Consider the following 57405-nt stretch of genomic DNA (forward strand, 5'->3'; position numbering starts at 1 on the left):
CCAAACATCAATGAATTAGTTAATAAATTAACCCTTGGATAACTGGCAGGTCTGAGGAAAGACCTATCTCTTGGGCGAAACAATTTTGTTTTTCTTTTAGTTCACTCATTGTAATGCTGGGAGTAAGATTAATAATATGGTAAATACTAAAGGAATGGTATTAAAGCTGTTGAGACATCTGGGCTCAATTTTTTTTTACTGCACTTTTAACTTTAAACTACTAAAAATAACATTTTAAATAGAAGTAAAAAGGCACAGTTTATTTCTGCTTGTTCCATCATTCCGATTTTACCTGTACTCCCCCTGCTTCAATCTACTTTTTAACTTTAATTTAACTTTATTTCTATTTTGACCTAAAAATCCATTTTTTTCTAACCTATTGCAAGCAACATTCACGCCAGACAAGTGCCAGGCAATGACCATCTCCAACAAGAGAGAATCTAACCACCTCCCCTTGACATTCAACTGCATTACCATCGCCGAATCCCCTACCATCAGCATCCTGGGGGTCACCATTGACCAGAAACTTAACTGGACCAGCCATATAAATACTGTGGCTACAAGAGCAGGTCAGAGGCTGGGTATTCTGCGGCGAGTGACTCACCTCCTGACTCCCCAAAGCCTTTCCACCATCTACAAGGCACAAATCAGGAGTGTGATGGAATACTCTCCACTTGCCTGGATGAGTGCAGCTCCAACAACACTCAAGAAGCTCGACACCATCCAGGGCAAAGCAGCCCGCTTGATTGGCACCCCATCCGCCACCCTAAACATTCACTCCCTTCACCACCAGCATGCAGTGGCTGCAGTGTGTACCATCCACAGGATGCACTGCAGCAACTCGCCAAGGCTTCTTTGACAGCACCTCCCAAACCCGCGATCTCTTCCACCTAGAAGGACAACGACAGCAGACACATGGGAACAACACCACCTGCACGTTCCCCTCCAAGTCACACACCATCCCGACTTGGAAATATAACGTCGTTCCTTCATTGTCGCTGGGTCAAAATCCTGGGAGTCCCTACTTAACAGCACTGTGAGAGAACCTTTACCACATGGACTGCAGTGGTTCAAGAAGGCGGCTCACCACCAACTTCTCAAGGGCAATTAGGGATGGGCAATAAATGCTGGCCTTGCCAGCGACGCCCACATCCCATGAACGAATAAAAAAAAAACTTACCTATTCTTCTGGCTCCCACTGTCTATTATGAGGGAGGGAGCAATTTTAGAAAAACAATCTATTCTTTAGCTAAATGCTGGCATTAAAAGAATCAGAGGGGATGGGCATGCTTAGTTGGGCCTCTCATGTTCCAATGTGAGTTGACTTTCTGTTGCTTCTCTCCCACAGACATTAAGGTCATTAATGAGGGACTTAGCAGACAATTCTACAGTGAAATTCCCCTCATATTTCTCGACATTCCTGAAAAGCTAAGAGCTGTCAACAGTTATTCTCTTTGGTGCTCAGTAGCCATGATGACAGATTTACAGCTTGGCCCGGTTCCAGTTTGCAAACAATTTCATGACAGAATCCACTTGTACTGTACTAAGGGGAATTCAAGCAGCACCAGCCAACAGCCAATCACAACCATATCTTCTGACTCATGGTCAGCAACCACACAGATAGTCCCACGTAGTCCTGTTGTCAAAATCATTTCAACTCATTTCAGTTTCACCGGCAGGAGAGGGCACGGACAGAAGGACATTGTGAAGATCATACTCTCTAATCTGAATCTGCTTTCACCGAAGTACCAGGTATGTGAAAAGTCAGGGGGACAGACACTTAACCAGCACTTTCCAAATGAGTGACTGTATGCAATGGCTTTTTTGCTCTAGTAAAACAGACCATGGGTAGAGTTGTTAGTGGGAATAAAAGGAAAATTGCTATTCTATGCAATGTATACATTCAGCAGCAAACCACAAGAATGAGTGAATTCAGTCTTTGAACACAGCATGTGTGTTTGTGTGTGTATATATACTTATTATGCATATGTACACATTAAGTGCAGTCTATAGATACAGATGGTGCTGCGTATTTAATTGTCTTTCATTTTGAAGTACTGGTTAGAATTCAGCCCAACCAGGCGGGAGTAAGAGTTCTAAGAGAAATGAGTTTACCAGGTGTATAATTCCACCATACAAAATTATTACTTATTTGATATTAATTGGCAGTAAAAGGGTAATTCCACAATTTCATGCTCGCAGCAGGGAAATTGCACAAAAGAGCATGGGTTGGAGTCAGGGCTACGACATTATAGTGTCGGTTCTCCAACTGTGCCCCCTGCAGGCGTAGCTCACCACTGGATTGCAGAATTAGTCCTAAAGTTGACAAACTCACTTAGAGAAGGCAGCTGGTGTGAGAAATGGAAATGCAATAATTGGCTTTCTTCTTTATTCTGTAACTAACTTGTGTTATGCCTGACCTGGGAGTGCTTAACGGTGCAACATAGTGAGAGCTTTACTCAGCATTTAACCTGCACTGTACCTGACCTAGAAGTATTTGATGGCCACACTGAGGAGGGAATTTTAACCTCACCACGCGGTGGGAAACTGACGGGATCAGATTAGCTGCTTGTTCTACACTCTATCCAATGGAAAGTAAAACTGTGCGTGGTGTAAGTCGGGCAGCCAATCCAATCCCGTCAGTTTCCCACCGACAGGATAGGTTAAAATTACCCCTCCATGCCCAGCACTGCATCACGCATATTGATGAGCACAAAAAATAATTACTTAAAACAAAGGTTCACTGCCTTGCTTTCATCTCCAAATTATTCCTGCTAATTTGGTAAATTATATCTGTAGATATAATTTACCAAATTAGCGGGAATATGTAGAAATAGAAATATAAATATAAATATCCAGCTGCTTCCTTTCAAGGAGTCACTCCTTCTAGCTGTTAACAGGGTTATGTCTTGATGGTGATTGGTGGAGCTCTCCAGGACTGTGCTGTATTCCCTTCTGTTCAGTTATTTATAAACAATATATACGCAAGAAGAGGCCATGGGCTCTAAAATGGGCCGCATAGCACCCGTTGTGCAGGCGTTAGGCGGACTCCTAAGGATCCAAAATGGCGTCCGGGATGCGCGAGCACACTTCTAGCGTGATGTGCGCCGGACGCCATCTTGGTAAAGGCATTCACGCATGCGCAGATAACGAACGCCAGCAGCGTGTAAAGTAGAGAGAATATCCGGTAAATCAGTGTGCAACACTAATTTAAAGGGATAGATGCAGTTTTGGAACTCCACCCTCCAGCCAATGCACTGTCTTATCCTCGCACAGTTGGACAGGTCTTAAACTGCATGGAGGACACCCCCATCAGCGTTATTTAAAGTGATCATGCAGGAGTTACAGATTAGTTGCTGGATTATTGCTTCTTGCTGCTGATGCATTTGTACCTGTTTTTGGAGATCTCCTATACCTGAATACTATGACGAGGGAACATAGCCTAAAAATTAGAGCCAAGACTTGCAGGAGTGAAGTTAGGAAATGCTTCCACATGCAAAGGGCAGTAGAAGTTTGGAACGCTCTTCCACAAACGGCAGTTGATGCGAGCTCAATTGTTAATTTTAAATCTCAGTTTGATGGATTTTTGTTAACCAAAGATATTAAGAGATATGGGGCTAAGGTGGGTATATGGAGTTAGTTCACAGATCAGCCATGATCTCATTGAATGGCGGAACAGGCTCGAGGGGCTAAATGGCCTACTCCTGTTCCTATCTTTCTATGTTCCGATAATAAAGTTTCAACACTCTACAGGGAGTGGGCTGACTAGCTGACAGGCAACAGCAAGGGCACGGGCAGAGTGGCAGGGGTGGGACAGGAAAGCTGTCATGCTGAGAGAGGACAGCAGGTTCATGTTCCATGGAGCCAGTGCCACTTGCTGCCTCCTGGTCCTGCAAGAAAGCGTGACGTGTGTCAGTGCCCTGCAAGATGTTTGGGTGATGTGGCTGTCATGGTTTTTTTAAAAATCGTTCATGGGATGTGGGCGTCGCTGGCGAGGCCGGCATTTATTGCCCATCCCTAATTGCCCTTGAGAAGGTGGTGGTGAGCCGCCTTCTTGAACTGCTGCAGTCCGTGTGGTGACGGTTCTCCCACAGTGCTGTTAGGAAGGGAGTTCCAGGATTTTGACCCAGTGACGATGAAGGAACGGCGATATATTTCCAAGTCGGGATGGTGTGTGACTTGGAGGGGAACGTGCAGGTGGTGTTGTTCCCATGTACTTGCTGCTCTTGTCCTTCTAGGTGGTAGAGGTCGCGGGTTTGGGAGGTGCTGTCGAAGAAGCCTTGGCGAGTTGCTGCAGTGCATCCTGTGGATGGTACACTTTGCGCCGGTGGTGAAGTGAGCGAATGTTTAGGGTGGTAGATGGGGTGCCAATCAAGTGGGCTGTTTTATCTTGGATGGTGTCAAGCTTCTTGAGTGTTGTTGGAGCTGCACTCATCCAAGCAAGTGGAGAGTATTCCATCACACTCCTGACTTGTGCCTTGTAGATGGTGGAAAGGCTTTGGGGAGTCAGGAGGTGAGTCACTCGCCGCAGAATACCCAGCCTCCGACCTGCTCTCGTAGCCACTGTATTTATATGGCTGGTCCAGTTAAGTTTCTGGTCAATGGTGAGCCCCAGGATGTTGATGGTGGGGGATTCGGCGATGGTAATGCCGTTGAATGTCAAGGGGAGGTGGTTAGACTCTCTCTTGTTGGAGGTGGTCATTGTCTAGCACTTATCTGGCGCGAATGTTACTTGCCACTTATGAGCACAAGCCTGGATGTTGTCCAGGTCTTGCTGCATGCGGGCTCGGACTGCTTCATTATTTGAGGGGTTGCGAATGGAACTGAACAATGTGCAATCATCAGCGAACATCCCCATTTCTGACCTTATGATGGAGGGAAGGTCATTGATGAAGCAGCTGAAGATGGTTGGGCCTAGGACACTGCCCTGAGGAACTCCTGCAGCAATGTCCTGGGGCTGAGATGATTGGCCTCCAACAACCACTACCATCTTCCTTTGTGCTAGGTATGACTCCAGCCACTGGAGAGTTTTCCCCCTGATTCCCATTGACTTCAATTTTACTAGGGCTCCTTGGTACCACACTCGGTCAAATGCTGCCTTGATGTCAAGGGCAGTCACTCTCACCTCACCTCTGGAATTCAGCTCTTTTGCCCATGTTTGGACCAAGGCTGTAATGAGGTCTGGAGCAGAGTGGTCCTGGCGGAACCCAAACTGAGCATCGGTGAGCAGATTATTGGTGAGTAAGTGCCACTTGATAGCACTGTCGACAACACCTTCCATCACTTTGCTGATGATTGAGAGAAGACTGATGGGGCAGTAATTGGCCGGATTGGATTTGTCCTGCTTTTTGTGGACAGGACATACCTGGGCAATTTTCCACGTTGTCGGGTAGATGCCAGTGTTGTAGCTGTACTGGAACAGCTTGGCTAGAGGGGCAGCTAGTTCTGGAGCGCAAGTCTTCAGCACCACAGCTGGGATGTTGTCGGGGCCCATAGCCTTTGCTGTATCCAGTGCACTCAGCAGTTTCTTAATATCACGTGGAGTGAATCGAATTGGCTGAAGACTGGCTTCAGTGATGGTGGGGATATCGGGAGGAGGCTGAGATGGATCATCCACTCGGCACTTCTGGCTGAAGATGGTTGCAAACGCTTCAGCCTTATCTTTTGCACTCACGTGCTGGACTCCGCCATCATTGAGGATGGGGATGTTTGCAGAGCCTCCTCCTCCCGTTAGTTGTTTAATTATCCACCACCATTCACGACTGGATGTGGCAAGACTGCAGAGCTTTGATCTGATCCGTTGGTTGTGGAATCACTTAGCTCTGTCTATAGCATCTTGCTTTCGCTGTTTAGCATGCATGTAGTCCTGAGTTGTAGCTTCACCAGGTTGGCACCTCATTTTTAGGTACGCCTGGTGCTGCTCCTGGCATGCTCTTCTGCACTCCTCATTGAACCAGGGTTGATCCCCTGGCTTGTTGGCAATGGTACAGTGAGGAATATGCCGGGCCATGAAGTTACAGATTGTGCTGTATGGGTTGAATAGCTGCCAGTGTGTGTGACCTGTGAGTTGTGGGTATGCGGCTTGCAACAGTGGTAATGTGATAGGGTGAGAGGAAGCATCTGATTGGAAGAGTTGAGTACTGATTGAAAGGGTTTGTTGGTATGTGGGGGATGGGGGGTGTATTGCATGGTGCAGTTGGTAGGAGATGCCACTTGACAGTTGACCTCACTCACCTTGACCACTCGTGTCAAAGCATTCAATTTGACAGCTTTTACTGTCAAAATTCTTCCTGCATTGCATCCATATTCGTGGTGCTATGTGTCTGGCGTTGATTTCATCTCCTACTGCCTCCCACTGCCTCGGGAGCATATGTCTGGAGGACCTCTTGCCCCCCCCCCCCCACCCCAACCGCAGATATGGAATGCCCGTCCTTCTGTCCACCTTTTATACCAAAACCTCTGGTGCATCATCAGAGAACCTTGGTGCATGCTTTCCCGCAGGCCAGGTACAAACTCAGATCAGCAGATTGATCGGATCTGGCGTGCAGATTGGAGGATGTGGGATTTAGTAATAAGAGGGTAAGGCTGCCTTTAAGTGGTGCTAGCACTCACGATATCAGGGCCCCCTGCTAGTGAGCAGCCACTCAACAGTGCAGGTAGCACTGGCTGGACGCAGCAATCAGGTAATCACCGGGCAGCACGAATATTACGTGCTGTCTGCATTTCAATGACCGGCCGCGACCCCCAGACCCAGCTTCGGGGGTTATCCAATGTAACCCCCATAGTATTTGGCCTGATAATCAGTTTTGGTGAGGTTGCTTGCATTTAAAGGAATTAAAGACATTGGCTAAGGGGTGGCAGATGGAATGTTTTTACTGGAATAAATGCAGGATAATGTACATTTGTTGAGGAAACATGTACATAATGAATGATGTCTATTAGCAAAAGTGGAAAAGGATTTGGGTGCGATTATCAACCACTGAAAATACTAACAAGGATAATAAAAAGGGAAATATATTAATTGAACTGCCTCTTTATCCTAAATATTATAAAGGTCACCCGGTGACATTTTTTCTGTGAATTAACTATAGTATAATCATAAATGCATTCTTGATAAACACGTTTATGTGTTTGCTGTAACGGCACACAGTGGAAACCATCCCCAAAACTGTGCCATTTTATGATAGCTAGACATAGCTTAGAAACAAACGTTTGGCATTAAACTTTTCATCATCTCATCGTGTCATGCCTCCCAACATCATGAATGGCCACAGCAGAATGTATGTGAAAGGCCAATAATTTTCCCTGCAGAGTAGTAAATATGTGGAATAGAGTCCCATCGAAACTAGTTAATGCTCTGTTGATTATTTCCTTTGAAAAGTAGTTGGATGAATATCTAGCTAAAATAAGGTTGTGGTTTCCCCCAATCACTCAGTAGGTAAAAGCATCATACGGTTGGTACTGAGCCATACAGGCCAGAGGTTCCCTGGTTTGATGCTGAGTTAGCTGATCTCAGATCTGTTGGCAGTACAGCATTACCATTCATACTTGTGCCCTGAGTTAGGGAGAGGAAATTCATCCAAAGTTTCCATTTCTGATCACTATTAGGGACCCTTACTGGAAATTACATGTTCGTGGATGAAGGATGAGGATAGATTGGAGCTTAGTTGAGATACATTCTTCACACATGAAGAATGACCACTTGTGTGAGGTACAAGAGAGCTACTGGTCCCCATGGAACTGTAACCCAGCACCTAATCTGTCTGTGCCTGGCCTGGAAGTGCTCAATTCCAACGCTAAGTGAGAAAGTATGCCATCAACTTCAGGTTAGGAGGGAAGAAAATTGAAATGCTTTACTACGTTAAAGAAGCCATATAAATGTGAGTTGTTGTTATTGTTGTTGTTGTTGTTGAAATATATGGCATTGAAGATTATGAATGATAAAGAGAAAGATGATCACACACCCCAAGAAGTAGTCTCTCTCTCTCTCCCTTTCTCTCTCTCTCCCATTATACTGTCTTAGTCACTCTCACTATTTGACTTTAGGTCTTTTCCAATGTCGACTCCACACTCTGTACCTATTATCTCACAAGGAGATTTAGAGAATCTTGCCCTTATTCAGAGACGAGCTGGACTGATGATAAAGGCACGGCACAGACAGAAAAACGTTGATGTGTCCGTCAAAATTCTGACCAACCAGTGTCTACAAGACAGGTAACTATTACTGCAAAGTTTTATGGGGGAATATTTTACAAATCACTGGTTATCAAACAATTGGCCCCATTCCTACAGTGGAGTTACTCCTATGGGTTTACCAGACAGCAAGGCTGAGGTTTTATGGTTCTATACTTGCCAACCTGCAATTTTCTGCTCAGTCACTTCAATGGGTGAAAAATCGCAGACTGGTGAGTGTTGAAGTGGAAAACCTCAGCCCTTGCTTCTACTGAAAGGACTGGCCATTAGTAGACTGATGAACATCTTCAGAGGGTACAAGATGCTAGTCTCAGTACAGTTCCAGGAGACCGCTAGAATATGCCGATAACCAGTTGTACAGCTCAAAACACATGAAGTAGCATCGCACCAGGTATCATACTGAGGTTACACATCAGAGCAAAAATCCACATTCACACCACCCCTACACATCCGCACAAATGTATGATTTCAACCAACCCCATAAATCAGAGTCACAGACATACCTTTCTGCATACAACACAAATGCCAGACAGACAGACAATGAAAATTAGAATAACATCAACCTGACCCAATCTCATGCGCTTCTAGCACCTGGTTACAGAATAACATTGATAAAATTCCAGTAGAGGGTTATCTGATTGACCTAGACTTAATACACGGTGCAAAAAGATCCATAAATGGGCAAAAAGAGAGAAAATGTACTATAACTTATCAATGTATATTCACTCTGCCCAGAGCTAGAGTCAGCAATGCCAGCTGGAAAAACTACGATGATAGAGAGTCAAATAGAAATGTCCTGAAACTGCAGTTGTGGAAGTTGGAATTTATACCCATTGGCCTAGATTTTTGGCATTGGCAGATTTGGAGTGCATCTCCAGCATGGCAGGGTTTTCAGCTGCCACGAAAATACACTCCTGATCCAGCCAATCTCTGGCCTCGAGGTTACTTAAACAATGTTGGCAGGCTCCCCAAGCACCAGCAAGGAGTCTGCCAGTGGTGAAGGTGGAGATCTACTGACAGGCCTTTGAGACAGCAAAACACAGCCCACTGTCTCTAAGTTGCTAATAAAGCTGGTGAATTTTTTTTTGAATATAGCCTCTGCATTCAATTACACAGGCTTTCCTGATTTTAACCTTTAAATTCCCTTCTCTGCTATCATAGTAATGCTAAATGAACATCTGCTTTGCTCAATGGCTACACAATAACACGACATGCCGAATGCATCCAACATTACTATGCCACAAATGACATAAAATACACGGGGTGACATATTTCCCTCAGTTGCATCTGATTATTATATGCCCGCCCATATATGTATGCCAGTTGACCCTTCCCTCAAGAAACTGGAAAGATGTAAAATGGACATGGACATGTAAGAGCACATCCCCAACTCATTTCCTGCTATTACCCATCCCCAGTTCCGCTAAAAATTTGGAGTTTGCCTAAGTACGTACTGTCTAGCATTGACACAACGTGACCTCACCAGGACATCCATCGTAGGTGTGAGTCAGTGACTTTGGAATAGCAGCTTTTGGACGAAGTTGAATTATTTGTAACAAGTTGTAGTGGATTGGGAATGTTTCTGTTCTGACCTTTTATTTACTTTACATAGAAATTCCACAGAGCTTCTGAGGGATGTTGCAAGTACATTGTGTATCCGATCTAAACGAGTCCTCCCACTAATGGGAGTATATTCCTGTCCTCAATTCCTTGGCGTCGTTACTGAGTGGATGTATAATGGATCATTGTGGTCTCTGATACATGAGGTTGGTACAAGATGTTTTGCTGGAACCCCATCAAGAATATATTGCTTCACAGCATTTTGTAGCTATTTTTAAATACTATCTTTTGGGGTAAATGTTCCTTAGGGACATTAGTGCTGCGAATGGAACATTTTCCACATTCAGGCCAAGACATTCCTCTGCCTCGGGAATTTCTCAGTGGGATCAGCAGCCATGGATGTTCTCCTAACAGGCATCCATCCAATGTACTCTAGTCCTTCAAATAATGTTGACACTAAAGACTGCTGCAAAATGAAGGCATCATGGCTGCTTTCTGGATAATGGCTACTGACAGGCATAACGATGTTTCAATAGTCAGCTGCCATTTGAATAGTGATTGTTCATATAGACCATGGCGTTAATATGAAAAGCACTGATGCTCGCATGGGTTTCATCTAAATCATCCTGCACTCAAGGGTACTCAACCACATAGTGAAAGCTCTGTGCCATAACAACATAAGAAATAGGAACAGGAGTAGGCCATATGGCCCCTCAAGCCTACTCCGCCATTCATTAAGATCATGGCTGATCTTCTACCTCAGTTCCGTTTTCCCGCCCTATCCCCATATCCCCTGATTCCCTTAGTGTCCAAAAATCCATCAATCTCAGTCTTGAATATACTCAACAACCAAGCATCCACAGTTCTCTGGGGTAGAGAATTCCAAAGATTCACAAACTTCAGAGTGAAGGCATTTTTCCACATCTCGGTCCTAAATGGCCGACCCCTTATCTTGAGACTATGACCCCTAGTTCTAGACTCTCCAGCCAGAGGAAACAGCCTCTCAGCATCCAACCTGACAAGCCTTCTAAGAATTTTATACATTTCAATGAGATCACGTCACATTCTTCTAAACTCCAGAGAATATTCTGCACAATCTCTCCTAATAGGACAACCCTCTCATTCCAGGAATCAATCTAGTGAACCTTCGTTGCACCCCCTCTAAGGCAAGTATATGATTCTATAGCGGGGGAATGGGACTAACTGGATTGTTCTTACAAAGGCCCAGCACGGGGCTCGATGGGCCCAATGGCCTTCTTCTGTGTTGTAACCATTCTATGATTCTATGATCCTTCCTTAGGTAAGGAGACCAAAACTGTACCCAGTACTCCAGGTGTGGTCTCACCAGAGCCCTATATAATTGCAGCAAGACCTCCTTACTCTTATAATCCAACCCCCTTGCAATAAAGGCTAACATACCATTTGCCTTCCTAATTGCTTGCTGTACCTGCATGTTAACTTTTTGTGATTCATGTACAAGGACACCCTAATCCCCCTGACTACCAACATTTCTTAGTCTCTCACCTTTTAAAAAATATTCTGTTTTTCTTCCTACCAAAGTGGATAATTTCACATTTCCCCACATTATACTCCATCTGCCACCTTCTTGCCCATTCACTTAACCTGTCTATATCCCTTTGCAGACTCTTTGTGTCCTCCTCACAGTTAACTTTCCCACCTAGCTTTGTATTGTCAGCAAACTTGGATACATTACACTCGGTCCCCTCATCTATGTCATTGATATAGATTGTAAGCAGCTGAGGCCCAAGCACTGATCCTTGCGGCACCCCACTAGTTACAACCTGCCATCCTGAAAATAACCCATTAATTCCTACTTTCTGACTATTAACCAATCCTCAATCCATGCTAATATTTTACCCCCAATCCCATGAGCCCTGATCTTGTGTAACAACCTCTTGTGTGGCACCTTATCGAATGCCTTTTGAAAATCCAAATATACTACATCCACTGGTTCCCCCTTATCTACCCTGCTAGTTACACCCTCAAAAAATTCTAATAGATTTGTCAAACATGATTTCCCTTTCATGAAACCGTGTTGACTCTGTCTAATTATATTATGATTTTCTAAGTATCATATTACTACATCCTTAATAATAGATTCTAGCATTTTCCCTACTACTGATGTGAGGCTAACTGGCCTATGGTTCCCTGTTTTCTCTCTACCTCCTTTCTCGAATAGCGGGGTTACATTTGCTGCCTTCCAATCCACGGGGACAATTCTAGAACCTAGGGAATTCTGGAAGATCAAAACCAATGCGTCCACTATCTCTGCAGCCAACACTTTTAAAACCCTAGGATATAGGCCATCAGGTTGAGCGAATTTGTTGGCTTTTAGTCCCATTAATTTCTCCAGTACTTTTTCGTTACTAATCTTAATTACTTTAAGTTCTTCCTCTCATTAGACCCTTGGTTCCCCACTATTTCCAATATGTTTTTTGTGTCTTCTACTGTGAAGACATAAAAAATATCTGTTTAACGTCTCTGCCCTATCCACTTGATACATTTTTTCCATAGGAAAAGTGATGAAGGTGTTGGCCCTTGCAGACATAGTATTTGTGACTTGCTTGATACAGGTGTACGGCGAAGACTGCCTGTTGTGGCACGTCCTCCGTGGTAGATTGGAAGAATGCAATAGCCTTCCCTTCTATGGGAAGAGCCGTCTCTGAAACAAATGTTGGTTGCAAGTTATACTGCACCAAATAGTGCAACTTTGTGGCAGACACTCTTGTGAAGCAATGCCAGGTCTCCTCTAACATGTCTAGATTGGTCTGGAGAACTGCATAAATGTGGATCCTGGGTAGGTTTAGGTGCAGACCAAACTCCTCAGGTGTATACCTATATTTGTAGGCCCCTCATGAATTGCTCTTCCTCATATAAATCATGCAGCATGTTTGGAACTCCCAAAGCAATACCCATCCTCACTACTTAGTATGCTATGACTTAAATGCCAGTGGCAACCAAGAACCTTGAAGGAAAGCACTGGCAGGAAAAAACACCAAAAACGGTAGACTATCCAACAAAATCAATTAATGTATGTAGCAAAATATAGCTGAAAATGTAAAAAAAACAATAAGGATTCTTATTAGGAATTTAAATCATCATCTCCCTCTATGAAACCTACTAGAGCAAGCAAAGTCTGATGTCTCCTATGTGGCCTGGTTATATGGATGAAGTGCATGCTGTGGATGGAGCTTTGTCCAAATCTGGAAAATTCAGCATTGAGCCTGATTTTGATGATTAAAACATTTAAATGAGGCCTATACATGCCAATAGCACACCCTCATCTATAAGCCCCAAATTTCATGTTGCAAAAATTGGGTATGTTGCAATCTTCAAACTCACACCTGCCATCAGCAAGGTTCTGTGCCATTGGTGGAGCTCGGAAAATTGGGGTTTATATCTCAAACCTACATTAACAGTGTATTTCTAGAACAAATTATTTTTTATCATTTTACCTACACAATAAAGTAAACGTTACTTGTAAAAACTTGCAGGATGACCTCTACCCCAATGTACCAGTCCCTCTCAGAGTTAGAATTCTATTGGATGTTGCTGAGGGGATGAGCTGCCTCCATGGGATGGAACCTCCTGTTCTTCACCAGACATTGAAGTCTAGCAATGTACTACTGGACAAAGATTACAGAGCCATGGTAAGTAATTGCACCAATATTGGCAGGAGAAACTCTAGTATAGATGTCAAGCAGTAACAAGTATTGTTTATGAGGTTAAGCAAGATTAAAGTAAAATAGAGATTCATTATTGATATAACTTGTAGATATAGTACCTCAGGACTGAAATGTTACACTTACTGATGGTCACTTGAATAACTTTTTTTTGTCACAGGTGTCAGATTACAGTCTGTGTAATTGGAGGAAATTGGCTAAAGCATCAGCCCCACTGTCTTGTGTTGTACCCTGTACTGAAGATGTTGTATATATGTCACCAGAACGGCTTCAAGGAAAGCCACCATCCACAAAGGGGGATATATACAGGTAAGCATCTTTGAGCGTAGCAGATTGATATCCGCGCTTGCAGGTAGCATGAACTCTAAGCAGAGTGCTCTTACACAGTCACACCACACAACACCCTATAACACGTGAAATTTACTGAGATCACGTCAATATGTAGATCAGGAGTAACCAACCTATCTAATGGAGTGTCTGATGGTATTGCATAGGAAGATTTTTGACTCAGTGTCACACAGCAGGGAGTCTGATCAGGTATCACAGCTTTCTGTACTCTTTTTATATTGACTTACTCATCTTGTTCTGCAGTCACATGGTTGTATCTGCTGACAGGAATAGAGAAACACATCGTAACTTTAATGGGTAATAAAGTTCACTGACTATCACTTTTTGTAGTTTCAGAGCAGCAATTAAACTTGATTATTGATAATTCAATGACTCTTCCTCAGAAATTAGAAGATAATTAAACAGTAGTTAGACCAGGAACTGCTTTCCTCACCCTGACAACAAGGACTACAGAGGCTTGTTTTCCCTTATCCTGAAAGCATGGCCTACTGCAGGGGCCCAATTTGTGTCACTCTTTCTGAAACATGGTACACAGTATTATTATCCAGTATCTAGTCTTACAGGAGTCTACTTTGATAACTCTGGTTGGACGTATTCCTGGAAGTTTAATCAAGTGGCTTTTCTTCACATGACATTTGATCACGTGACAGTTATAGCAGCTGGCCCCTGATAGTGCAACAGGGTCATGAGCAGAGATCCCGCATTCATCGTGATTCCCACTCTACCGTATTTACGATGATGTAGCGGGTCTATGATATTTCAGTCCCAATAAGTCTTAGGTATAATGTATAAGATTGCTGGGCAGAATTCCTCTGACTGCTTGTTTTGAGCCCAGGTGACCCCTGAGTACCAACATGCAGCATATACTGACTCACTGGATTTCTTCTGTGTCTGGTGCACCATACAGAATATTTTAATTATCCTGATTTCTCCATTTGAATTTGATAATGTTATCTTCTGTTAGTTTTCTGCTTCAAAATCCCTTTGGGTGGGCCACCCCTCCCTGAAATTCAAGTGGTAGCTCTCATCTTTAAGAGGAAGCACTTCTGGTGGAGCCCATTAGAAATTAGGATTCTTTCAAGTCCACTGGCCAACTTCAAAATGGAATCCCTGTACTATATGAATTCTCTGGAGTTTCAGTGAATATGTGTTGGGTTTGTGTGCCCTTGACTTTGAAAAAGCGAGAGGTCAGCAGCAGTTCAATCCAGGTGTGTCCACAATTACTTTTCCTAAAAATAACCCCATTCATTTCATATTTCTTGTTCCAATATGCATTGCCTTACTATTTCTAAACACTGGGCCAGAAATTACTCACCAGAGGACGCCGCTCCATAATGGCATCCTCTCCAACCGCCGGTGAATCGATTGTGCAAGTTTGTGAATGCGCACATGCGCAGTGAGACCCCGGAATCGCAAACTTGCTCCCGTTGGTTCGCCGGCGGATTGACAGGTACGAATTAAAGGGCCACCTACGCTACAGTCAATAAAATCAGGAAACATTCATAAACTTACCCATCTGCCCAGCTGGAATGAAGATACTTTCGCCACCAAAAGGTATGCTGGGAAATACTATCCCTACACTACTTTATAAAGCACAGTGACAGTGAAACAACAAAAAATTTAATTTTAAAAATGTAGAATGACAAATTACTCTTATTTTAATATTTTTTGATCATTAAAAAAAATGTTAAATTAAAAATTTAATTTTTTTTTTAACTTTTAACTTCTGTAAGTTTCATTACATTAAATCATTTGCTTGGCTTTTTATAAGGCATGTTAAATTTTTATTTACACTAACGTAGAGAAGTTCAGTTTACATGAATGAGTTTTACTTGCCTGCTTGTGGGCGTGACTTCTCTTCTTGACAGATTCTGTGGGTATGACTCCCATTCCCACAGAGTCTATCGGTACGGAGGAAGGTGCTGAACTGAGAAAAAATTTTAAATGGAGCAAGTTGATGTCGGAGACCACGAGGTAAGTATTTTCTTTGTCCGCAGGATGTGCGGACAGCCTTGCCACGCCGGTTGGAGCAAGTTCCAGCCCAACAAAATCCATCTGTAGGACTCAGTAGTGAAATAAAAAGTTAAAGTTCCCCACATGTTTAGTTCCATGTTTTACTTAAAAACGCTTTTCTCAAACAGAATAAATGAAGGGCTTGCAACAACCCCAAAGCTCTTGGGAGGGCTACAGCAGCCCCTCAATCCCAAGCCAATTTGGCTACACCATTGGCACTTAGCTATATCTTCACCATCATAAAATGTTTCTCAGGTTGAAAGGTCTCAAAATAGGCATTATGTTTTTAAGCCATTAATGAAGGTTTGTGGCTCAGCCTCCCTCTCTGATATGTTAACCTGTTTACTACACGTGTAAAGGGTAAACTTATTATGTTTTTGTCTCTTTTTAATTCTCAGTTATGGCATGCTGGCATTTGAGGTGCTGACCAGAAGGAAGGCCTATGAAGGTGGGTTATGAAACAGACCTCATGTCTACTACAGTACCCTCCCTACTCCCCTTCACCTCCCCATTGTACAGCTTGCACTCCTTGTTTCTCATTTTCAAAAGATCACAATAATCACGGATGAGGAAGGCCAATTGGCCCATTTGATTCTTCCATCTAGAAAGATCTATGACCACCCATTGTAGCATCCAATCATTTCTCAAACAACTCCAGAGTTTTTGTCTCCATTACTTTGTATGGAAGTTTATTACAAATGTTGAACACTCCGTGTGAAGAAGAATTCCCTAATATCTGTCCTAAAAGTACCCTTCTCTAGTTGAACCTGTGTCCCCTAGTTCTACTCCTGAGGTTTAATTTAAAGTAATATTCTGGGTTAACTTTTCCTATACCTTTAACAATCTTATTTAGCTATAAGTTCACCTCTCAGAGACCTTCGTTCCAGACTGAAAAGCCCAAGTTTCTCCAGTCTTTTCTCAGAACTCATACTCCTGACACACGGGATTACCCTCGTGCCTTTCTCTGAATTTGAATGTCTTTGTTATTGTTTGGCAACCAGAACTGGACGCAGTATTCAAGGTGCAGTTTGACTAGAGCACTATAAAATTTGATTGTATTCTACTGTTTTGGCTAAGTAGTTCAACATCCTATTCGCTTTGTTAATTGCTGCTCTGCATTGGGTTCTTCTTGTAGAGAGAGCTTAATCAATGTCTTGCTGCTAACTTTTTTGTGACTCTTACCTGCATTTATATTTAACTGGCAGCAGCTTAGGCATTTGAAAGTTCACATGAGTTTCAGTAAAAACATAACCCTTTTCTTGTCAGTATTGTGTAATAATGTCAACATATTCCCCACGTTTCCCCAGATAAATGTAACCTGCAGGATTTAGTGTCAGCGATCAGAGATGGAGCCAGACCTAACATCACAGCTGAGGTTCTCCCAGCTAGCCTTCCTCATCGAGATACTCTAATACAGCTCATCACCAGCTGCTGGGCTCAGGAGCCACAGGATAGACCACAGTTCAAAGGTACGCCTTTAATTCTGTTCTGAAAAAATAGCACACAAATGTACGCAAGTTGTGCAGGGGTCACATATAACCCTTAGACCAGGCTGCACTGCAACAAGTAATTTATTCCAAATGCCTGCTTTTACATTCCTTTGAAGGAGTGATTGCATTTGGGGAGAGATATATCAGTATAAGAAGAACATAGGAAAGTATATGTATTATCAAAATTTTCTTTGCTTGTCTCACTTACTGTGTCTTCTGGCCAAAAGATCACGGTGCATATTTTTCAACATTTGCTAATTTTAGTAAAAGGTAGATGCAAACATAAAGTGTGGAAATTTGCTTTATATTAATGTCAACGTTTTCACAAAAATTAGTTAATGGTGGAAAATATGCTCCCAGGTTGGTGAGTTTTCTTGGTTAATTAGTAACCTGGTTCCTTTGAAAGGAACAAAATGTTTTGCTCCTCGTGGTATTAGGGGGCGCTATTCACCTCACAACTCTTGGCTAGATTAAGGATATTGGCAGATCTCATTAAGTATAATGCCCAAAGGCTTTGCACATTTAATAAAACAACAGGGATGTCTGAATTTGTCATCTTGTGATGTAAAGTTCACCAGGCATGCTCCAGCAGTGGGTGGATTCTGTCCTGATGAGAACTGAAGATCATGCAGTGGCATAAACAGATGACATTGTCATTCTTAATCAGACATGGGACACCCACTCCATCCACATTGCAGACGTAGTGACCAGGTTAGAAAGGGCAGAGCAGAGTTAACAGTTAAAGGCAAAAGATATCACATTGGTATGACAGAGGTGCAGTAACTGGGTCACCATGTTCAAGAAGAGGAAACGGAAACTGGATCGGATAAATATGAACGTCACCTCAGAACGTTCCCACCCTGAAACAAAGCAGTAGGTATGGCTTTTTCTTAGAATACCAGGTTATCAATGGGAACTTAATTCCCAATCATAGCCAATCAACCACACTGTTGTTGATTGACTTCACCCAAAACAACTACGAAACCAAGTGGCCCTGGTTGCAAACCATTTAGAGTGCTTTGAAATGGTTGAAGGGGACTCTGTGCACAGATCATGCCAGCCACACAGATCTTTCCATTATGATTTTGGAGCCATGCTGAGTTAGGTAAATGATCAAAATGAAAAACAACTGTCATTTACCTGAGCTGCAAGCTATTGCAAAAATAAATGGTACACTCAACAAGTGAGAAAGGATGCAGCACTGTTGTGTAGCAATTACAAAGACCCTAACAGTATGGTACAGGTTTCAAAGTATGTTCAGAACTTTGGCATGGCTAAATAGAACTTATGACAAAATATCTGGCTGCAATGTTGGAGTATTGAATATAACATTCTCATGCTGCAGGGAATAGTGAATTGTAAAGGTTTTATTAAAACCAAAAACTGTAACAGCATGGAACTTTTTTTTTGGTGAGCTGGAGGTCTGACCATAATGAAAACCCGTTACCAGACTCAAGAGTCTCCAAACAAGTTACTGAGAAATCCACAAAAGTAGAGCTTCTCTTTGCCTGGAGTGCATACTATTCCCCATTGGGACACACCCCACTTATCTAAGTCCAGAGTTCAGGCACAGGTTAATAACAGCCACGAGTTAGGGCTTCTAGTATGTAGAGGGGTACTGCTGGAATTTAACCAGATAAAACTGTGCAGCTTGCCAACACAGAGCACTGGTTAACTTCCCACTGCTTGTCCAACCAGCATCACCCTACCCTTTACCACATTGGCTAACAGAGCTATCTGAAGCCAAGTGGGAAGAATCCCAAGCCCTAGTGACATGGCTAATCCCTCCAGGTCCCATCAATGAGCCAAGCTGGCTGTTCATTCACCTCTGAGTGCTGTAAGCTGGCCTGGCTCGGTTATCAGATTACCAAGTCTGCTGCAGAGGGTTGACTTGGTTTCAATCTTCCATCAGCAGGTTTGTCATCTTGGACCCATCTTGATCAAAAAGGGACCCCACTTACTTTCCCCTGCCTCCAAACAGAGACAGTCACTGACAATTGCAGGTTTAAGCCCTTGCTGGGCAGGCAGTAGGTATCAGGAATTCCTCAAGAGCGGCATGGTGAGCAGCACAACTCTCCATTAAATGTGCAAATGTATTGCCACCTGACCACAGCACGGAACTACCACATCCAATCGATCAGTTGTTCCACCAGTTGGAGGTGCAGAGTTTTAGCAGCAACTGCTTGTTCTTTGCAACGCTGGATGTATAAGCACATGTTCTCGTACCTGGCCTCCAGGTAACATCTTTCAGCAACTGTCAGCAAGAAACAAGAAAAGGCCATTTAGCCCATTCTTTCCACAAAGCGTCAAGAACTCCCTCCCATCCATATGACATAATGAAAATAATTTTTATTTTATCTTGTAGGAGATATTTCAAATTATAGTGTCATGTTCCACCTGTGCTCCAATCCGCTTCAAAGCTCCCCTTCCACTAAGCTATATGTTTCTAAATCGACAGGAGGAATCTCATGAATTAGTATCTGGGGGTAGTGTGCATGCCAGCAAGGAGATCTCTGGGTTGCATAGGAACACAAGAACATAAGAAATAGGAGCAGTTGTAGGCCATCCGGCCCCTCAAGCCTGCTCCGCATTCAACAAGATCGTGGCTGATCTTCTACCTCAACGACATTTTCCTGCACTATCCCCATATCCCTTGATGCCTTTAATATCTAGAAGTCTATTGATCTCTGTTTTGAATGTACTCAATGACTGAACCTCCACAGCCCTCTGGGGTAGAGAATTCCGAAAATTGACCACCCTCTGAGTGAAGAAATTTCTCCTCATCTCAGTCCTAAATGACCTACCCCTTATTCTGAGACTGTGACCCCCTGGTTCTAGACTCCCCAGCCAGGGGAAACATCCTCCCTGCATCTACCCTGTCAAGCCCTGTAAGAATTTTGTATGTTTCAATGAGATCACCCCTCGTTCTTCTAAACCGACAGGAGGAATCCCATGAATTGGCATCTGGGGGTAGTGTGCATGCCAGCAAGGAGGTCTCTGGGTTGCAAGATAAAATAAAAATTATTTTCATTATGTCATATGGATGGGAGGGAGTTCTTGACGCTTTGTGGAAAGAATGGGCTAAATGGCCTTTTCTTGTTTCTTGCTGACTGTTGCCGAAAGACTCTAGTCTACTCAATCTCTCCTCGTATGACAATTCCGCCATCCCAAGAATCAGTCTGGTGAACCTTCATTGCACTCCCTTATTGGCAATTATACCTTTTCTTAGGTAAGGAGACCAAAATTTTACACAACACTCCAGGTGCGGTCTCACCGAGGCCCTACATAATTGCAGTAAGACATCTTTACTCTTGTACTCAAATCCTCTTGAAATAAAGGCCAACGTACCATTTACCTTCCTAATTGCTTGCTGCACCTGCACGTTAACTTTCAGTGATTCATGTACAAGGACACCCAGGTCCCTTTGAACATCCCTTTCCCAGTCTCTCACCATTTAAAAAATACTCTGTATTTCTGTTTTTCCTACCAAAGTGGATAACTTCACATTTTTCCACATTATATTCCATCTGCCATGTTCTAGCCCGCTCACTTAGCCTGTCTATATCCCCTTGAAGCATCTTTGCATCTTCCTCACAACTCACATTCCCACCTAGTTTTGTGTTATCAGCAAACTTGGAAATATTACATTTGGTCCCCTCATCCAAATCATTGTTATAGATTGTGAATAGCTGGGGCCCAAGCACCGATCCCTGCAGTACCCCACTAGTCACAGTCTGCCAACCTGAAAAAGATCTGTTTATTCCTACTCTCTGTTTTCTGTCTGTTAACCAATTCTCAATCCATGTCAATATATTACCCCTAATTCCATGCGCTCTAACTTTGTTCACCAACCTCCTGTGTGGGACCTTATTGAAAGCCTTCTGAAAATCCAAATACACCACATCCACTGGTTCCCCCTTATCCATTCTATTAGTTACATCCTCAAAGAACTCCAATAGGTTTGTCAATCATGATTTCCCTTTTATAAATCCATGCTGACTCTGCCAAATCCTATTATTATTTTCTAAGTGTCCTGTTATCACATCCTTTATAATAGATTCTAGCATTTTCCCTACTACTGATGTCAGGCTAACAGGTCTGTAGTTCCCTGTTTTCTCTCTCCCTCCTTTCTTAAATAGTGGGGTTACATTTGCTACCCTCCAATTTGCAGGAACCGTTCCAGAATCTATAAAATTTTGGAAGATGACAACCAATGCATCCACTATCTCTATAGCCACCTCTTTCAAAACCCTGGGATGTAGATCATCAGGTCCATGGGATTTATCGACTTTTAGTCCCATTAATTTCTCTAGTACTATTTTTTTACTAATACTAATTTCTTTCAGTTCCTCATTCTCGCCAGACCCTTGGTTCTCTAGTATTTCTGGAAGGCTTTTTGTGCCTTCTTCCGTGAAGTCAGACACAAAGTATTTGTTTAATTTCTCTGCCATTTCCTTATTCCTCATTATAAATTCTCCCATCTCTGTCTGTAAGGGACCCACATTTGCCTTTGACAGTCTTTTCCTTTTTACATACCTATAGAAGCTTTTACAGCAGCATGGGTTCTGCTGTGGGGAGTTTCATCGTTAGAAACTGATGAATAAATCACAAATCAGAAAAATGTTCAATTAAATCAAAGTTACCTCGAAAGCTATCTCCTAGTTTCACTATGGTATTAATTTTTTTTTTCAGATTGCGTAACTATTCTGAGAAACGTATTCGAGACTTTCGACTCCAAAGTAGTGTTGAAATCAGTTAACGGTGTGGCAGTAACAAAGGTAAAATGACATGATATTGGTGGGAGTGTACTAAGATAGATTGAAAACTGGCTGGGTGATAGGACAGAGTCTGTATGAAAGCAAAATATTCTGGATGGAGAGGTGAATGGGGTACTACAGGATTTGGTGCTGGTACCAGTACCATTCAACATTTTTATAAATGATGATATGGAGGAGGATATGAGTAGCTAGAGGAGGACTTGGCTTATTTAGGGAAATGGACAGACAATTGGCAGATGCAATTTAATGTGGTTAAATGTAAAAGAATCCAATTAGACAAGGGATTACAGGATTAATGGAAAATACTGACCAAAATGGATTTGGAAAAGGATCTTGAGGCCATTATAGATTCTTCAAGACATCAAGTCAAAGTCTAGCAGCTGTCAAAAAGTACATGTAATGCTGGGTTGCATAAAAAAGGAATAGTGAGTAGATCAAAGGAAGTAATCCTATTATTATATAAAGCATTGGTCAGCTCCACCTAGAGGACTATGCAGTTTTGGACTGTTCCATTTCTGAGTTTTTACATTACATATTTTCGTTAGGTTCAGACCACTACCACAAATAAGCCCTTGTTCCTATGACCCGGAATGTGCCTTTACTTATCCAGTATCTAAATGTAATGAGCCCAGGGGTCAAATAGAGGTCCCTTGTCACTGTATATCAGCTTATTGATACATCACATATCTTCATGTTGTTTCCTCGTCTTCAGAAAGGCAAACAATAAACACTCTAGCAACCCATGGCTTAGGTTATAAACTAGTGGACAAATTTATTGATCAGAAAAAGATCAGTTTTTAGCCTCAAGCATTTCAAAAAAATTGAGAAGCCAAACAGCATCTCAATTAGCAGAGTCTCTGACCCTGAAATTCTAAGGAGTCACCACCAGTACCCCACAACTTCAGCAGGAGATGGCAGAACCTCCAAAAAAATGGCATAAACCACTGAAAACAACTATTTAAACCGTTTCTCTAGGGTTTCTGTCGGTTTCCTCCCAAAGGCAGAAAACCAGGAGAACCCTGGAATTTCCGGGCCTTTATCTGTTTAACAACAAATATAGAGACAAGAATTTAGGTCTGCATTCAAAGAGCTGAGGGATGTTACAATTCTCGATTTTATATTCTTCCAACTCAATTTGATGATCTCATGGCTGAAATTTCAGTGTCAAGGGAGACAAACAGGATAGACCTGGTGAAGAGATACTCTATAAAAGAGAAATCAATAGCCCAGCCTATTCCTCTCTACAGCTAAGGTGGACAGCCTGTAAACCAATGCAGAAACATCAAGCAAGAGAGAGAAAAAAAGGATATAAGTTTTGCCAAATTAGCATTTGACTTCCTGATAGAATGTCAAATGTCACATTACATATATTTTTATTAAATTGTAATAGGAGAGTTTGCAAAGATCTAGGCTCAGCTTCCTGATAGGTGGGTTTGGATTGGTGCACTCAGGCCCAAACTGTAGCCAATTCCACTCTCCCTGTAATTGAATATTATTACATTGTTAAATACAGTGCTCTGCTGTGGCCATGGTGCCCCTTCATGCACCTGAAATTCCTCTCCCCACTATTTTAGCAGAGTTAACCCATTTAAAATAAAACAGCAGAGGGAGCAATTTCAAGCAAACACTTTAAGCGTCCATGTGCTAGTATCCTACAGCCTAGTTACAGGCCTCAGAATTTACATTAACTCAGCTTTTGACCTCACTTGACAGTCAATACTGGAGATGGTTTGTAGGATTAATAGGCAACTGTAGGTCCACAAGAACTTAAAATATTTTAGAAAACAAATGTTATAAAAGTATTATTGCAGCAGTACAAATCCTCACCAAGTTTTGTATTGTAAATATATCCTTACACTAAGTTTAAAACCACCATTTAATATCTTTCAAATTACTTTATTTTAGCAGAGAATATTGGAGAGAAATAAGGATGCCTGTCCCACACAACTATTTTGTATTGATGTTAAGAATCTTGAGGTAAAAACATGCAAAAGAGACATTTATATTTACAAACTTTATACTCATATGGTCAACAAGTGTGTAAAAGGGATAAATGCATATACTTTCCACCGGGTAAGCAAAGGGACAGGTTTATACACTCACAAAGAAAATAAAATGGAAATCAATGATTAGACATAGTTAGCTGAACTAGTATGTCTATACCATTAAATTGTTTTAACTTGTTAAGCAAAATGTGCAGTACTGTATATAGTTATTTAATAATGTTTATTGAATAAAGTTATCATTGTATAGTCCTGGTGCAGCTTAACATTTAATGCAGTGCACAGAGTTAGCATTCATGTAGAGTACTATGAACAGAGTTAATAATTGCCTAATATGAATAAAATCTTCAAGAGGTTTCATTGTCTTAGACTGATATCACTCTGGACTGTCCTCAGGTGCTCTGCGATCACAAACTACCTCTTAATAAGAAGATTTATCTTGGGACAAAGAATCTCGATTGTGCTGGGAATCCAATCCCTGGGAACTTGGACAGCAAATGTTCCCCAATACCTTTAAATATCTCAGACCACCAAAGGTTCCCATCACACGCATCTCAACAGAAAGGTATGAAAATGCATTAGAAAGAAACTACAAGGGACTGGTGTATCACTGAGTTTATGTACCAGGTAACACAGATTGTGACAGAAGATACAGTATAGCAGAGTTCACACTGCTCCCATATTACAGGACTTGACATAGTACTGAGCTATAATTTTGATTGGTTAACTTCCTAAGCAGTATTACATCAAAGGCTTTGCTGAAGTGCAGATAAACAATGTCCGTGGACTTCCCTTTATCCACATGCTCCATTACCAGGTTTCTCAAACATGAACTCTCCTCCCTCTCCCAAAAGTCATGAAGAGTAGGGGCTCCCCCTCTTCCAATTGGCAGGGAACGTCCCCAAGGGTCCCCGGCTGCGGCCTGCTGGTTTTCCCTCCGGCTGCCAGCTAAGCTGTCAATTTGGCTGGCTGCCTGGTGGGAATCGCATCCAAAAAATTATAATGAAGTCCCGTCGTTAAGTTCGGCAGGACCTCCGGGTCCTCAGCCTTGCTGGGATCTTTGGCCGTTTTCGGCCTCCCCCATACCCTCTCCGCCTCTCCGTAAATATCGGGACCTAAATGTTTTATGACACCCTCCAAGGATAGTTTCTAAAATTTTATTCATGACAGATGCCAGGCTTTTAACTTCCACGACAGCACTTTTTTTTAAAGATAGCTGTTATAGGAACATAGGAACAGGAGTAGGCCATTCAGCCCCTCGTGCCTGCTCCGCCATTTGATAAGATCATGGCTGATCTGTGATCTAACTCCATATACCTGCCTTTGGCCCATATCTCTTAATACCTTTGGTTGCCAAAAAGCTATCTATCTCAGATTTAAATTTAGCAATTGAGCTAGTATCAATTGCCGTTATGCTCCCTTCTCTCCAGTCCTTTGGTGCAACTCCCATTTCTAATGATTCCATGAAAATCCATGCAATTTGGACCATTTGTTCTATCCCATTTCCTTAAATATCCTATTAGTCCTGGAAATATATCCTCTTTCAGTGCCTTCAAAGTTTTCAGGACATCTTTATCTGTCATTACTATTATCTTTAAAATTTACTCCTCATTTCCCAAAAAGTCAACCCTCACTTCTAGAAGTTAGCAGTTTCTTCCGCGTACACTAATAAATTGTCCGGGTTATCTGCCTTTTCCCAGTTGCTGATACCACATCCCCATCTGTGCCTTTCAAAGGCCCTACTACCTCCTTGACTATATTTACTCTGGGCTTACTAACAGAAGCCTTTTACATTGTTCTTTATGTTGTCTGTAATCCGAGTCTCATTGTCTGTTTTTGTCTGTCTAGCAAGTTTTTTCACCCTATCTTATACTCCCGTCTACCACTGAACATGAAGATATATATTTTTTATATATACTTTTTTGCCCGTATTCCTTACATTATCACCTTTGTTGCCCACTTAGGTTTCCTTTTATTCCTACAGTGTTTCTTACCCAGTGATATAAATTGACTTTGTAAAGCAGAAAGAAATGATTTGTGTTTATATAGTATCTTTCACATCCACAGAATGAAGTGCTTCAAACTCAATGTTGCTTTTTTTATTCATTCTCAGGATGTGGCCATCAATGGCAAGGCTGGCATTTATTGCCTATCCCTAGTTGCCCTTATACAACTAAGTGGCATGCTCGGCCACTTCAGAGAGTAGTTAAAAGCCAACCACATCGGTGTGGAACTGGAATCACAGAATCATAGCCCAGGCCAGGTAGAAAGGACATTACTGTTCCAGTACAGCTACAACACTGGAATCTACCCGACAATGTGGAAAATTGCCCAGGTATGTCCTGTCCACAAAAAGTAGGACAAATCCAATCTGGCCAATTACCACCCCATCAGTCTACTCTCAATCATCATCAAAGTGATGGAAGGTGTCGTCGACAGTGCTATCAAGCGGCACTTACTCACCAATAACCTGCTCACCAATGCTCAGTTTGGGTTCTGCCAGGACCACTCGGCTCCAGACCTCATTACAGCCTTGGTCCAAACATGAACAAAAGAGCTGAATTCCAGAGGTGAGGTGAGAGTGACTGCCCTTGACATCAAGGCAGCATTTGACTGAGTGTGGCACCAAGGAGCCCTAGTAAAATTGAAGTCAATGGGAATCAGGGGGAAAACTCTCTAGTGGCGGGAGTCATACCTAGCACAAAGGAAGATGGTAGTGGTTATTGTAGGCCAATCATCTCAGCCCCAGGACATTGCTGCAGGAGTTTGTCAGGGCAGTGTCCTAGGCCCAACCATCTTCAGCTGCTTCATCAATGACCTTCCCTCCATCATAAGGTCAGAAATGGGGATGTTTGCTGATGATTGCACAGTGTTCGGTTCCATGTGCAACCCCTCAAATAATGAAGCAGTCCGAGCCCACATGCAGCAAGACCTGGACAACATCCAGGCTTGGGCTGATAAGTGGCAAGTAACATTCGTGCCAGATAAGTGCCAGGCAATGACCATCTCCAACAAGAGAGAGTCTAACCACCTCCCCTTGACATTCAACGGCATTACCATCGCCGAATCCCCCACCATCAACATCCTGGGGGTCACCATTGACCAGAAACTTAACTGGACCAGCCATATAAATACTGTGGCTACAAGAGCAGGTTAGAGGCTGGGTATTCTGCGACAAGTGACTCACCTCCTGACTCCCCAAAGCCTTTCCACCATCTACAAGGCACAAGTCAGGAGTGTGATGGAATACTCTCCACTTGCCTGGATGAGTGCAGCTCCAACAACACTCAAGAAGATCGACACCATTCAGGACAAAGCAGGCCACTTGATTGGCACCCCATCCACCACCCTAAACATTCACTCCCTTCACCATCAGCGCGCAGTGCCTGCAGTGTGTACCATCCACAGGATGCACTGCAGCAACACGCCAAGGCTTCTTCGACAGCACCTCCCAAACCCGCGACCTCTACCACCTAGAAGGACAAGAGCAGCAGGTACATGGGAACAACACCACCTGCACGTTCCCCTCCAAGTCACACACCATCCCGACTTGGAAATATATCACCGTTCCTTCATCGTCGCTGGGTCAAAATCCTGGAACTCCCTTCCTAACAGCACTGTGGGAGAACCTTCACCGCACAGACTGCAGCGGTTCAAGAAGGTGGCTCACCACCACCTTCTCAAGGGCAATTAGGGATGGGCAATAAATGCTGGCGTCACCAGCGACGCCCATGTCCCATGATCGGATTAAAAAAAGCTGAGTTTTTACAACATTCCAATAGGTTCATGTCACTTTTACTGATACCAGTTATTTATCCCAAATTTTTTAAACTGCTATGGCGGGATTTGAACTCACATTGATCTGGATTATTAGCCTAGACCTTTGGATTACTAGTACAGTAACATAACCACGATGCTTTCATACCCCAGTACCAATACTTTTGAAGTGTAGTCACTGTTGTTTTGTAGGTAAACGCGGCAGCCAACTTGATCACATCAAGGTTCCACATACAGCAGTAAGATAAATGATCAGATAATCTATTTTGGTGGTCTTGGTTGAGGGGCAAATGTTGGCCAGGACACTGGGAAAACTCCCCTGTTCTTCTCCCAGTAGTGCCATAGGAATTTCTGCATACTCCTAGTTTAACTTCTCAACCAGATTACAGCACCTCTGATGTCGTAGTACTGCCCCAGAACTGCACTGAAGTGTCAGCCTGGGTTATGTGGTCAACTCTCTGGAATGGGGTTTGCATCCACAACCTTCTGACTGAGAGCTGAGAGTGCTACCACTGTGCCAAGGCTGACTTTATAATTGTGCATTTAAAGGTATACTACTTCTCCACAAAGCTTTGTCCCTCTAACAATTTATTCCAGTCCAGCTCCATTAACTACTTCCTCATTTCCTCAAAGTCCACCTTCCTAAAATTAAGAGCCTTTGTTGTATTTTCCTTATCCATGGAGACTGTGATGCCAAACTTAATTACGTTATGGTCAAGATGTTTCCTTAACTTAATCATCTCTGGTTTGTTACACAAAATGAGATACAGAGTTGCCTTCTCCCTCATGTGCTCCTTAACTATCTCGGTCAAAATGCAGTCCATAACCATGTCATTTTGTAAATAAGCCACCAGAAGCCCTTGATTAGATTCCAGTCTATAGCTCACTCTCAGATATCCATTATTCCAGTGATCTCCAACCTTTTGGAGCTGGGAACTGTTTACACATATCAAAGTCGTGAGTTAGCCACATATGATTGTGTAAAAATGCAACCCACATACATACAAATGAAAGGCCATACATTAAAAAGTGAGACTCCCTCTTGATATGCAAAAAAACAAGATCCTCCACATGCAAAATGCAAGACTTTCCATACACAAAAAAACAAGATCATGCAAGGCCTCTCATACTCCTTTACCCATCATCCTCCCCTCCTTAACCTTACCCCTCCTTTACCTCTCCCTCCTCAAGCTTGGATCTTGCACTTTACTCTTCTCATTCTTTCTCTATTTTGTACATTATATAATCATTATTTTAATTGATAATCACTATTAAAATTTTACCTCCTGTCTGTTTCCTAGGCATAGTATCCACTGTTCAGCTCTCCCCAGCTTATCTCACTCAGACTTCAATCCATCCTTCTGCAACTCCATCTGTGCCACCTAACAGGGTTAAAAAAGTTGCACCACTCATTCAAACAAGTGCCAACATCAACACCAGCCAAGCAGAACACACTATATCAAGTAAGAAAATTTGTCTAATGAGGGCACAGAAAATTTTAAAAGCAGATACGAACTATGGACATCAGTTCACCTGAAGCTGCATTACTGCCATCTTGGTAGCACTGAGTGCAGGTTGTCAATAATGTTAGAAACCAATTTCATTACTAACTGGTATACATCTTTTTATTTGTTGTTTGCAATTATTTTACAGATAGTGGGGTAGATGTTCAACTTGCCACCCCAACATAAAAAGGAGGTTGTGAAGTGGCTGCCATTATAGAAACCACCCAATTTTCATTTTCATTGAATTTAATGGAAGTTGAAAATCAACCCCTGTATGTCTTGGTACAGGAGATAGTTTCTGCACATGGTAGCACTTTTAGCAACTTTGTTTTTATATAAGAGTCTGATAAGCATACATTTTGGTAGAATGAGGAGAGGCAATATAAACTAAATGGTACAATTTTAACAGGGGTGCAGGAACAGGCAGGCCTGGGGTTGTATGTGCACAAATCTTTGAAGGTGGCAGGGCAAGTTGAGAAGGCTGTTGAAAAAGCATATGGGATCCTGAGCATTATTAATAGAGGCATAGAGTACAAAAGTAAAAAAGTTATGCTAAACCTTAATAAAACACTGGGTAGGTCACAGCTGGAGTATTGTGTTCAATTCTGGGCACCACACTTTAGGAAAGATGTCAAGGCCTTAGAGAGGGTGCAGAAGAGATTTATTAGAATAGTATCAGGGATGAGGGACTTCAGTTATGTGGAGAGACTGGAGAAGCTGTGGTTGTTCTCCTTAAAACAGAGAAGGTTAAGGGGAGATTTGATAGAGGTGTTCAAAATCATGAACGGTTTTGATAGAGTAAGTAAGGAGAAACTATTTCCAGTGGCAGAAAGATCGGTAACCAGAGGACACAGATTTAAGATGATCGGCAAAAGAGCCAGAGGCAACATGAGGAAACATTTTTTTATGCAGCGAGTTGTAATGATCCAGAATGCACTGCCTGAAAGGGTGGTGGAAGCAGATTCATTAGTTACTTTCAAAAGGGAATTGGATAAATACTTGAAGGGAAAATATTTACAGGGCTACGGGGGAAAAGCAGGGGACTGGGACTAGATAGCTCTTTCATACAGCCAGCACAGGCACCATGGGCCAAATGGCTTCCTCCTTTGCTATACTTACTATGATACTATATGATACAACGATGATGGCCTGTGAACACTCCTGTGTGAAACACATGGAATTCTGTCCTGCATCTTATCATAAAATCTTTCTGTCCTTTATCTCATTCATATGAAATTCTAAAGCGAGGCAAATGTTATGTGTGTTTTAATGTACATCTGTTAGCTGCACTCTGAAAGGATCTTCTTCATCTTGGGGTCTAAGGGTAGAGTGAATACACAATACTGAAAAGAAGCAGCTGGTGGCATTGGGGCAGATGGCCCAGCTGACCTCCCGGACATGGGTCATTAACATGTTATTTGCATTAAGGCATTTTCTAGCTGTAAGATGTACATATGCAAATCTGCCAATGTAAGAAGAGACACAGTTGTTATGTGTAATTGAAGATTCATTAGGGAAATATCCTGAGAGGAACATAGATGGTATCAAAATTAACATCTGTGACATGAAAGTTTTCTACATTAAAGGTACTATATAAATGCAGGTTGCTATTGAAAGGTCTCTTTTAGTCAAATAGGTCCTGCAATAGCTATTCATCTTGAGTTCACTTGTTTCAAACATCTATTTTCACATCACAGCAGTGAGACAGAACTTTGTGGAGACAGAGGCCTGCTCCACATAACTATTTAAAGACTCAGTTGAAAGATTCTAAAAAGAATTTGGAACACTTTTTTTCAAGTCAGGATAAAACAGGATGCAAGTTTAGCACTGAATTTTGTATCTGCCTACAGAAACTGCCTTGTTGCTGTGAGCACTAATAAAGAGTGTCGAGAAAAAGGTAGAACCTCAATGCCTGCCAGTTGTGTTGGCTTTTGGCTCTTCTGCTGGGGTGAATGGGGCAAGGGAGGTGGTTACAGAATCCTACTCTAAGATAGTCTTGCACCTCCTACGTTGGTTTAGCCCAACTTATTGGTTTATTCTGTTTGGGTCGGCCGTTGTGTGCCTTTCCAGTATTAGTGGTACACATTTATTGGCAATAAAACTGTTGCCAGTAAACAATCATTGTCACTAATGATAACAAAGGCAGATGCTTACACTGATCATCACTAACATACTACAGGTTTGGGACCATTTACCAGTGAAGGGAGATGGAGAAGTCATTATTTACAAAAAAAATAAAAATTAAAGAAATATTTTTTTGAAATATAATTACTTTTTGATGTCTATTCATTCACTTCAGTGTCACTACATGGTTGAATTTTCCACCTCTGTAATCTTAGCTCCAATCCAGCCAGACACCAGAAATGAAGGTTACATCTATCCAAGAGCTAATAGTGAGATAAAAATAAACATTCAGAATCCAGTTCCTAGCGGCTGAGAGTTCACAGCACAAAGATACCACAGTAATTAATAGAAATTTTATTCAGAAGTATCAATAATATGAAAATGTGAGAATTAGAAATCTTACAGTGGCACAGTAAGGGAATCTCATAAGATTAATAATGGGGTATAATGCCAGGTGAAGCAGCTAACAACTAGCTTAGATACAATTTCTAAAACAGCACCATATGCTGTAAATTCCGAACAATTACTTCTACCTTTACATGTATACACTACTGCTCACTGTGAGAACTGAGGTAAAACCATACTAAATAAAGTGTTCTTGTTCAGAAATACAACCTTTAATTTCTCTTTCATAATATAAAAAATTCAGAAAAGTAAAACAATAACCACAGACTGCAATCAGTGTGCTGATTGTATTGTACATCGTGTTATCATTTCCCAACATTGATTGCCATCTGATTTTGTCCCATTGTAGATCTCAAATTGGCGGAAACTCCGTGCACTCAAATTTTGAAACAGTGTCGGGAGTGCCTTATAAAATGCATGACAGAGGGACGCCTGAACCACATCCTTGATGTGCTCCGATCCCAACAGGTGTTGACAAAGTCCGATTATGAAACAATCACTGCATCCATCACAAGGAGTGGCCGGACACGGGCTCTTCTGGACACTTGCCTCTGCCTTGGGGAAGGAGCAGCCGGGATTGTCGTGGGCCTGTTAGCAAGAGGCAAGAAGGTTGAATTAACAAGAAGTAGAAGCAGTCCACAATGTAACATGACTCAAAGCTAGAATAACCCTGGAGGTCAGAGACAGCTACCAGTCCTAAGAAATCTTGGAACTGTAAGATCTGGTATGAACCGGTCTTGTGTAAATGGATGAGGCCAGTTGGACTGGACAGTTACTTTGAGATCAGTGAAAGAATGATTATGAATCTATCTTGTCTGAACTATCTAGACTGTAAATAACATTGTAAACTACCATTTAGATTAATTGTTATTTATTTGAGTATAATATTGCAAATAAATGCCATAATTCAAATGTCTACACTCCTGTTTATGTGCATAAACGTGGACACATCTGGGCACTCTTCTATTATTAAACATTTTGCTTTGTATTGGTAGTTGTCTGCCTTTCATATTTTGACTCCATCAGTAGAAAAGTGGCTACTGCTGGGATTTAGCCAGTAATATAATGGTTAAATGTGGCAGAAGTTTCCAAAATTAGAAGCCTTGCAGAATGTCTGGAACATCAAGAAACTGTTATTTCCAAAGTTTTTGCATGAAACCAATTACACAATTGTTAAGTTTACCATTTCTTACCAGGATGGCTCAATGTCTTAGGGCTCCTGTTTATACAAAATGTTCCTGTGTGCCTGTAAACTATTTACCTGTAGTTCAGGCATAATTGATATTGCCAACCCAACGTCAACACAGGCACAAACAGCTCTGAGGTAGTTGGCTGTCGTTGGCCATTAGTTTTTGGATAATTGCTAGTATTTACTGAAGTGAAGGGAGAACAAAGAAGCAGTCGTTGCCACTCCTCTGTCTCCTGTCACTTTTGACAACACATGGGGTAAAATGTTAAAAGTTTCTTTTAACTAATCACTTCTCCAGCTGTCTTCACTTCAGTGTCATTCTGTACATATTCCCTGTGTACTGTGAAAAACAAAGAAGCAAACTAAAAACAGTATGTAAACTTAAACTGTGATAATATTTTGCTTACGAAGAAACAAATACTGTCTGTTATTATAACTGGTTATTATTCAGCAAATTGATTCTGATAATATATTACCAGCAGATCTCCTGTGGTATCACTCATGGTGAGTTTATATGCTAATTTATCCCATATAACAATCAGGGCCATAGAGTTACGGTATTTGAATAAATCAAATTGCATTTTATTAGAGTATTATAGGAGTGTTTATGGTATTTTTAGGCTCACATTCCATAATTATGTGTGTATTTGCATGGAAACTGTAAATCAGTGGCTTTGATTACTATTATATGTTCTTTTAACTCTGTATTGTAGTTAATTTTACCTCTTACCTTTAAAGTCCCAGGATACAGAGGAAGATTGTAGGGAATATGTTTGGGGTAGATAGAAGGTAGGTTGCAGGAACAATAATGGGGAGTTGGGAGGAGCTGTTGATTGGTAGCATTGGGAGAGTGATCCTAGGATGAGGGAACATTGAGGGATAGGGTTGTCATGGTCTGGGAGAACCAGGAGTGGGTTCTGGGATATGGGAGTACTAGCGGTCTTGGTGTTTGAGAGTACTGAGAACTCCAGGATCTGTTAGGAGGTGGAGGAGTGTGTTGCTGTATAGAAGCACTGGGGAGTTGGGGAGTAGGGGGGTGGAGTCCTGGGTGTAGACTTTGGTTTAACACCTCATCCAAAGGCAACATCTTTGACAATTCAGCACACCCTCAGTACTTGAGTGTCAGCCTACATAGCATAGTAGATGCCATGTTAAAGATCAAATAGGTCATCGAAGGAATAAACTGGGTAAAAATATTATGAAGGATTATGAAATGATCGATGTGGTTAAATGAATTCTTCATATCAAAAACGAAAACAATGGCAAATTCCTAATTCATTATTTTGGCATAGCAATGTAGAACATATGTAAAGTTCAGGAAAGCATATGCTATGAAGCAGCATGAAGAATTAAGGGGGGGGGGAATAATTTCTCAACTGCTGGTAATTTTTATGCCAACTCACACATGAAGAAAATGCATTTGAAGCATTAAATTATATTTGGGCAGTGGTAACATTAATTTGTAAATTCTAAAATAAGTCTAACAGGCAACAAATCTTTGATAATTACATACTATTATGGGGAGATGAAGGTAGATCCAATTAATGTTAGTAAAACTGTAAATTCCAAATAGTTACATGACACACTTTATTGAAGTTACAAGTCATGTTTTATCTATGACAGCAGACTAAAGTCAATACAATTTTAGTATCTTTCAATCATACCACCAAATAACTGTCTACAGTGCTTAAAGCCAGTAATATTCTCCCCTAAATATCTACAAAGCACATGGACTTAATGGGATACATTTAAGAATCCTCAAGGATAGAGCTGTAGATAAGGTTTTAAACTAATAAGAGTGGGGGGAGGGTTCAGGTAAGGGTAAATTTATAAGTCTAAAAAGAAAAGTCATGACTGTAGAGCAGAGTAGCGATTCGGGTAAAAACAAGTAGTGTGTCGGGAAGGGGCAGAGTTTAATAAAGGGCATTAGTGACTAAGGTCACATCAGGGAAAAATAGTAAAAAGTTAAAATTAAAGGCACTGTACCTGAACGTACGAAGCATTCATAACAAGATAGAAGAAGTAATGGCACAAATAGAGATAAATGGGTTTGATCTAGTAGCCATTACTGAGATGTGGTTGCAGAGTGACCAAGGTTGGGAACTAAATATTCCAGGGTACTTGACTTTTACAAAAGATAGGCAAAATGGAAAAGGGCATGGGGGGGGGGGGAGGGGGTAGCCCTGATAATAGAGGATGAAATAAAGACAGTAGTGAGTAAGGATCTTAGCTTAGAAAATTAGGATGTAGAATCAGTATGGATGGAGCTAAGAAATAACAAGAGCAGAAAACACTGGTGGGAGTAGTTTATAGGCCCCCTAACAGTAGTTATAGTGTTGGACAGAGTATAAATCAGGAAATTAGAGAAACATGTAACAAGAGTAATGCAATAATCGTGGGAACTTTAATCTTCTTATAGGCTGGGTAAATCAAATTGTCAGAAGTAGTTTGGTAGATGAGTTCATGGAATGCATTCGAGACAGTTTTCTAGAACAATATGTCGAGGGACCAACTAGGGAACAAGCTATTTTAGATCTAGTATTGTGTAATGAGATAGGGTTAATTAGTAATCTTATAGTTAAGGATCCTCTGGGGAGAGCGATCATAATATGATAGAATTTCATATTGAATTTGAGAGTGATATAGTTATGTCCGAAACTAGGGTCTTAAATTTAAACAAAGCCAATTACGTAGGTGTGAGGAGTGAGTTGGCTAAGGTAGATTGGCAACATTATAAGCCTCTTCTTTTAATCTAATACTATCCTTAACTTCATTAGTTAGCCATGGATGGATCACTTTTCCCCTGGAGTTTTTATTTCTCAATGGAATGTATATTTGTTGAGAATTATGAAGTATTTCTTTAAATGTTTGCCATTGCTTATCGACTGTCATACTTTTTAATCTAATTTCCCAATCTACCTTAGCCATTCTACATCCTGATCTTCCGAGCCAAGATCCTTCCTCACTACTGTCCTTATGTCATCCTTTATTATCAGGGCTACACCCCCTCCTTTTCCATTCTGCCTGTCTTTTCGAAACGCTAAGTACCCTGGAATATTTAGTTCCCAACCTTGGTCACCTTGCAACCATGTCTCCGTGATGGCTACTAGATCAATCCCATTTATCTCTATTTGTGCCATTAATTCGTCTATCTTGTTATGAATGCTTCGTGCATTCAGATAAAGCGCCTTTAATTTTAATTTTTTACCATTTTTTTCCCTGAATTGACCTTATTCGCTGATGCACTATTATCATTAAACTCTCTGTCCCTTCCTGTCACACTCTGCTTATCTTTACCTGAATCGCTACACTGTTCTAATACTTTGACTTTACTCTTTGGATTTCTAAATTTCCCCTCACCTGAACCCTCCCCCACCCCAACCCCCTTTTTTAGTTTAAAGCCCTATGTACCACCCTAGTTATTCGATTCGCCAGGCCACTGGTCCCAGTCCGGTTTAAGTGGAGCCCATTCCAATGGAACAGCTCCCTCTTTCCCCAATACTGGTGCCAGTGCCATGAATCAAAACCCCTCTCCCACACCACTCTTTCAGCCACGCATTTAACTCTCTGATCTGCGTGACCCTATGCCAATTTGCGCATGGCTCAGGTAATAATCCAGAGATTATTACCTTTGAGGTTCTGCTTATTAATTTAAATCCTAGCTCCTCAAACTCCCTCAGCAGAACCTCATTCTTAGTTCTACCTATGTCATTGGTTCCTACATGGACCATGACAACTGGATCCTCCCCCTCATGCTCCAAGTTCTTTTCCAGCCGTGAGGGGATACCCTTAACCCCGGCACTGGGCAGGCAACACAGCCATCAGGACTCCTGGTCGTGGCTGCAGAGAACAGTATCTATCCTCCTGACTATACTATCCCCTACCACTATCACATTCCTTTTACTCCCCCCACTTGAATAACCTCTTGTGCCACGGTGCTGTGGCCAGTTTGCCCATCCTCCCTACAGCTCTTGTTCTCATCTATACAGGTAACAAGTACCTTGCACCTGTTGGAAAAGGGCAAAGGCTGAGGCTCCTCCATCACTGCATCCTGGGTCCCCATGCTGGCCTGACTCGCAGTCACATCCTCCTGTCCCTGACCACTGACCAACTCTAAACTACTACCTAACCTAAGGGGTGTGACTGCCTCCTGGATCAAAGTGTCCAGATAACTCACCCCCTCCTTGATGCATCGCAATGACTGCAGCTCAGACTCCAGCTTAGAGAGCAAAAAAAACGTAATACTTACCAACTAATCACCTACCTGCTGCCCTGTGACATCACTTCTTAATTATTTTTGTTTTGTCACTCTCTCTCTCTTCGCTCTCCTTTATATCCGGCCCTGGGAGATTCCCGCTCTCTCTCTCTCCGCTCTCCTTTATATCCGGCCCCTGGGAGATTCCCGCTCTCTCTCTCTCCGCTCTCCTTTATATCCGGCCCCTGGGAGATTCCCGCTCTCTCTCTCTCCACTCTCCTTTATATCCGGCCCCTGGGGGATTCCCGCTCTCTCTCTCTCCGCTCTCCTTTATATCCGGCCCCTGGGGGATTCCCGCTCTCTCTCTCTCTCCGCTCTCCTTTATATCCGGCCCCTGGGGGATTCCCGCTCTCTCTCTCCGCTCTCCTTTATATCCGGCCCCTGGGAGATTCCCGCTCTCTCTCTCTCCGCTCTCCTTTATATCCGGCCCCTGGGGGATTCCCGCTCTCCCTCCGCTCTCCTTTATATCCGGCCCCTGGGGGATTCCCGCTCTCTCTCTCCGCTCTCCTTTATATCCGGCCCCTGGGGGATTCCCGCTCTCTCTCTCCGCTCTCCTTTATATCCGGCCCCTGGGAGATTCCCGCTCTCTCTCTCTCCGCTCTCCTTTATATCCGGCCCCTGGGGGATTCCCGCTCTCTCTCTCCGCTCTCCTTTATATCCGGCCCCTGGGAGATTCCCGCTCTCTCTCCGCTCTCCTTTATATCCGGCCCCTGGGGGATTCCCGCTCTCTCTCTCCGCTCTCCTTTATATCCGGCCCCTGGGGGATTCCCGCTCTCTCTCTCTCTCCGCTCTCCTTTATATCCGGCCCCTGGGGGATTCCCGCTCTCTCTCTCTCCGCTCTCCTTTATATCCGGCCCCTGGGGGATTCCCGCTCTCTCTCTCTCCGCTCTCCTTTATATCCGGCCCCTGGGGGATTCCCGCTCTCTCTCTCCGCTCTCCTTTATATCCGGCCCCTGGAGGATTCCCGCTCTCTCTCTCTCCGCTCTCCTTTATATCCGGCCCTGGGAGATTCCCGCTCTCTCTCTCTCCGCTCTCCTTTATATCCGGCCCCTGGAGGATTCCCGCTCTCTCTCTCTCCGCTCTCCTTTATATCCGGCCCTGGGAGATTCCCGCTCTCTCTCTCTCCGCTCTCCTTTATATCCGGCCCTGGGAGATTCCCGTTCTCTCTCTCCGCTCTCCTTTATATCCGGCCCCTGGGAGATTCCCGCTCTCTCTCTCTCCGCTCTCCTTTATATCCGGCCTCTGGGAGATTCCCGCTCTCTCTCTCCGCTCTCCTTTATATCCGGCCCTGGGGGATTCCCGCTCTCTCTCTCCGCTCTCCTTTATATCCGGCCCCTGGGTGATTCCCGCTCTCTCTCCACTCTCCTTTATATCCGGCCCCTGGGGGATTCCCGCTCTCTCTCTCTCCGCTCTCCTTTATATCCGGCCCCTGGGGGATTCCCGCTCTCTCTCTCTCCGCTCTCCTTTATATCCGGCCCCTGGGGGATTCCCGCTCTCTCTCTCTCCGCTCTCCTTTATATCCGGCCCCTGGGGGATTCCCACTTTCTCTCCGCTCTCCTTTATATCCGGCCCCTGGGAGATTCCCGCTCTCTCTCTCCGCTCTCCTTTATATCCGGCCCCTGGGGGATTCCCGCTCTCTCTCTCTCCGCTCTCCTTTATATCCAGCCCCTGGGAGATTCCCGCTTTCTCTTCGCTCTCCTTTATATCCGGCCCTGGGGGATTCCCGCTCTCTCTCTCCGCTCTCCTTTATATCCGGCCCCTGGGGGATTCCCGCTCTCTCTCTCCGCTCTCCTTTATATCCGGCCCTGGGAGATTCCCGCGCTTTCTCTCTGCTCTCCTTTATATCTGGCCGCTGGGGGATTCCCAGTCCATGGGATTTGTCGGCTACAGCACAGAAAGAGGCCATTTGGCCCATCGAGACCGTGCCGGCTCTTTGTAAGGGCAATCCAGTTAGTCCCATTCCACCGCCCTTTCCCCGTAGCTCTGCAAATTTTTTCCCTTCACGTATTTATCCAATTCTCTTTTGAAAGCCATGACTGAATCTGCTTCCACCACCCTTTCAGGCAGCGCATTCCAGGACATAACTACTCGCTGTGTAAAAAAGATTTTCCTCACGTCGCCTTTGGTTCTTTTGCCAATCACCTTAAATCTGTGTCCTCTGGTTCTCGACCCTTCCATCAATGGGAACAGTTTCTCTTTATTTACTTTATCTAAACCCTTCATAATTTTGTATACTCCTATCAGCCCCAGCTTCTCCAGTCTATCCACGTAACTGAAGTCCTTCATCCCTGGTACCATTCTATTCTACACTCTCTCTAAGGCCTTCACACCCTTCCTAAAGTCCGGTGCCCAGAGTTGGACACAATACTCCAGTTGTGGTCAAACCAGTGTTTTATAAAGGTTCAACATAACATTGCTTTTGTACTCTATGCTTTTATTTATAAAGCCCAGGATTCCATATGCTTTTTTAACCGCTTTCTCAACCTGTCCTGCCACCTTCAAAGATTTATGCACATATACCCCCAGGTCTCTCTGTTCCTGTATTCCCTTTAGAATTGTACCATTTAGTTTATATTGCCTCTGCTTGTTCTTCCTGCCAAAATGTATCACTTTGCACTTCTCTGCGTTAAAGTTCATCTGCCATGTGTCCGCCCATTCCACCAGCCTGTCTATGTCCTTTTGAAGTCTATCACTATCCTCCTCACTGTTTACTACACTTTTAAGTTTTGTGTCATCTGCAAATGTTGAAATTATGCCCTCTACACCCAAGTCCAAGTCATTAATATATATCAAAAAAAGCAGTGGTCCTGGTACCGACCCCTGGGGAACACCACAGTATAGCTTCCTCCAGACCGAAAAACAACCGTTCATCACTAGTCTCTGTTTCCTGTCACTTAGCCAATTTCATATCTATGCTACCACTGCCCCTTTTATTTCATGGGCTTCAATTTTGCTGACAAGCCTATTATGTGGCACTTTATCAAACGCCTTTTGAAAGTCCATATACACAACATCAACCGCATTGCCCTCATCAACCCTCTCCGCTACCTCATCAAAAAAACTCAGTCAAGTTAGTTAAACACGATTTGCTTTTAACAAATCTGGGCTGGCTTCCATTTATTAATCCATACTTGTCCAAGTGACTGTTAATTTTGTCCCAGATTATCATTTCTAAAAGCTTCCCCACCACCAAGGTTAAACTGACTGGCCTGTAGTTGCCAGGTTTATCCTTACACCCTTTTTTGAACAAGGGTGTAACATTTGCAATTCTCCAGTCCTCTGGGGAGGATTGGAAGATTATGGCCAGCACCTCTGCAATTTCCACCTTACTTCCCTCAGCAACCTAGGATGCATCCCTTCCGGACCAGGTGACTTATCTACTTTAACCACAGCCAGCCTTTCTAGTGCCTTCTTTTAGCAATTTTTAGCCCATCCTGTACCTCAACTACCTCCTCTTTTACTGTGACTTTGGCAGCAACTTCTTCCTTGGTAAAGACAGATGCAAAGTAGTCATTTAGTACCTCAGCCATGCCCTCTGCCTCCATGTGTAGATCTCCTTTTTGGTCCCTAATCGGCTCCACCCCTCCTCTTACTACCCGTTTACTATTTATATGCCTATAGAAGACTTTTTGATTCCCTTTTATCTTAACCACCAGTCTATTCTCATACTCTCTCTTTGCCCCTCTTATTTCCTTTTTCACTTCTTCCCTGAACTTTCTATATTCAGCTTGGTTCTCACTTGTATTATCAACCTGACATCTGTCATACGCCCCCATCTTACTTTCTATCTCTTTCGTCATCCAGGGAGCTCTGGCTTTGGTTTCCCTACCTTTCCCCCTCGTGGGAATGTATCTAGACTGTACCCGAACCATCTCCTCTTTCATTGTGTGTAATTCTTTGGAGAAGGTTCAGAGAAGAGCAGCAAGGATGATTTCAAGACATAGCGCTTTAAGTTATATAGACACTCACACATAGCTGCACTTGTACTCATGGAGAAAAGAAGATTGGCAAGAACATGAGTCAGGCCTTTAAAAAACTGAGCAAAAGCAGAAAGAATATCACTTTTCACATTCCAAAATGCTTCACAACCAATGAATTACTTTTCAAGTGTAGTCGCTGCTAGAAAGACAAACACAGTAGCCAATTTGTGCAGAGCAAGGTCCCACTAACAATGAATGAGATAAATAATCAGTTCATTTGTTATTGTTGTGTTGATTGAGAGATAAATATGGGCCAGGACACCCAGAAAACTCTACTGCTCTTCTTCGAAAAATGCCATGGGATATTTTACATCCCCCTGAACAAATAGAAGGGGCCTGAATTTTAACACCTCATCCAAAAGACAACACCTCGGCCAATGCAGCACTCCCTCAATGCTGTACAGAAATGACAACCTAGACTATGTGCTCAAGTCCTGGAGTAGTTTGATCCCACAACCTTCAGACTCAAACGTGAGAATGGTGCTTACAGAGCCAAACTGGCACTTCAGCTGTGAATAATGTATATTTATGTAAACTATTAACTTAGACTTTGAGTACAGAACTACAAGACATGAGAACAAGATTAACAAGCCTCAAATAAGATTAGCAATTAGGAGATTTTTTCTTCCCCGTAGAGTAGTGGATTTGTGGACGCCCAGCAAAAGCAGTTAATAGAATCATAGAATGATACCTCACAGAAGGATGCCATTCGACCCATCGTGCCTGTGCCAGCTCTTTGAAGGAGCTATCCAATTAGTCCCACTCCCCTGCCCTTTCCCCATATCTCTACAAATGTTTCCCCTTCAAGTATTTATCCAATTCCCTTTTGAAAGTTATTATTGAATCTGCTTCCATCACCCTTTCAGGCAGTGCATTCCAGATCATAACAACTCGCTGCGTAAAAAAATTTCTCCTCATCTCACCTCTGGTTCTTTTGCCAATTACCTTAAATCTGTGTCCTCTGGTTACGGACCCTTCTACCACTGGAAACAGTTTCTCCTTATTTACTCTATCAAAACCTTTCATGATTTTGAACACCTCTATTAAATCTCTCCTAAACCTACTCTGCTCTAAGGAGAACAACCCCAGCTTCTCCAGTCTCTCCACGTAACTGAAGTCCCACATCCGTGGTACCATTCTAGTAAATCTCCTCTGCATGCTCTCTAAGGCCTTAGCATCCTTCCTAAAGTGTGGTGCCCTAAATTGGATACAATACTTCAGCTGAGGCCTAACCAGTGATTTATAAAAGTTTAGCATAACTTCCCTGCTTTTGTACTCTATGCATCTGTTTATAAAGCCAAGGATCCCATTTGCTTTTTTAACAGCCTTTTCAACTCCTGCTACCTCCAAAGATTTATGTACGTGTACACCCAGGTTTCTGTTCCGGCATCCCCTTTAAAATTGTACCGTTCGGTTTATATTGCCTCTCTTCATTCTTCCTACCAAATGCATCTCTTCACACTTCCCTGCATTAAATTTCATCTGCCATGTGTCTGCCGATTTCACCTGTCTATCTATGTCCTCTTGAAGTCTCCAGAATTGTACACAATACTCCAGCTGAGGCCTAACCAGTGATTTATAAAAGTTTAGCATAACTTCCCTGCTTTTGTACTCTATGCATCTGTTTATAAAGCCAAGGATCCCATTTGCTTCTGGGAGTACTATCCTCCTCACTCTTTGCTACATTTCCAAGTTTCGTGTCATCTACAAACTTTGAAATTATGCCCCGTATACCCAAGTCCAGATCATTAATATATATCAAAAAGAGCAGTGGTCCTAATACCAACCCCTGGGACACCAATGTATACTTCCCACCAATCTGAAAAATAACCATTCACCACTACTCTCTGCTTTCTGTCCCTTAGACAATTCCATGCTGCCACTGCCCCTTTAATCCCATAGGCTTCAATTTTGCTAATAGATCTATTATGTGGCACTTTACCAAACGTCTTTTGAAAGTCTATATACACATCACCTGCACTACCTTCATCAATCCTCTCCTTTACTTCATCAAAGAACTCAATCAAGTTAGTCAAACACGATTTGCCTTTAACAAATCCACGCTGGCTGTCATTTATTAACCCATATTTTCCAAGTTACAATTAATTTTGTGCTGAATATTGTCTCTAAAAGTTTCCCCACCACCGACGTTAGGCTGACTGGCCTGTCGTTGCCAGGTTTAACCCTCTCCACTTTTTTGAACATTTTCAATCCTCCAGTCCTCTGGCACCACTCCCATATCTAAAGAGGATTGGAAGATTGTGGTCAGAGCCTCCACTATCTCCATCCTTACTTCCTTCAGCTACCCAGGATGCATCTAATTCGGACCAGATGACTTTTCTATTTTGAACACTGCCAACTTTTTAAGTACCGCCTCTTTATCTATTTTTATCCTGTCCAATTTCTCTACTACCTCCTCCTTTACTGGGACATTAGCAGCATCCTCTTCTTTAGTGAAGACTGATACAAAGTACTCATTTAGTACCTCTGCCATGCCCTCTGCCTCCATTAGAGGATTTCTTTTTTGGACCCTAATCGGCCTCACCCTTCCTTTGAAACACAGAAACATAGAAAATAGGAGCAAGAGTAGGCTATTCGGCCCTTCGGGCCTGCTGTGCCATTCAAAATGATCATGGCTGATCGTCTAACTCAGTACCCTGTTCCCACTTTTTCCCCGTATCCCTTGATCCCTTTAGCATTAAGAAATATATCTATCTCCTTCTCGAATACATCTAATGACTTGGCCTCCACTGCCTTCTGTGGTAGAGAATTCCACAGGTTCACCAACCTCTGAGTGAAAAAATTTCTCCTCATCTCGGTTCTAAATGGCATACCTAGTTGCTATTTATATGTTTAGAAAAGACTTCTGGGTTCCTTTTTATGTTACTCACTAATCTATTCTCATACACTCTCTTTGCCCCTCTTATTTCCTTTTTCAGTTCTCCTCTGTATTTTCAGTATTCAGCTTGGTTCTCTACTGTATCATAGTATCACAGTAGGTACAACAAAAGAGGAAGCCATTCGGCCCATCGTGTCTGTGCCAGCTCTTTGAAAGAGCTATCCAAATAGTCCCATTCCCATGCTCTTTCCCCATAGCCCTGTAAATTTTTTCCCTTCAAGTATTTATCCAATCCCCTTTTGAAAGTTACTATTGACTCTGCAACCATCACCCTTTCAGGCAGTGCATTCCAGATCATTACAACTCGCTGCGTAAAAAAATGTTTCCTCATGTCACCTCTGGTTCTTTTACCGATCATCTTAAATCTGTGTCCTCTGGTTACTGACCCTTCTGCCACTGGAAACAGTTTCTCCTTATTTATTCTATCAAAACCGTTCATGATTTTGAACGCCTCTGTTAAATACCTTCTCTGTTCTAAGGAGAACAATCACAGCTTCTCCAGTCTCTCCACATAACTGAAGTCCCTTATCCCTGATACTATTCTAGTAAATCTCTTCTGCGCCTTCTCTAAGGCCTCGACATCTTTCCTAAATTGTGGTGCCCAGAATTGAACACAGTACCCCATTTATCATAAGCCTCCTTTTCCTGTTTCATTCTAATTTCTGTGTCTTTAGTCATCCAGGGAGCTCTAGCTTTGGATGCTTTTCCTTTCCCTCTCGTGGGAACTATCTCCTCTTTGAAGGCCTCCCATTGCTCATTTACTGTTTTCCTGCCAATCTTTGATTCCAATCCACTGGGCCAGATCCCCTTTCAACTCACTGAAATTAGCCCTCCTCCAGTTGAGTATTTTCCCATTTGATTGTTCCTTGAACTTTTCCATAACTACTCTAAACCTAATGATATTGTGATCACTGTTTCCCAAATGCTCGCCCGCTGAAACATGCTCCACTTGCCCCATTTCATTCCCCAGTACCAGATCTAGCACTGCTTCCTTCCTCGTTGGGCTGGGAACATACTGATCAAGAAAGTTCTCTTGTACACATTTCAGTTTCAGGAATTCCTCCCCCACTTTGCCCTTTACACTGTTTATTTTCCCAGTCTATGCTAGGATAATTGAAGTCCCCCATTATCACTACTCTATAGTAATTTCTGAAATTTTCCTGCAAATTTGCTCCTTTATCTTCTGCCCATTATTTGGTGACCTATGGTATATACCCAGCAGCGTAATAGCTCCTTTACTGTTCCTTATTTCGAACCAAATTAGATTCTGTCTTTGAACCCTCAAATACATCATCCCTTTCCAGTGCTGAAACAGTATCTTTGATCAATATTGCCACGCCCACCCCCCCACTCCTTTCTTTCCTTCCCTATCTTTCCTGAATACTTTATGGCCAGGAATATTAAGTTCCCAATCCTCCCCTCGTTTGAGCCAGGTCTCCGTTATTGCCACTATACCATAATCCCATGTGGCAATTTGGGCCTGCAGATCACCAACCTTATCACCACACTCCATGCATTTACGCACATTCACTCCAAACCCACCCTAGTCTGCCTCACATTTCCCCCATCTGATCCCTATTTCTGAACTACTCTTTATCCTAATGCTGTTTGTCTCTCCCAGTTCTCTGTGCACCTTGTTTCTCCTCTCTAATGCTTCATCCTGATGCCCTTCATAATGGTGTGCCTTCCAAAAAATAACAGCATAAATATCTTATTAGATTGTAAGGAATCTTACAACACCAGGTTATAGTCCAACAATTTTATTTTAAAATCACAAGCTTTCGGAGATTATCTCCTTCGTCAGGTGAGTAGTGAATGAGAGGTTCTCAAATCGCATTTGAGAACCTCTCATTCACTACTCACCTGACGAAAGAGATAATCTCCGAAAGCTTGTGATTTTAAAATAAAATTGTTGGACTATAACCTGGTGTTGTAAGATTCCTTACATTTGTCCACCCCAGTCCATCACCGGCATCTCCACATTATTAGATTGTAGATTATAGAGATCGAAATTTACAAGAGATAATAAAATACTCTATTGATAGTTCCTATGCTAGAGACTAAGGACATGTTATCTGTGTAAATCAACAAGCTAGGGTGAAAATGTGCAAATGGATAGATGTTCTGGGGTTTCACTCAACTAACTTTGGAGTCAGGAAAAAATTATGCAGAATCTTCCCTCAGGAAATTAAATAAGTGGGTAGCACACCAATGATAATATAAATAGTATGTGGTTTGTGGAAGGAATGGTCTTGATAGGCAAAATAATCTGTTTTGCATTGTATGCTTTCTTGTGTTCTTATTTAGTGTCTGATATCAAATCAGCTTTTAATCTCAGTGGAAAGATACCAGTATTCTGAGACAGATTTGTTTTGCCCTCAGCGGGACTGTTTTAGCCATTGTTTTATGTACATTTTGATGTAGCAATAATGCCACTGGGAAGAAGTAATTGTCTCTCGTGACCATCACAAAGCGAGTCAGGCTCGACTAACATTCAGCACAGACCTGCTCTGCTCAATGTGTTACCACAATGTCTGACCCAAAGAAGGGCATCTGAGCACCTGAGCAGCAGATCGACTCAGATAAACATGAATCTATCTAGTAATAATGCCTATTCAGCCACATCAATGCGATTGTATCAGGAGCTTTCTTAGTAAGATTGTGCCTTTGGTCAGGACTAGATTGCCTTTGAATATCCTAACACCATCGTCCATCCATCTGTTCTGTTTTGCCCTAGAGCAGGTCCTCACACGGGATGCTTGAGCCACTTACTAGGGAAGAATGGTGGTGAAACATTCTAAACTAAAAAAAAATCCAGTAAAATTATACAAAGATAAAAACTGGAAACAAAGTATTCTAACTATCACCCTCCCCAGTTTTAGTGAGTTTAGTCAATCTATATACCCTCCTCAGGTATTAATGAGAATGATCAATCTATGAGGAGTGGTGCCAAATTTTGGGCAGCAGCTTTTCACACAAGTACATAAGCAGGAGAGGCTATTTCATGAGTGTGACATATACTTGTAGCTCTTTCACATGTGACAGGTGTGAACATGGCTCTTTCATATGAGTGTGACAGATTTGACCAGTTCTCATTCACAAAAACGTGAAAGATATTTACAGTGACTTTTTCACACGCTTGTATTTATCACATCTTAGGCAGTTATGGGGTTAGATTTTGCAAACTGTGATAATGTTTTGCAAGTAATTTACAGTTTTCAGCAAAACGTGGACAGAATCATAGAATTTTATCCTTAAAACATCAGTAAAAATTCTGAAATCCCGTGTAGTAAAAACAGAATTTAACTTATTCAGTCACTGCAAATCAGTGGCCCCGATATTTGAGAAGATTTCCTGCTAGAAAAAGAAAGTTTTGGCAGTAATCCAATGTCAGGTTAAAACACCATCTCTTGCGTTTTACATTGAACACAAGATGCCAGAGTTATTGATAGAATAATAGAATCATCGAAAGGTTACAGCACAGAAGGAGGCCATTTGGCCCATCGAGTCCATTCTGGCTCTATGCAAGAGCAATCCAGCGAGTCCCACTCCCCCGCCTTATCCCCGTAGCCCTGCAAATTTTTTCCTTTCAAGTGCTTATCCAGTTCCCTTTTGAAGGCGACGATTGAATCTGCCTATAAGACATAAGACCATAAGAGATAGGAGCAGGAGTAGGCCATTCGGCTCCTCAAGCCTGCTCCACCATTTAATTAGATCATGGCTGATCTGATTTTTACCTCAACTCCACTTTCCCACCCTTTCCCCATATCCTTTGACTCCCTTGCTGATCAAAAATCTGTCTAACTCAGCCTTGAATGTATTCAATGACTCAGCCTCCACAGCTTTTTGGGGTAAAGAATTCCAAAGATTCACGACCCTCTGGCCGCGACCCCTTATTCTGAGACTATGCCCCCTAGTTTTAGATTCCCCCATGAGGGGTAACATCCTCTCAGCATCTACCCTATCGAGTCCCCTCAGAATCTTGTACACTTCAATAAGATCTCCTCTCATTCTTCTAAACTCCAATGAGTATAGACCCAACCTGTTCAATCTTTCCTCATAAGACAATCCTTCCATACCCGGAATCAACCTAGTGAACCTTCTCTGAACTGCCTCCAATGCAAGTATGTCCTTCCTTAAATAAGGGCACCACAACTGTACGCAGTACTCTAGGTTTGGTCTCACCAGCACCCTGTACAGTTGTAGCATGACTTCCCTGCTCTTATACTCCATCCCCCTAGAAATAAGGCCAATATTCCGTTTGCCTTCCGGATTACCTGCTGCACCTGTATGTGGACTTTTTGTGTTTCATGTATGAGGACACCCAGATCCCTCTGTACCGCAGCATTTTGTAGTATTTCTCCATTCAAATAATATTTTGCTTTTTTATTTTTCCTCCCAAAGTGGATGACGTCACATTTTCCCACATTGTATTCCATCTGCCAAATTTTTGCCCATTTGTTTAATCTGTCAATATCCCTTTGCAGACACCTTGGGGTCAATATTACCATGGCGGCGGGTTCGCGGCGGGGGGTGCGCCCGGTGAAATCAGTCTGCTCCGTGCGCAATCACAGGCTGATTGGATCCATTTACCTGTTCTTCCGGGTTCCCCGCTGCTAAGCTGCGCGTCGGGCGGACTGCACATGCGCAGTAAGGTCTATCAGCTGGAGGAGCTCTATTTAAAGGGGCAGTCCTCCACTGACTGATGCTGCAAGAAATAGGAAAAATTACAGCATGGAGCAGCCCAAGGGGAAGGCTGCTCCCAGGTTTAATGTTGCCTCACTCCAGCTCTTATTGGATGGGGTGAGGAGGAGGGGGAGGACAGAGATCTTCCCCCCGGCGGGTGGGAGGAAGCAGCTTGCCTCTGCCACCAAGAAGGCCTGGCTCGAGGTGGCAGTGGAACTCACCTGCACCACCAACATATCGCCCACCTGCATACAGTGCAGGAGGCGCTCCAATGACCTAAGTAGGTCAGCCAAAGTGAGTACACGTATTCATTCCCCTACACTCCGTCTGCCACATCACCGCCCCCAACCACATCTCCTTCTGCACTGCCAACACTACTCTGTCACATCACCCCTCACACCCACTCAAAGCTCATCCTCATCTTATCTGCACTTACTCACCTCGCCAGTACTCATCCCGCCACTACCACTCAACCTAATCCTCGTACAATCTCATGGCTGTATCTCATACATACCCTCTCATGCATCTCTTTCACGGTCAGCCTCACTCAACCTGCCACTACCTGTGCTGCAGCCACAGGGCATTCATCACATATGTGCAGTAGGAAGCGTAAGCCAAACGTGTCGTGAGCATGAAGGGGATGCACAAGGGTGTTTGAGGGTTTGTCATGGTTTTTACTTATATTTAATTTCTGATCAACTCACATTACATATTATATTGGCACCACTACTGCCACGTCTTTGCAAATCTGTCTGGTTTGTGCAATAATGCCCTTTCCTGAGTATCACAATGAAGACCCACAACTGATGCCACCCATTGTGTCACTGCAGAGTGGGTGTAGGTGTATTTCCCCCAGTACGGGAAACAGTCCCAGTCGGTTGCAAAATCCCATCCTTGCTAAAATAACAGGTCAATCAGGTCTGTAAACAACCTGAAGTGCCTGTTCAATTACTTTAAGTGGCACTCCGCCGGCTTTAATTGCCGGCGGGAGTTCCACATGCGGGGGCTGCGCGCGCATGTCAGTGCGTCAGTGGGGAACCCGGAAATGGGGCGGGTTGGAGCCGGGCTCCCGACCCGCCCCAGGAATCCCCGATTTTCTTAGCCCCCACCACCAATGCACCTGATCGCGGGTGCTAAAATCGAGCCCTTTGTGTCCTCATCGCAACTTGCTTTTCCACCTATCTTTGTATCATCAGCTAATTTGGCCACAAGACACTCTGTTCCTTCATCCAAGTCATTGATATATATTGTAAATAGTTGAGGCCCCAGCACTGATCCCTGCGGCACCCCACTAGTTACAGATTGCCATTTTGAAAATGAACCTTTTATCCCGACTCTTTGTTTTCTGTTAGTTAGCCAATCCTCTATCCATGCCAGTATATTACCCCCAACACCATGAGCTCTTACCTTGTGCAGTAATCTTTTATGTGGCACCTTATCGAATGCCTTTTGGAAATCCAAATATACTGCATCCATTGGTTCCCCTTTATCCATCCTGCCTGTTACTTCCTCAAAGAACTCTAATAAATTTGTCAGAAGTGATTTCCCCTTCATAAAACCATGTTGAATCTCCTTGAATGTATTATGAGTCTCCAAATGTCCTGCTATTACTTCCTTAATAATGGATTCTAACATTTTCCCAATGACAGATGTTAAACTAACTGGTCTATAGTTACCTGCTTTCTGTCTCATTCCCTTCTTGAATAGGGGTGTTACGTTTGCGGTTTTCCAATCCGCTGGGACCTTTCCAGAATCTAGTGAATTCTGGAAGATTACAACTAATGCATCCACTATCTCTGTAGCCACTTCCTTTAAGACCCTCGGATGCAAGCCATCAAGTCCAGGGGACTTGTTAGCCTTTAGACCCATTAGTTTACCGAGTACTTTTTCTCCAGTGATAGAGATTGTTTTTAGTTCCTCCCTCCCCTTTGCCCCTTGATTTTCTACTATTATTGGTATGTTATTAGTGTCTTCTACTGTGAAGACAGATACAAAATATCTGTTCAATTCCTCTGCCATTTCCTTGTTTTCCTTTATTATTTCCCCAGTCTCATCCTCTAAGGGACCAATGTTTACTTTAGCTACCCTCTTCCTTTTTATATGCTTGTAGAAGCTTTTACTGTCAGTTTTTATATTTCTTGCTAGTTTACTCTCATAATTTATTTTCTCCCTCTTTATTATTGTTTTAGTCATCCTTTGCTGGTTTTTAAAGTTTTCCCAATCTTCGGGCTTACCAGTACTGGCCTCCACCACCTCCTCGGGCACTGCATTCCAGATCCTAACCACTCGCTGTATAAAATAGTTTTTCCTCATGTCACTTTTGGTTCTTTTGCCAATCACCTTATTTCCTCTGGATCTCGACCCTTCTGCCAATGGGAACAGTTTCTCTCTATCTACTCTGTCTAGACCCTTCAAGATTTTGAATACCTCTATCAAATCTCCTCGCAATCGTCTCTGTTCCAAGGAGAGCAACTCCAGCTTCTCCAGTCTATCCACGTAACTAAAGCCCCTCATCCCTGGAATCATTCTAGTAAATCTCTTCTGCACCTTCTCAAAGACCTTTACATCTTTCCTAAAGTACGGTACCCAGAACTGGACACAATACTCCAGTTGTGGCCGAACCAGTGTTTTATAAAGGTTCATCATGACTTCCATTATATTGCACTCTATGCCTCTATTTATAAAGCTCAGAGTCTGCTTTTTTAACCGCTTTCTCAATCTGCCCTGCCACTTTCAACGATTTGTGAACATATACCCCCAGACTTCCCCGTTCCTGTACTCCTTTTAGAGTTGTGCCCTCTATTTTATATTGCCTCTCCTCATTCTTCCTACCGAAATGTATCACTTCACATTTTTCTGGGTTAAATTTCATCTGCCACATGTCCGCCCATGCCACCAGCTTGTCTGTATCCTCTTGAAGTCTATCCTCCTCACTGTTTACTACCCTTCCAAGTTTTGTGTCATCTGCAAATTTGGAAATTGTGCCCTGCACACTCAAGTCCAAGTCATTAATATATAACAAGAAAAGCAGTGGTCCCAGCAATGACCCCTGGGGAACACCACTGTACACCTCCCTCCAGTCCGAAAAACACTACTCTCTGTTTCCTGTCACTTAGCCAATTCTGTATCCATGTTGCTACTGTTCCCTTTATTCCATGGGCCATAACATTGATGATAAGCCTACCGTGCGGCACTTTATCAAATGCCTTTTGAAAGTCCATATACACCACGTCAACTGCATTGCCCTCATCTGCCCTCTTTGTTAGCTCATCAAAAGCTCTATCAAGTTCGTTAAAAACGATTTGCCTTTAACAAATCCGTGCTGGCTTTCCCTAATTAATCTACACTCATCCAAGTGACTGTTAATTCTGTCCCGGATTATCGTTTCTAAAAGTTTCCCAACACAGATGTTAAACTGACTGGCCTATAGTTGCTGGGTTTTTCCTACACCCTATTTTGAATAAGGGTGTCACATTTGCAATTCTCCAGTCCTCTGGCATCACCTCCTTAGCAAATCAGTCAAAGTCAGTTGCTTAGCTTTGGATTAATTTTTGATTCATAGCCATGGGTGAGACTGCAGACGTAAACAGCAATACATCAATCCACACATTTCTATAAAAGAGAAACAGCAACATCTATTATGCAAAAGTTAAGCAGTGATACCTATATGAAAGTTTTCTCAATTGTAAGTGTGCTTTCACAACAATAAAACTAATATTGGTAGCAAACAGAATGTGGCAGAGGCAAGGATATCATCTTGGCAATGACATACATCCTGTAAAGGTACTGGATTTTTTTCTGGCTACTAACACAAATCAAGGCTCTTTAATTTCATGATGTACTCATCATTGCAATTTGTTCCGTTTTTGTCAGAACTGTGGCTTTGCGTCAATGGCATTCCTCAGGGTTTCGGGTGCAATTCTACACTTTACAATTGTGGCAAGTGAGCAGAAAAAAGGGCACTTCTACAGGTTCAACACAAGAGCACACTGTAATCTAGTTTAGGAACTAGATAGAACCTTACCTATTGGTTAAACGTCATGGTGGAAAAATTCAATAAAGGCCATTTTTGGGTGGGGGTAGCGTGATGCGCTAGTACCCCACGCCCGATGGCCCATATGCAGGCAGTACGTGAACTTCGTGCTGCCTGCTACTTACTATGATATCTCCGTGCAGCCAGCATATTGCACCACGCAGTGGGTGCAGTGCCGAAAGAAGTTCAATGATTTGACAAGGTGAGTGAATGCAAGTGTCAAGTGGCACATCCTAACAACTGCACCACTGCTCCATGCATCACACTGCCCATCACCCACCAACCAACAAACACTGCCCATCCATACGCAATGCTGCACTCAGCATGCTGCATCTCAACCGCACATAGAACCACACTTGCAGGCCACACACCACTCACAGGTCACACAAACTGGCAGCTATTCGACCACGACAGGCACATCACTCACACACCTTGCAGGATATTCACGGGCACACTGTCCTCTGTCTTGCAGAAGAAGGTGGCGCATAACTGCCGGCAGCAGGAGGGACCTGAGGGTGGACGGGTACGCTTACACATCCTCACCACCCCCCCGCAGAGGAGACAGTGCTTCAGATCATTGGGTGGGCCATCGCTGCAGCCGTGACAACATGCTGCGCTGGAGGTCCCAATGAAGGGGGTCTCTGTATATCTAATGCTCCTTCTCCTTTCCCACATCTCACTCCTCCCATAATCTTTTCTGACTCATGTGCTGCAGATGCTGTGCTCCTCTCCCCACTCCACAACTCAACCTGTTTCCCTTTGTCACTGCAGATACCCAAGAACACCTGGCTGCACCGTCCGAGGAGGGGGAGGAGGAGGAAGAGGAGGGGGACACTGAAGCCACACCATCACTTGATCTGACACTTGCTTCCACCAGCTCAGAGACTGACACTGCGCGTCCTTTAGAGGTTAGGTTAGAGGAGGGATCTGCACGTGGTGAGACACCGAGCACAAGTGCGCAGGAGCTGGGGCGGAGGGAACGGATACTACAGGTGCCAGATCACCAGAGGGTGAGGTCGCTCACTAGTTCTGCTGCAGTGGAGTCAGATGAGGACTTCGATGGGCCAGGCTACAGAAGACGGTTGATGGGCGTACACCAACAAATGCTTGCGGTACTGGAAAGCCTGCCAGAAAGCCTGTGCACAATGACAAGAAGCATGGAGGAGTCCACCTCCAACTTGGCACAGGGCTTTGCACAGAGCTTTGGGGCCCATCCTTTCCAACATGGAACGGGTGGTCACCTCCATCAGCGCACCTGTGGAACCCACCATGATGCAACGTCTGATGACTGATGTCACACCTTCCATTGCAGCACAAACATCTGCCATCCAAGGTCTGACTGCTGCATTTGGAGCTCAGACTGCTGCCTTGGAAGCTCAGGCTGCTGCGATCGTGGGTCTGGGGACCACTGTGGAACGGGGCTTCCAGGACATCACAGCACTCCAGCAATCCATTCTCCAGCTGATCACAAGGATTGCTGAGGCGCCGTGCCGTGCGAGTGGCAGTGGCGCCATGGCAATCAGACTTGCAGTCCTCCCTCAAGACAACAGCCTCTCTGCTCCCACCACTGTCACTCCACCAGTGCCCCTGTTGTTGCCTCTCGGCCAGTCAGGCCAGACTGCTGCAGCCCATACTGGGATGGTGGAGTGTGAAACCGGACTCTCCCGGCTCAAGGTCGTTCTCCAAGGCCATCTGCATGCTCCTCCATTGAAAGCCAGCAGCCTTCCACTACCCATGCACCAGCCACTGGGGAGCACTGGGATAGGTAAAGGCACACAAACAAAAGGCACTAAGTGAATACACAGAGTGAATAATTCTGTTATGTTTGCATAATTTCATTTATTCATTAATAAATGAGACTTTGATTTTGCATTCGGTGGTGGTTTTTATTTATGCAATGAGCTGAGAGGGAAACCAACTTGTAATCAGTTGGAGGGCGATTTGATTGTCTTGTGGGAGCAGAAAGGTGGGGCATGTTGGATTGTTGGTGAGTTGGGGAATGTAAGTTAACATTATTGATAGCAGGCACGTATAAGGCGAGCACGCAGAGCCCTTGCAGACAAGGTGTGTGGTTCCTGTTGCACCCTTGCGTCTTCCTCCATTTCCTCTTCCGGCTCCACCCCCTCCTCCTCCTTCTCCTCCTCAGCCTCTTCCTCCTCCTCCTCCTCCTCCTCAGCCTCCTCCTCTTCCACCTCTGGCTCAGGGTCTTCTCCAATCATTGGTGGCAAAAGCTGGTCCCTCATGATGGTGAAGTTGTGCAGCATGCAGCAGACCACCACGAATCTGCCCACCCGCTCAGGGGAGTACTGCGGGGCTGCTCCAGACCAGTCCAGGCAGCAGAAGCGTTGTTTGAGGAGGCCTATGATGCGCTCCACAATGTTGCGTGTGGCAGCATGGCTCTCATTATAGGCCTGCTGTGCACGTGTGCGTGGGTTCCTGACCGGTGACATGAGCCATGGCGTGAGGAATAGCCCTTGTTGCCCAGTAGCCAGCCTTTGACTTGCCGAGTAGCTGGCACGTTGGACTGCAGCATGACAAAGGCGTCGTGATTGCTCCCAGGGTAGCGGGCATCGACCTCCATGATTCAATGCGTGTGGTCGCACACCAACTGCATGTTGAGGGAGTGGAAGCCCTTTCGGTTGACGAAGATGGCTGAGTTGATGTGCAAGGCGCGAAGGGCAATATGCGTGCAGTCAATGGCATCATGCACCATGGGGAAGCCAGCAATGCGAGTGAACCCGCATGCTTGCTCATTCTGCATGTCTCTGTGGAGAGGGGTGATGAACCTGTTCCTCATCTGGTACAGTGCGTCTGTGACCTCCCTTGTGCAGCAGTGCACTGCATACTGCGAGATGTTGCACATGTCGCCAGCAGAGGCCTGAAATGATCCTGAGCTGTAGAAATTCAGCGTCACGGTGATCTTCACAGCCACAGGCAATGCTGTCCTTGCCCTGCTCTGAGGCTGCAGTTGTGGCCGCACCAGTTGACAGATCTCAGTCACGGCTTCCTTGGTGAACCTCAGGCGTCGGATGCAATCCTCCTCGGTCATGTTGAGGTAAAAGAATTGGACCCACAAGGTCCTCATTGGGTAGCGCCTCCTGCTCAGTGCCCTGCGCCTCCTCGTCCTCCGTCTCCTCGCAGCTTGACATGCTATGCGTTGCCTCTCTGCATGCTCCCAGTCATGCTCAATGCCCAATGGGAGCCCTAGCAGACTGCCCATGGTTGCCAGGAATGTTGTTCAACCACAGTTGTAACTTTCCGAACCATAAGGCAGTACGTGCCAAACCACTCTCAAATGTAGTCTAGGAACTCTCAGTAAGAATAGGGAGCTTCAAAAAACACTTCCTACTCCACCAGCAGCCAGAAGCAATAATCCAGCAATTAACCTGCAACACCCACATAGCACCTTTAAATAGCACTGGTGGGGGGGTTCTCCAGGCACTGTAAGACACGATCAGATGGTCGGGGTTAAGACTGTGTGTTGAGTTGAGCGTTAAGGTCCAAAATGGTGTCTATCACTTTAAATCAGTGTTGCACACTGATCACACACATTTTCTCCCTACTTTACATGCTTCCAGTGTTCGGTATTTGCGCATGTGCTAACTCCTATACCAAGATGGCATCCAGCACGTCGCGCTGGAAACGTGCGTGCGCATCCAAGAGGCCATCTTGGATGTCAGAGAGGCTGTGTAGTGCCAAAACAACAGGCGCTACACGGCCCAATTTAGCGCCCCATATGTCCCCAAAGGGTGGTTATCAAGATCTCTTCACAACAAGGGCATTACTCAGTGGTCATTCAAATGTATCATTCTATGCGTCAGTTCCCAAAAATAAAAAAAAACGCACCTCTATATCATATTCTAAACTCCCTAAACACACAATACTGCCTGCAGTCCTATATATGTTCGCTGATGACTGCACAGTGTTCAGTTCCATTCGCAACCCCTCAGATAATGAAGCAGTCCGAGCCTGCATGCAGCAAGACCTGGACAACATCCAGGCTTGGGCTGATAAGTGGCAAGTAACATTCGCGCCAGATAAGTGCCAGGCAATGACCATCTCCAACAAGAGAGAGTCTAACCACCTCCCCTTGACATTCAACGGCATTACCATCGCCGAATCCCCCACCATCAACATCCTGGGGGTCAGCATTGACCAGAAACTTAACTGGACCAGCCATATAAATACTGTGGCTACGAGAGCAGGTCAGAGGCTGGGTATTCTGCGGCGAGTGACTCACCTCCTGACTCCCCAAAGCCTTTCCACCATCTACAAGGCACAAGTCAGGAGTGTGATGGAATACTCTCCACTTGCCTGGATGAGTGCAGCTCCAACAACACTCAAGAAGCTCGACACCATCCAAGATAAAGCAGCCCGCTTGATTGGCACCCCATCCACCACCCTAAACATTCACTCCCTTCACCACCGGCGCACTGTGGCTGCAGTGTGCACCATCCACAGGA

At 43.5% G+C, this 57405-nt stretch overlaps 1 protein-coding gene across 5 annotated transcripts; it reads left to right on the forward strand.

Moving 5' to 3' along the window:
- The first annotated feature begins 1665 nt into the window (after positions 1–1665).
- On the forward strand, positions 1666–32888 carry si:dkey-181f22.4 (receptor-interacting serine/threonine-protein kinase 2). Of its 5 annotated transcripts, none has more exons than XM_067997428.1 (13): positions 1684–1752; positions 7609–7880; positions 8047–8214; positions 9806–9959; positions 13269–13424; positions 13618–13766; positions 16217–16266; positions 17126–17287; positions 22001–22086; positions 23992–24063; positions 24486–24654; positions 29168–29329; positions 32250–32888. In XM_067997428.1, coding segments are annotated over exons 2-13 (1644 nt in total). In that variant the 5' UTR covers positions 1684–1752; positions 7609–7878; the 3' UTR covers positions 32564–32888. The 5 variants fall into 5 exon arrangements, with proteins under 5 accessions (XP_067853530.1, XP_067853529.1, XP_067853531.1 ...); XM_067997430.1 differs by having other exon boundaries at positions 7609–7826; XM_067997429.1 differs by lacking the exon at positions 7609–7880 and having other exon boundaries at positions 1666–1752.
- Positions 32889–57405: the final 24517 nt, after the last annotated feature.

This window comes from Heptranchias perlo, chromosome 16 (genome assembly GCF_035084215.1).
Source record: "Heptranchias perlo isolate sHepPer1 chromosome 16, sHepPer1.hap1, whole genome shotgun sequence".
In the NCBI taxonomy this organism is placed as follows: Eukaryota; Metazoa; Chordata; class Chondrichthyes; order Hexanchiformes; family Hexanchidae; genus Heptranchias; species Heptranchias perlo.

Excerpts from the sequence above, each read along its gene's own strand:
- si:dkey-181f22.4 (XM_067997428.1), top strand. Across the intron at positions 13,767-16,216 it reads ACAAAGGGGGATATATACAG|TTATGGCATGCTGGCATTTG; the intron begins GTAAGCATCTTT and ends TTTAATTCTCAG. Across the intron at positions 29,330-32,249 it reads AGCAGAACACACTATATCAA|ATCTCAAATTGGCGGAAACT; the intron begins GTAAGAAAATTT and ends GTCCCATTGTAG.